Source organism: Sceloporus occidentalis, unplaced genomic scaffold (genome assembly GCF_023333645.1).
Source record: "Sceloporus occidentalis isolate IW3139 unplaced genomic scaffold, rSceOcc1.0.p SCAF_5, whole genome shotgun sequence".
Classification (NCBI taxonomy): domain Eukaryota; kingdom Metazoa; phylum Chordata; class Lepidosauria; order Squamata; family Phrynosomatidae; genus Sceloporus; species Sceloporus occidentalis.
In genome coordinates, this window is record NW_028316985.1 from 34,699,377 (window position 1) to 34,771,465 (window position 72,089).

The 72,089-nt window shown below is 40.7% G+C and overlaps 1 protein-coding gene across 2 annotated transcripts; it reads right to left on the reverse strand.

The window, feature by feature from the left end:
• Positions 1-3,582: 3,582 nt before the first annotated feature.
• On the reverse strand, positions 3,583-53,758 carry CSNK1E (casein kinase 1 epsilon). Of its 2 annotated transcripts, none has more exons than XM_089528171.1 (11): positions 53,553-53,758; positions 47,970-48,057; positions 31,247-31,357; positions 28,899-29,047; positions 27,807-28,035; positions 14,173-14,343; positions 10,898-11,046; positions 8,624-8,816; positions 8,103-8,242; positions 5,882-5,947; positions 3,583-3,675 (listed from the first exon to the last, which is right to left on the reverse strand). In XM_089528171.1, the coding sequence occupies exons 2-10, from the start codon at positions 48,043-48,045 to the stop codon at positions 5,915-5,917; spliced, it is 1,251 nt and encodes a 416-aa protein (XP_089384297.1). In that variant the 5' UTR covers positions 48,046-48,057; positions 53,553-53,758; the 3' UTR covers positions 3,583-3,675; positions 5,882-5,914. The 2 variants fall into 2 exon arrangements, with proteins under 2 accessions (XP_089384297.1, XP_089384298.1); XM_089528172.1 differs by lacking the exon at positions 53,553-53,758 and adding an exon at positions 49,086-50,154.
• Positions 53,759-72,089: the final 18,331 nt, after the last annotated feature.

Genomic DNA, 72,089 nt, shown 5'->3' on the forward strand with positions numbered 1-72,089 from the left:
TCTAGGTGGTCTTTCCAGTAATTAAGAAGCACAAAAGCAATTTCTAACAAGACAAGGCAGATAATGATTTGCAGAGGAGCTGGCTATGATTCCGGTCAGCCCTAACCAATATGGCCAGAGGAATATGGGAGCTGTAGCCCAAAAGAGCTGAAGAAGTTCTCTGCTTCTGGGTCAGAGCATCACACAAGGAGTAAGAATACACAGTGTCATGTCATATTCAACCATTAACATTCATTAGGGTCACCATAAATTGTAAACAACTTGAAGACACATAACAACAAGAAGTTTGTTGAGGCACTAGAGCATCTTCCTGAGAATTCAAATTGCCTCTTCCTAAACTGAAAATCCAAGGACATCCTAGGGTGTTGCGATGGTAATTAAATTGGAATTGTGGCACCATAACTCTGTAAGCGAAAAAGCCACAAGCTTCAATATTGCTAATTTTTCTGCATGTTCAGTCTGGTGCAGCTCACAATCATTTCTCCGAATGCGAATTTGGACTCATCACAAGTCTCCAGCCAAGGCCTAATGGGCACAATGAATAAATGCAACAAGTATTCTCCAACAAAGACATATGACCTACTGAGAAAAAGCACAAGGAAAGGAAAGTATAAATGACATTAGCCTGTACTGGTCCCTTGCAGTTTATTGGACACACCACACCCTCTCAACCTCAGAGGAAGGCAATGGCAAACTCCCCCTGAAGAAACTTGCTGGGAAAACACCATGATTGGTTTGCCTGGGGGCCCCGTAAGTTGGAAATGACTTGAAGGCACAAAACAACCACCACCACCACCACTCTAAAAGGTGGTTTACAAAGATACTACAATCAAGGTTTTTACTGTCTTGGGGCATGCAAGCTTTCTCATCTTTTGACAGGACCCTCCAAAGACACTTCATTGCCCGATATTTTTTTTTGGTGGGGGGGAAATGGTTGCAGCTCTCATTTTGTATACAGAAGCTGACTTAACTGACAGTTGAATCTTTGACACTGGTGGTGGAACTCAACCTTTGCAACAAGTAGCCCAGAAAAGTTCCTTTTTGGGGGACAACTCTTAGAAATTCCCCTAAATTTCCAAGCTCTGAGGCTGCTCAATTGTTAAAGAGCTTCTCCCATATTACACCAGCCTTATTAGCATGTATTACAAAGCTGATTAACATAAGCAATTATAAGCCAACAAGAGAAAAGCCTCAGCACCTTTTTGGTAATACTCTTTGGAAAAGTTGATAACACCCCTCTTATCAGCAAGGTAAGCATCTTACCTTCAGATGCACAGATCTCACTGGAGGAGATTAGAGTAAGATGACACTTTTGATAGTTGGAGCACCTGGGTGCAGTGCATACCTAACTGCTGTTCTTGCTTTAGGGTGGTCATCTTAATTTTTTTATGTATTGAATGTTGCTTCTAGAGTTTTATCATATGTTTTGTATTTTTCATTAAACTTTTATATGCTTTGTGAGAGTTTTTACCCTGAAAAATGGACCATAATCTATTCTAAACACTGTTGATGTCACTTAGCACAAATATAGTCAGTCCTCTGTATCTATGGATTTTTTATCCACGGATTCCGACAGCACTCACTGAAGAATCAGACACTTTTAATGTCTGAAATGAACTTAACGTTATCCTAAATGTTTGCTTTTTATTTGTGACAACTGTGCTATTCTATGAGATGAAAAGGACTGAAGAACTAGAAGTGTCAAACTGGATTTATTTACATTGTGTTTGTTTACTGGCTTGGTATCAACCTAAAAAGAACCTGATAAGGACTTCAGCACCAAATCTGAAGTTTCTAAACATTCTTCTTTCCTTAAATTCAAAACACAGATTGCATGTTTTAAAGAATGTTGCATTTCATACAGTTGTTCCTGTATCACATCAAGCTCAATGATACATCTGAAATCCAGATTAGTGTTATTTTTAGGTATGCAAGTGGTGTACATTCTCTTCCCAGCCAATCTTTTTCCTGGAACTTGGAAACAGAGCAGGGGGAGGATATATGTAATGTTATACTTCCTACATGACATTCCCACAGCCAGGGGGATGACAAGGAAAATAGTGGCGATAGGGGTGGGAGAAAGATGAGTTAAAAAAGACAGATGCTTCAATCACTTTATCATTTTCTACTTTATTACTTCAAATTAACAACCACAATAAAGCTCAAAAAAGTCCAATATTTACACAGGAAAAAAGTACAAAATCCCCCCCCAAAGTTCTTCAACGTTTTTTCAGTTTTTTTAAAATTACAAAGTAATAAAAAGTTTTTTTACTTTAATTAAAAAAAAAGGAGAGAGAGGGAGACAGTCAGCAGGGTAAATAAATTAGGGGGAAAACAAAACAAAACAAAAAACAGTTGTGTGTTAAATAGAAAGAATAAAGAGAACCAAAAAGCCAAGCCCCACCCGCTTCCAATGGTTCCATAATGTCCAACATTAAAAAAAAAATGTGCCAAGTTAGAGCCTGGAGGGCATGGTGACAACTGATCCCATGCAAAACCCAGGATGGTTTTCTTGAATTAAAACCTAAAATGTAAAAACAATAATGGGACAAAAAAGGGAAGTGGGAGAAACCTTTCTGTGAGGGGAGGTTGTGCGTCTTGAGGCTGGGGTTGTCTTTCAAAAATTGATGATGCCAGGAACAACCTCAACAATGAAAACCAACTACTCTCCCCCCTCCCCCCCAACATTTGACATACCCCCCTCCCTTTTCTTCAACATCTTCCCCATCTCCTGAGGAAGTTTAAAAATAAAAAATAAAAAGAAATATATAAAACTAAACACGTACAAACAGGGGTTTGTTTTCAAGAGAGAGAACCCCCTCACACACTGCTTGCCAGAGAAGCAGGTTACATTTCCACGTCCTTCACATTTGCTCCTGCTTTGCACAGCACACATCTTTTACCCACAGGCACACCCTGCACACACAATTGCCACTATGCCACTATTGTTTGCCTTTATTGGTATGCCTGTGGCATCTCCCAACTGGCTCATGAATGCATGCAGTGGGGCAGTGGTGTCCTCCAGGGAAAGAAAGCATGAATACACTCAGTAGGCTCCTTCAGCTGTTCCCCTCCCCAAGAGGCAAGCACCCACTCAAAACTGCAGTTAGCGTTCATTCTGAAATGAATGTGAAGCCACCTACTCAGGGCTAGGATTTAAAAAATCTCCTGTAAACCTTTTCTTCTCCCGTGCCTCAAATATTTTAAAAGGATACTGGAAACCATGTCATCTTTGACAAACTGAATTTAAAAAACAAACAAGCCCACAGAATCAGCGAATTGGTATTTTGTTTTGAATGATCCAAAACAGATTCCCCACCCACCGGCAAAAAACAAAAAAGAGGGAGAATGGGGGAGTAGAAAGCAGGATTGGCTGGCCATGGTCTGCTGGCGTGAGATGGGGCAAGGCCTATGAGAAGAAGCTGCACCACAGCAGCAGAGAGGTGTTGTTTTTTTCTGCAAGGCTCCTGCGTTGTTGACTTGTTGAAGGCAATTGGGCTCGGGAACGCAGTCAGCGATCTCAGAAAAGACATAAACACCAGCAAAGGGCAGCTCCTCTCCTCGTGGCTGGTGGAAAAAAAGTTGTTGGTTTTTTTGTTGGTTTTTTTCCTTTTTTAAATTTGTTTTTTTTTTTTTTGTTATTTTGTTTTTTAAAAGAAAAATACAGTGAAGACACTAGAAAAAAAAGAAAGAAAAAGAATATTGTTAAATATTTTCATTTCCCAGTACTTAGCTCACTGGATGCCTTATTGCAAAGGTATAATTACTGGTGCAACTGCACAGTTCCTCTTGTGAAGTTCCCATTTGTATGATGGTTACACAAGGGAAAACTACTGTAGACTGTGCCATTAAACTGTTTTAGAGTTAAAATTTATAACAGTATAAAGAGTACCCCACATTTTCCTGTTAATCTTTGAAAACTTAAGGACTAGAAACTTGATTTAGAAAAGTAAGCAAACATGAAAACAGAGATACTCAGGATGCTGACTTCTGTATTCTGCATACTGTGCACCAAAACTGCAGAAGTGAAATAACACCAGGTGAGAAGGTTGAAACAGCCTTTTCACACAAGGAGTTTTCCTACTCTTGTGGTTTTATTATTAAATTTTGTTTTTAAGTCAATATGTTTATATTATAATAATTTTGTATTATTACTATCACCAGTAGATGGAGAGCAATCTTTCCTTCAGCCATTATATCCCCCTTTTCCTTTTTCTGCACATATGCCTAGAAGCTTTCAGAAAAGAGAGCAGGTTGGCAGGTGGTTTTACAGTTTGCCCAGCTACCTGCTTTTGCTGCTGATCTTTAAAAAGGAAAGATGAAGGGACTATGCTATTGTCTGATAACCTTCAGAACGTATGCGGACTGGGGAAAACAGTGGGAGGGACCTGGGATGTACATGTTGCTTTATGTTCTTATTCTGTAAGGGGCATACGTGTTTCTCCTATTGCTAAAATGGGAGCTTTGACAATGTGGTGTGAAGATCAAGTGTAACCTCTGCCTTTGACATTTTTTAGGCTTGTTCTTTATCCTTTAAAACTAGACAGGCCCTTCTGGCAACCGTTTTGTGATGGTATTCATGACAGATTCTCTCATTTCCAAATACAGCCAATGCTCCCGCCAAAGGTTAGAAGCCCCTACACCAATACACAGTTTAGATATGCACACTGTAAAAGGTAATCTCAAGTTCTTTGTAAAATATTCTTTTCTGACCACTCCAGCATTAAAGACACATACTTCTTGGGAGTTTTCTACCAGATCCACATAGATTTTTTAAAACCTGTCTAACAGACAGTACTGTCTCATGTTTGAGAAAATACTTCATTGCCCAATTTACAGTGCTCTTGTCTTAAGTTTGAACTATGATTGACTACAGTATGATACATTTTAGGTGTCTTTAGGTATGAAGAAGCAGGAATTAAACCACATTCCCCTTAATTTGCTGGTTTCCTCCATACTCTGTGCCAGGAACAGGGAACATATAACTCTGTAGAAGGTGCAGAACTTAAACTCCCATCATGCCTCATCATTAGCTTTGTTAATTAGGACTGATCGGAATTAAAGTCCAAGAACACCTGGAGTGCCAAAGTTTCCCCATTTTTGCTCTACTCCAAAGACACGGAAAATACTTCATCTGAAATGAGATTTTGTATTTCTCAATACCTCCTATGTGTCAAGGACAGGCACCCTATTTGTGCCCACTGACTACATTTCTTTCTTTCTCTCCTGGAAACATGCCAGTAATCAACAACCAATGGCTTCTGGACTGGAACTGGTCTATAGGCCATTAGTTTACACTTATCCAGCCAGTTATTCATACCCAAGAACATAAAAGGTAGTAGCACTTTATTTAATAACAAAGCACACTGGTTCCTTAAGAATGAAAAAGTGGAAGCCTACTACTCAAGACTGAACCCTACAATGGCTGGGTACATCTAATGCCAGATTCTAGAAGTAGTGTAAATCCATCTCCTGATATCTTAGTATCCCGTAATTGCTATCTTAATATTCTTAGGGTTTCATGTTGTCACAGTCCTACATTGTAAAGTTTGCTACATCACAGCACACTATACCTAAATAGTTATGCCCACCATTGTAGGAAAATTGTTCTGGAACATGGGTCTGGCAAAATCCTTTTACAGAATTTGTTCCAGAGTATGTTTCCAAGATAGAGTATGTTTGAATCTTCTACCACAGATTTTTGGTCACTGCTCACTGACTGTCCTGTTTTCCTGACTACAGGGAATTACCCTTGGAGTAAATGTAAAAGTGAAGAAAAAGCATGCTGAACCACCTAGCTCAGCTAACTCATAATTCTGATGCAAAAAACCAACCAACCAACCAACAAGCCCAACAAAAAAACACCAAGACAGACACTCACCTAAGCAAACACTGGTCCGGTGGAATCCACTTTTCATTTCCCGAGGTGATCAAATGGCACACTTGTCTGGAAACAAACAGTCATAGAAGTGAGTAGGCTACAGAGAACAACCACATAAAGGGCAAAGTGGATTGGGGGAACAAAGACTGCACAAGAGTTTCATCTCATCAGAGCACAAAGAAGTTATTTCTGTATTATGTCTCAGAATACCTGGACAGAATGGCTAGTGACCATACTGGGTGGGAAATACTAGGGTTACAGTCCAAGAAAGTAATAATTTTAAGTTCTGCTCTTAACAGGTTGACTAGGAATATATCCCACTATCAAGAACACGGGAAGAAAATGTTCATACTTTCAACCTTATGCCCAAATGTACTTAGCTATGCCTGAGTCTCCATTCTCCACAGATGACTGGCTAACAGACTACAGACAAGAGCATAAGTGGGAGCAACGGTGAGAAAGGAGGATCCCAGAGCTGAGGTGTCACATATCAATAGGGTGTCCCCATCCTTGACTGATCAGGCTTACAATCTGAAGAATGAGGCAGTATCCCACCTATATACCAATCCAGTGATTGCAGCAAGAAATATCATCATCATCATCATCATCATCATCATCATCATCATCATCATCTTACATCCCTCCTTTCTCCCAATAATGGGACTCAAGAGGGCTAACAAAATATTAAAACAATACAGATTAATAGCACTACAAAAGTTAAATGACAGTATAAAATATACAATCAAAAATCACATTAAAACAATTAAAAATATTAAAGTACATTAACAACAATAAAAAATAAAACCAGCAGCACAAAAATGTTTTAATCTGCTACCAGAAGGAGAGCAAGGATGGGGCCATCCTGGCCTCTCTGGGGAGAGAATTCCAAAATCTGATAGCAGCCACTGAGAAGGTCCTCTCCCTTGTTCCCACCAAATGAGCCTGAGAAGGTGGTGGGATAGGGAGGAGGGCCTCTCCAGATGATCTTAACCCTAATGGACTTGTACGGGGACATACGGTCCTTCAAATAACCTAGACACAACCCATATAGGGCTTTACAGATCAAAACTCCGAATTGTGCCAAAAAACGGACCAATAGCCAGCGGAGCTGCAGCAACAAGGGAGTTCTCTGCTCTCTGTAGCCAGCCACATTTAACTACCTGGCCTGCACCTCTTAGGGCCAGCTGGTTTCTGAGTACTTTTCAAAGGCAGCCCCATATAGAGCACTTTACAGTAATCCAAACATGATGCAACCAATGGCATGCACAAGATCTGACTTCTCCAGGAACGAGTACAATTGGTGAACTAGCTTGAACTGCGCAAAAACACTCCTAGTCACTGCCAAAACCTGGGCCTCCAAGCTCAGTGTTGAATCCAAACTGCAAACCTGCATTTACAGGGGGATCGTAACCCCATCTAACACAGGCTAAGTCTGTATTCAGAAAAATTTAAAGAAAAAAAAAAACTAAACTAAGTAAAAATACCTATACAGAAAAAAGGCACATTCATCTATATTTTTGTAAACTCAAGCACTCATTACTACAACAGGACTACCCTGGAAGAGGATTAGGAAATTTGTCTTCTGCTGATATGAGCAGACAAATGTGCATAAATCCACCGTGCAATAATTACAATGGCTATCTGTTGGCTTCCAGGCACAATATAAGGTGCTATTATTAATCTCTGAAACTGGCAATGGCTGCAAATGATACATATTCTGGGAAACAACACCAGACTAACAGTCATGGTGTTCTTTGCTGAACATATTTGGGTGATGGGACTTACATTTGTGACAGTGGACTTCACTGAAAAGTTCAGACTAAAAAAACTGTTTATTACTCTGGGTCTTGGGTCCTGGTTGTGTTGCACAGAGAGGCAGGATATATTATTATTATTATTATTATTATTATTATTATTATTATTATTAAACTACTACTGCTACTATAGTTCAACTTTCCTAGTCTTCAGGCTGAGCTGGCAAAATTTTTAATTAGAATCTGGAATTTAATAATTTCTACCATTTTGTGCAAAGATGTAATAGCTATTCTTTTCAGTGAAGGATATTTTGAAGCAGCCCCACACAGAACCAGAAGTGAGTGCTTGCATCCACTAGTGTTACCAAATTAATGATAGTTTGCTTAATCCAAGGGTTAATTAAGTCATTCTGTATGATCCATTCAATGCAAGCAGGTGTAGGCCAACGACTTCAACAGAAACCTACCTGTGATGCTGAAATTCGTGACACCTCTTGCCGTCCTGTGAGGTCAGATGAGGAGATGTTGGCAGGGGCTCCTCGGTGTAACCTCATGCTGACCTTCCGCTCCCTGTCCACTCGTGAAATCGCCCTGGGAGATGTGTTTCCTAAAATGAAGGGATGGATATTTATAACACCAGTGTTTTGAAGAGTAATATAAAAGAGAAAATGACAGAGGACCCTAGGTATTTATAATCTAACTCTAATAGTGGGACAGACAAAGGGGGAGGGAAATGAAAAAGGAAGAGCATCAGATGAGGAGGAATGGATTAGCCAGTATAGTACAGTGATTACAGTGCTGGTCATGATTTGGGGGATCCAGTTTTAACCATGAAAATCACTGGCTGACCTTGGTGATACTTCAGGCTGACCTATCTTACAGTGCTGTGCTGCTGGGGGTGGGGTGGGGGGGTAGGAGGAGAGCCACATTCACCACCTTGCTCATTGGAGGAAAAGTAAAGCATGCATGCCACCTTTCCGTTACTAACCAGACTGCTGGATGCGGGAGGTGGGTGTGGACGCCATGGGCTCAGCAACATTGCGGAGGCGGTTAGCTGTAGCTCCAGCAGGAGGTCCAGGTGGCAGTGCCCGTGTGGCAGAACCTCGCAGTTGCCCCATCCGTTCCTCACGCTCGTGTTCTCGCCGCTCCCGATCCATGTCCTCAGGATTCCGGGCTGCCCCCTGGAATATCAAATTCCCCATTTTAGCAGCAAGCAAAAAAGGAACAAATCGCTTACGTAATTCATGTGTACATAGTAAATTGCAATACTAATTAGACAGACTGAAATAGGAAATCTGCCCCTGAATTCCACATATTGAACCCTGCAGAAGAATTTCCATGATTTGTTTTTCAGTGTCCTTTCTGTTTCTTCCAACCATTACTGGGAAAGGTCATGTATTCCTAATGCCCCTTCCTCTAATGTTCAGCTTTCATTTTCTGTTAGCCACTACCTTTTTCATTACCTGTCCTGAAGAAGGGGAAAACTTGTAGGCAATATTCTAGGAGAAGGCTGTAAGAAGGTGCTGTATTGTTTTTAAATTGTACTGTTTTGATTTTTAAGAAAATATTTTAAAATTTATGTTCTAAATTGTTTTAAAATTGTTAATGGATTAATTTTATTTTAGAATTGTAATTATTTTAATTTGCAAGATCCCCCAAGTCCCAATCTTGGAGGGGGGGGAGAAGTGGGATACAAACAAAGATGATAGTAAGAGCAGCAGCAGCAGCAAGAAGAATATTCTACACCAAAAGGTGTATTGAACCAAAAAGTTCAGTCAACATTAGATTTCCACTACCTTCCATTCCTCTGGCTATAAAGTACAACAACACTTGGGTGACTGACAAGAACTTGGAACTTAGAACTTGTTAATTTAATTGTTGCTTAAATTGAGTATCAAAATATTTTAGAAAACATGGTTCAGCTTTTGGGCCAACCTACAACGGTACCCTAATATATTCACTCTTAAGCTCTTGTATCACAAAACTGCTATCAGCAATTTCCAAAGTTTGGAAATGTTCCTGATGATAATTCCCAGATTCTCTCCATCAGCATGACCAGTTCAAGGATCATGGTAACTGATCCAAAAAAGCAAGCTCTCCAAGCTCTCCCACAGCCTAATAAGAAGCTATGCAGAATGTGGCAGTGTTTGTAAGGCAGTATTTAGCCCAAGTTTGTGATTTTAAGCAGTTGTTTTCAAGTTTCTTCATACAGCCATAAAGGGTTCTGACTGCTTTTTACAAGGGAAATAGTAAGCCAGGACTGAAGGACATGGAATTCTACACCAAATTAAGTATTTTTTTTTATTGCATAAAGCAACTGCAGATATGCAAGAACACACATTCTAGTACTAAAGTGCAAAAGCAGCATGGTTATTCCTCTCATTCTTGTTATTACTATTTATTTTATTTTGTTTTACTGGACTGAACAAGAAATACTGGTTCATTTTTTTAACATAAACTGAAAACTAATTATTATTATTATTTATATAGCGCTGTGGATTTACACAGCACTGTACATACAAGACAATAAAATTGATAAAAATGAAAACTGCCAATGGCATACATTCTACAAAATACATATAAAACAATAGAAAATAATACAAGATAGAATTAGATAAAATAAGGAGGCAAGAACATAAAGTATCAAATAAAGTAAAATATCAGATAACAATCGGATAAACAGTAAACAGCCACACAATGCCTAGGAATGCTTCTCTGAACAATATAGTCTTCAACTCAGTTTTGAAACCGGTTAAAGAAGTGCTGACCCTTGCTTGTGGGGGAAGGAGGTTCCAGGAGTGAGGGGCAGCAAGTGAGAAGGGACGAATCCGGGACGGGGCAGTGGAGAGCGTTGGCTGGGGCAGCAGACTTTGACTCTCCACTACCCCGTCCCGGATTCGTCTCTTCTCACTTGCTGCCCCTCACTCCTGGAACCTAGTAATATGCTTAATACTTGAAGCATATTAAGTTCTAATGGAAGAGGATTCTACATAGTAGGTAGAATTACAGCTTGTTACTATGTGCATTTGTAGTTGTTATGTGCCTTCGAATTAACTCCAGCTTATGGTGACAGTATTGTTTTCTTGACAATATTTATTCAGAGGTGGTTTGTCATTGCCTTCCTCTGAATATGATCAATAGCACTTGATATTCTCTACACGAGGTCTCCATTACACGTAGTAACCAAGGTAGAATCTGCTTAGCTTCCAATACTAGTCAGGATCTAGTGCATACTAGAAATCTCAAAACTACAGTTACTTACAAATTTAAGCATGTTCCAGTCAAACACGTAGTCATACGAGAAACCCTGGCGGTGAAAGAGATTACGAAACAACTGCCTCAGATAAGAGTAGTCTGGTTTGTCGTCAAATCGCAATGAACGGCAGAAGTTGAGGTATGTTGAGAACTCAGCTGGAAGAAAAGAAGGGAGAGAGGAGTTATCAGTACTATCTGAAAAAGTCACTGCTATTCCCCCATTGCCTTACTTAACACTTCATTTTATAAATCCTGAGAACATTATTCCAGGGAAGTAAGATGTATATAAGCTCATTCTGAGCATGAAAGTTGGTCTATTAAACTCACTGAGGTAAATCCCTGTTCATTCTACATTAGTTAATTTTCAAGCCAAGACCAAATTCACTATGAAATTTTCTCCCACACTAAGCTTGAGATATTTTCATTGCCAGGAGAAAAGTAATGTTGTCTTGGACTTTGAAGACTCATTTAAAGTGGTAACTTGTATATAACTATCCTCCTTTTTTGCTCCAGTCCACCAAAAAAACCACTTCAACATACAACTCACAATTCACCCTTCTTTCCCAAACAGACAGAAAAATAAGCTGCAGTTAAACTAATATGCCATCCCTCTGACAGCAGTATTCTTCCCATTTTCACAGAACATAGGGGTACAAACTGGTACATCCCTTCTTCTCTAATCTAAAGGACAGGCCATCTTAGTTTGGGGCTTAAATATTGACAACTACATGCAAGTGATGTTACGCAATTATCAGCTAGCAATTTTTTTATTATTATTATTTTGCATTCACTCATGACATAACATTAACTAGCAATGCTATAACTGCCTTCACCACTGTGGCACTCACAAACTTGTTGCACCTACCACAGAATCATAGAGTTGGAAGAGATTGCAAGGCCCATCCAGTCCAACCCCCTACCATGCAGGAAATCTAAATCAAAGCATCCCCGACAGATGGCCATCCAGCCTCTGCTTAAAAACCTCTAAGGAAGGAGATTCCACTACACTCCAAGGGAGTTTGTTCCACTGTCGAACAGCCCTTACTGTCAGGAAGTTCCTCCTAATGTTGAAGCGGAATCTCTTTTCCTGTAGCTTGCATCCATTGCTCCGGGTCCTAGTCTCCCTCCTCAATATGACATCCCTTCAAGTATTCTTTTTCTTTCCTGTTTTATACTTGATGGCTAGGCAGGCTGCAAAGTGAAGCACTGGTTTCAAGTCATCCAGCCACCTTTCATTTCCCAGAAAGCCTCTAGGCAATTTCTCAGTGTAAAGGAGGAAATGAGGGGTGAGGGGAAGGCAACGTTTGTTAAGTAGGAGGGAAAGCCTGTAGATGACAGTGAGTGGCTTTTGGAGGTAGTTGGGAGGAGGTGCTGAATTATGCACAATATGATGCATGAGTCATCCAGAACATGATGCAAGGTGCATGATGGTGAAGGAAGGGTGAATGATAAAGAGGACCCATGGGGGCCCATGATCCTGGGAGAGGTTTGAGTGTCTGGTCCTATATGACAACATTTGGTTAACAGTACAATTGGGGGAAGGCTGGCAGAAGAACAAAATGATTCAGAAAAGCTTTAGCTGGGTTAGTTGTCAAGTTAGGGGCTGTACACACAGCCCCTAAGGGACAGTGTGATGCCTGACACTGCCCCTTTTCTAGCCAGATCAGGGCCGCAGCAACCTCACACTGAGGCCCCGGTCCGGCCTTCCAGGGCGCAAAAAGGAGCTCCTTCAGCACTCTATACGGTGCTCCTTTGGCGCTGCATCATGCAGACGCAGCGCTGGAGGAGCACCATGATCCTGTGAGCCATGTGGAGCGCTGCTAACATCACAGCACCCTGGGGGCGGAGTCAGGGTGTGTGTCATGTGGATGCAACGCCTCGACTAGGTCCCCAGGCCTGCTTTAATGGCCAATCTGAAGAGCCCCTTAGTTAACTATGCCCATCACTATTTTACTTTCTGTGAAATGAGTCTTACTGTTGTGAGTTATGTGGGGTTCAAATATGTGTGGTTTGATATTTCTGGTTCAATGTCAGTATCTGCCTTCCACTCAGTTGCAGCCTAAATCACTTCTCTTTTATAACTAGACAAGTCTCCCTAGCAGTTATTTTGTGGTAGTCCTATCCACAGTCTTCAAGTTTCTAAACTGACCCCAGGACAAAGGCAGCTGGGAACCCCATGTACCACAGCTTACTTGAGTACTCCTTATGTATGCCTGAACCTATAGATATGAAGCCTTTACCTGTAACCTAGAGGGCAGAACAGGACTACAGAAATTCAACTTAGTTCCTCTTCATAAATGAAGATATTATCTGCAATTTTCACTGTATTGTTAGAAAAAAACAATTCTTCCTGTGCAGTTCTTACATGGTATTCGCACATTTCAAAGTGTTTCAGGGAACTGTTCTATGAAGAAATATTTATCAGGTTTTTTAGCAGGAAAACTTGGGAGGGGTTTTGAGCAAGAGACAATTTTTGGACAAAATGTACATTTTTTTATGCACAACATTTTATATCGCCGTTTCTTTTATGCAAAATGTGTGTGGGGTTTTGTACAAACCCCACATCTTTTACATAAAAACACTGTTTCCAGACAGCCACATTATTGTTTTGTGTGTGCGCCAGTGTTGTTTGCACACAAAGCCCCCCAACAATTCTGCACACAAAGAAAACTGGAAGTGGTGGGGGGTATGCAAAATTTTTCCCTCAGAAAACCTATCTGTATTTCTATGTAGAGTAATGTTTGTGAAATACATCAGTATGGGTGAATGCTTCATAAACTGCACAGAATAGTCACCACTGTGATATCCCTTCCAAGTGTCAGGAAACCTATTTATCAGCCAGAAAATAAATAACAGAAAATAGTCCTTCCACACACCCAATGCAGAGGCCCCTGATAGAAGCTTGTCTTATATTTATGCAGTGGAGTGCCTCACTCAGTGGTAACTCAGCTAATGTTTTTAGATGGCCACTAGAGGCAGTGTTTGTTCAAAGACTACACTTATGGATCCCATATTTTGCATTTAGGGGACAAACAGTTCTGGCTCCTAAGTTCACAGCAGGTTCACACAGCATCTGTGAAGATTATGACTATAAATCTGAATCTGTTTATGACACACACAGAGGCGAGCTCTAAGAAAAGCTGGAACATGCAGAACTTAGAAACACTGCTTTTACTAGGAGTGCAAAACCCAGAATTCTCCAACCTGTAAGGCCAATGACAGCACATGCAGAAGAACGCACACACACAGAGAGAGAAATACAGGGGTGCTTAAAAGTCTTACAAGGGTAGCCTTTGCAGAGCACCTCAATGGGCGTTGACATCTTCTTCTCACTGATGCGCTCATACTTCTGGCGCTTAGTAGCAGCCTTCAGGCCTTGCCAAGGCAGTGAGCCAAGGTTGAAGTACATCAGCACATAGCCTAAGCTCTCCAAGTCATCACGGCGACTTTGTTCTGGAAAGAGATGGATATATACAGACATGAGCAGAGATGTTCCAGCAACAGCAAAAACAACGTAATAAAGAAGGGGAGAAAAACAAGACAGTGACAAAGGAAAGCTCCAGAATACAGACGCTGGCCAATCCTGCCAAGAATCCAAACATTTATTTATACTGTATTTGCAATGTGTGTTTAGTGCTCCTTGCTGCTGAGAAATTGCTGTGGAAATTTCAGCTTCAGGCAAGGCATTATGTGTTGTGCAACTCCACAGGAGGGCAGAAAAAACACTGAATTTGGTAACTGTACACAAATCATCCCAAGTGCTCAGCTTTCATTTTTAAAAAAGTTAAAGCCCTTATAACTGCAAAGAGGATTAAAACAGTATGTGTAACATCATGTGAAACCACTGTAGCCAGGGGAGAGTACAAAGAGAACAGGAATCCAATGTTTGCCCTGCTACACTGGCAGAAGCCAAGTTGACACAATCAGATCTGAATACTTTTAAAAATTTGTTTTGTTTTGCACAGGATTTGAAAGAAAAGCACACAATGCCATGCCTACTTGCCTATTTGCTTGAAGGGTGGGACCCACCCACATATCTCAGATCTTGTGGTCAAACCACAATTTACAGGAGAAATGTCTAGCTTTGGCCTTGACCTTCCTCATTTTACAGAGCAGTCACTATTTAAATGTAAGGACATTTTTAAAAAATACAAACAGCAGCTTCAGGACATTAATCTTCTTAGGAGTGACTGCTTCAAGAGTGGCACTACCAATCAGATTTTTATGCAATTTGAAATTTCTTCTCCATTTCCATAACAAATAATTTGGTTTCACAATGACTACAGGAAACCCTCTTTTTAAAAGACCATCCTCTAATCTGTCTTTTCATTTATGCATAGTTTAAATTAGACAATCTCAGAGTGTCCACGGGTCTGAGTAGCAAAATGTAAATAAAATAGGCTGACTGATATTTTTGTTCAGTAATGAAACTTTCCTTTGATAAATAAAATTAAAAAGACAGGACCACTTTCGTTTGCATATAGAGGTAAAGAAATAAATATATGTGTTTGTTTTTTTAAAAAGACCATCTAAATTGAATTGTTTGTTCCAACTAGACAAGGCCCTGTGAGTTAATGGAATCAATTAAGTGTTGACTTAACCAAGCACCCATTGATTCAATAGGTTTATTCCACTGGAACCAGCAACTGGATTTAGGCCTTCATTTGTTTAAAAGCCATACAAGGCCAAACTTGCTTTTTTGACTCAACCTAACATGGCTCCTGGTGTTTATCCTTCTGCTTTTTCAAGTTTGTTGTTGCTGCTGCTGCTATCTCAACATTTCAGTGGCCCACGCCTTCTTCCTCAAACCCAAAGTTCTTCCCTAGCAGAAAACTGGTCAGTGTTGGAAAAACACAAGAATTGTAATCTTACAACACAAGAAACGTGTTAGTCTTAAAAGGAACTGAAAAATATCCTCTGTTGTTACAACAGAATACTATTGAATTTAACTGTGAAACAGGATAGGATTGACTAGTAAACAGTTAAGCACTCTTAAGATCACTGATATCTATGAACTTAAGCATTCTTTGATGATGGATTGGAGCCTTGATTTTTAGTATTTGTCCACTAGCACCCAAGTTTGATCAGAAATCTTGATGTTTGAAGATATCCCTCCCTTATATCTATGCCATTTGCTTGTTGGGATCACATCAGAAAAACTGGAATAAAAGATTAAAGAAATAATCTAAATAAACTGAGAAATCACCCCCATGCCCAGCCGATAGCTTCTGGATGGAAAGGCTTAATTAAGTACACAATGTGAATAATATTTACTGTACTGTTAGCATAAAAGATAACAGTGTATAAGTGTTGTTTTAAAAAAAACATGCTATTTATTACTATACAATCTTCTCTAGCACACTCTAACAATACAGTACAATTATTGGGAGTTTAAAGCAGGTATCTATCTTGTTCCAATTTTATTCTCATCACAGAGACACACACTGGCCAAGAAAGTAACCATAGCCCAGGTAGGTTTTAAGCACCAAGAAATAGGTTCACCATCTTCAACTGTAGTACAGTAAAGCATCATTGTTGAATTAGGACACTGGAGGGTGGTTCAGATCTGTGCTCAGTCCACAAAGCTTAGCAAGTTAACCTGGACTATAGTTTTTTCTGCATTTTTTGGGTTATGTGACCATTGTCTAGAAGAGTTTATTCCTGATGTTTCGCCAGCATCTGTGGCGAAACATCAGGAATAAACTCTTCTAGAACATGGCCACATTGCCCGAAAAACCCACAAAAGACTGTGGATGCTGGCCATGAAAGCCTTCAACTTAACCTGGACTGCTTATTTTCAACTTAATAAAACCCACAGATTGTTGGGGTGGGGTGGGGGGAACAAACAACAAGGAAAAGCTTGTATGCTACTCTGTGTTCTGAAAAGAAAGGGTATGATAGGAACAAACAAATAAGCCTAACCAAATGTCTAATCCCAGAATGTAACATGTTATAAATCAGTATTGTGTCCCTTTATCCTGGAGCCATATATTACAATTTTACAGTAATGAAAAAGGGAATGCATAGAGTCACCAAGTGTCATTTATTGAACAAAGGTGTCCCTTTATTTAATGGCCAGGAAATGTCTTATATGAATATTGAGAAAGATATCAAAATGCCATATTTTCATGCAGCCCTCAAACTACCTATAAAATGTCCGAGGGGGGGGGTGTCTGTTGTGAGCATGACTGGTGCCTGCTCTTTCCATTCAAAAATGAGAAGTACACCTGGTCTGGCAGCAGTAAAATGTCTCCTCTCATGATGACTGCTGGCCTGCCATCACAAAATTTCCAAGGTTGCGGGGATTCCCATGAGATTTCAGATCTCATAGGAGCCTGGAACTCTCACAAGAAGCACTAATTCTCTTGAGACATGGCTTGTACAGTAATAGGTCTGTCTTGTGTGTCCCAGCCACTCTTGACTGCCCCCCCTTAGTGCTATTTTCGAAATCTGGAAAACAATATAACTTCAGAAAATTAGGCCTTGGACAGTGAGGGAAAGACAGATCTGGCCACACCAATTAGATCTGTTTCATCTATTTCCATATCACTGTGTGACTGGTTTAAAGGTCGTACAAGTATTTATTATTTTAGTTTTGTTTATGTTCTGCCTGTTCTCCAATGTTTTCTGGGCATTTACAGCAAAAAACCAAAAACAAAAAACAAAAGTGACTTCCAGACAGTTTCCTGTTGGGGGGGAGGGGGCTTCCTTAGGCCAAAATGCCCACACCCTTTGGGAGTGTCTGGAGCAAAAAAGAAAAAGAATAATCCTTTTGTAGGGTATGTGTGACCCTCCAAGGCCTTGTGGAACAGTAGTTAATTGTTGGTACTGCAGCCACAATGTTGTGAGTTCGACCTCAGGGCTCACAGGTTGACTCAGCCTTCCATCCTTTTCTAAGTTGTTAAAATTAAAATGAGTGCTCAGGTTGTTGGGGGCAATTGGCTTACACACTGTAAACCACTTCAAAAGTGCTGAGTTCACTGAACGCAGAAGCACAGAAATATAAATAGCTATTGCTAGTCTGGGAAGTCCATGCAACCTCCTAGTGCCCAATGATTGTCCACTACTGGTTTAAGAGGTTAAACCAGTCAGCTGCTGCTCAGCACATGCTTTCTTGAGTTATACAATCAACAAGCCATGGCAAAATTAGGGTGAAACTACCAAATAGTTGTAAGGGGTAAATGGAATGGATGACTTCCCATAGTTTGAAATGTTAACTTTTTGAGCAGGTGCCAACATCCTTCAGTCAGCAGGCCTACTGACATATTCTTTCCAAGCTCCAGGATTGACAGACAAGGAGCTGGCATCACCAAGGGGTGTGGAAACAGTTCTTCTGCATATACCCTCCCATTAGGCTGCTCTGTCCCTAGCAGGTCTTGGTTCCAGTCGGGAGGGAGTCTATGAGAGAAATGGAGGAGCTAGCAGCAGACAGGGAAGTTCTCACCAATTCCACCTCACTCTTTAGTACTGCTTATTAGAGACCTATGTGAAAAGACATGGGCCTACAGTAGTGACATGCTGGTCCACCTGAACATCTTTGCCTTTTTTCTTTCATTGCAGCAAATGAAAACATTCAACTTGTGGCTCGATTACACCCCTAGCATGTTCAATCATTTCTCTCCTAGTCAGAAGAATATATCCCAAAATTGTAACCCCCTTTCATGAGTTATATGCTGCTGGTCCAGCTTGCAAACATTCATACATCATATGATGGTCTTCAATGAAAAGCACAGGAACTAGCAGCTGCTTCCAGAGTCTTCTATGCAATCAGGACACTGACTTGACTGAACATTTATTTGGGCAAAAAGCCAGGATATAAAATAAATTTGTGTGTTCTTTGCGGTACAGTAGGAAGGACCATGCCCAAGGCCAAGGGCAGGGCTAAGGACACTCACTCACCAGTAACAGTGATACCCCTTTCACATGAACAACACATCAAGGTTGGTGTTACAGCCCTAACTTTAACAGGAGCAGTAAACAGTAAGGTGTTAGATGCATCAAAGGGAACAGATTTTTTTTAAAGAAGTTGCTTAAATTAAAAATTGGACATTGATTTCCGCTTTCTCAATGAAGCCACTGACAAAGAACTGACAGTGAAAATCAAACACAACAAAGAATTCCATGGGCTTGACAAAAGAGTTAAACTGCTCATAATGCAAACTGGTTTTATATAGAATCCAGTACAGTCCAACATCCTTGTTACTGAGTGATAAAAATAAAGAGAAACCTTTTACTTATTCCAGTGATCACAGCTTAGAAAATTTTTCGCCTAGTACTCTCAGAATCCCCCAGCCACTGTAGAATTAGTCATGTGAACAATGTGTCATTATTTTGGTATGAAATCATCTGTAGCTGCTAGACAGCCAGATAAACAGGAAGGGTCTAGGACCCTGCTGGGTACTCCTTGTCAGATGTGAGGGTATAACATAGGGAATCAATTACAAGCATGTGCAAAGAAATCACTGGTATATTTATACCCTACTCCAGTTATTCAGACAGGGTCTGTAATAGGCCCTTTCCTGGGCACCTTTGGATGTCTATTTCAGTTATCTTGAGCTCTAAAGGGTGCAGGAGAGGCTGAAAGTCATCTTCCGAGCATGCAAAAACTGATTGGAATGTATGAATCAAGGGGCTTCTTTGAAATGGCTCTTCCCAGTAACAAAACCTGCAGGGTCCAGCTGAAGGATCCACCCAAATCTTTATACCTATTTCTCATTCTCTTTTCCAGTTAATTTTCTTCAGATTTGAATAAATGCACACCCTGCCTATCCTCTGGATGGTGCAATGCTTCTACTTTGCATTCAAATGAAAATTCTTTACATTCAGTTCAGGATACCATGGCCAAGTAAGTTCAACAGAATAGAGAATGTAGTTCTTTTCTTTCTCCCTAAAATCTTATGGGGAAAAAATGACAGAATAAAAACATACAATATCCCCTTAAGTCAGAGGAAAGATTGAGCACCCAAACCCATGAGGCCAACCAGACACAGTTGCTTATATTTATACAATCTTGCTAACTGCAGGATTTGTTGCCTTTTTACAAAAAAGAGTAATTGTAAATTTTTGTCAACCATCCAAATAAAAGCTTTACAGGTTCCAATTATAGTTCCTGTCTCGACTCTTCACAAGACTTTGGACAACCCACTCAGGCCTTTTCCATACCAAGTTCACCAAACCATTTTTCTTAAAAGATTTCAACAATTCAGGGCTGGTGTTAACGTAGTCTGCCTGAGGGCTATTCAGCTAGAGACAGACAGCAATATATGACTGGCATGCTGCACTTGGCCCAGGGGCTACAAGGTTTGTAGGCCTACCCTAAAATAGATCACTCCACACTAGTTAAGCAAATCTACAGTGCTGCATATTATTCCATAATGCAGTTTAGAATTCCACTGGCTCTCCTATTTTTAAAAAAAAAAGCTAAGAAATTTAGCCATGTGTTTAGTTTTTAAAAGTAAAATATCATTCCCGGAGAGAAAACTGTACAAAACAGTTGTATTTATATCTCATCTTTTTATAAAGATTCTCCTAATGCAGTTCATAGGAACAGAGGGCAACTCAAGGTACACTTCCAAAATTTGCTTAAAGATTTAAATATCAGCTTAAGAGATAAAATTCCAGGATTTTCTTTGCCTCCATCACAGATATGATAGCTCGTAATTTGAATATTTGATCTTAGCCTACCATGTATCAGAGCAAACATTAAGAAAGAAAAATTTCCATGAAGTTATTAGTGAAATACTTTGGAGCAAATTCAGGTTTATAGATCTTGTTTTCCAGGTTTTGATTTTCCCCAAGCAATACTTAAACATTTATTACAACACACAAACCAGGCTGCTAAGAATTAATCTCTCCAGTCAACATACAAACTACCACTTTGCCTGTTCATATGCAAAGTCCAAAAGATCCATTTGCAAGCACCAGCTGGGATTGATTTATGCATGCTACTACATGTCCAGTGTTTAGTTAGAAAGACCAAGGCCCCCATCAGCTATGAAAAAATTCCTACATGAAAAGCACCATACACATGCTATATCCACCTGTGTGTCTGGCACATGTGAAAATCTATACATATTTTAACAGTCAAGACATCATCCTGAACAGTGTAACTTGCACTAGTTGTAGTTCAGAACCAAAATGTTTTGAGCTTCCAAACTGGACAAGCAAAGTACATTTATATCACAATCTGCTTTCATTTTCAATATGACCATCTTCATGTACTATGGTCTCTGATTTTAAATTTGTCAACTGATAGGGAACTATGCCTCACCGTAGTAACAACTAAAGAAGAATCCAAACGGCTCAGACTAAAGAAAGGCCTGATATAGTTATTTCACAGTGGCCAATCAGATGTCCATGGGAAGCCCAAAAGCTGGATAGGAACACATACTGCCTCATAGAATCATAGAGTTGGAAGAGACCACAAGGGCCATCCAGTCCAACCCCCTGCCATGCAGGAAATCACAATCAAAGCATCCCCGACAGATGGCCATCCAGCCTCTGCTTGAAGACCTCCAAGGAAGGAGACTCCACTACACTCCAGGGGAGTTTGTTCCACTATCGAACAGCCCTTACTGTCAGGAAGTTCCTCCTAATATTGAGGTGGAATCTCTTTTCCTACAGTTTGCATCCATTGCTCCGGGTCCTAGTCTCTGGAGCAGCAGAAAACAAGCTTGCTCCCTCCTCAATATGACATCCCTTCAAATATTTAAACAGGGCTATCATATCACCTCCTAACCTTCTCTTCTCCAGGCTAAACATCCCCAGCTCCCTAAGTCGTTCCTCGTAGGACATGGTTTCCAGACCTTTCACCATTTTAGTTACTCTCCTTTGGACACGCTCCAGTTTCTCAATGTCCTTTTTTAATTGTGGTGCCCAGAACTGGAGACAGTATTCTAGGTGGGGCCTGACCAAGGCAGAATAGAGTGGCACTATTACTTCCCTTGATCTAGACACTATACTTCTATTGATGCAGCCTAAAATCGCATTGGCCTTGTTAGCTGCCGCATCGCATTGTTGACTCATGTTCAAGTTATGGTCTACTTGGACTCCTAGATCCCTTTCACACGTTATCCCAAATAAAATAACCCCAAGCAGTGCAGCACAGCATAGGGCAACCAGTCTAAGGCATGAAGGACAGTATGAAATCACTTCTTCAAGATATATTGACAAATGCCATAGGTGAGGTTTCTCACTTTGAAACTCTTCATGGACTAGTATTTCATAGAGAAGCCTAGGCTAAACTTTCCTTAAGGCAGAGGTGGGCAACTGTATGGGGCCAGGGGCCAAATTTTCCCCAAACCCCTCCATGAGCACCCCCCCATAGCAACCCCAAATACCTCATTTCCTCCTGTAATTTCTTTGACAATGCTAACAGGAAATGGTATCACTTCTAGTAATCATTTTGAGAGACACTACAGAGAAAAACAGAGGTTTATGGGGGAGGGGGGAGTACAGGGTTCTGGGAAGCTTCCGGGGGTTGGGGAATGTTGCATATTTTCACATGTTTGTAGGGATTTCTATGTGATTGGGGTGTGTCTGCAAATTATGTCAATTTTTTGTTTGTTTGTTTCATAAAAACTGGATGAAGCTGAGAGGCTTTGGGGAACTGGTGGGGGCTTTGGGGGTGACAAAAATGGGGTGAGGGGATTCTGTGCCAAACACTGCCCCAAGGACACCAGGATGAGGATAGTAATATGCTAATTCTACAAGTATCTCAAACCAATTTTTTTTTTGGCATTTTCCTAGGAACCTCAGAAGCATATTAGGATTCCCATTACACATCTTTCTACTATTCAAAGCCCCAGGAGAGTACTGAGCATATATTCAGTTTCTACAGGCTTTAGCCATGCCTATGGAGGCTGGCTGAATCCTTGCATGGACTGGGGATGGACAATGGATTTATGGATTGGGTTCATAAAGTAATTCAAAATACTTACCATTATAGAAAACCATTACTGTTTTATCAATTTACACAAGGGCTTTCCAAATCCTCCTGAAGTTTGCTGACAAGGAGCACCAAAAAGGAAAGATTAAAATCACTTGTGCTCTATTTAGAACTCTCTCCATAAATAAGAATTCATCTACAGTCCATTTTTACATTGCTGGTAACCTGGCCACCCAGCAAAGACAACAGCAAAAATAATTATTTTAAGAAAGAAACAGCAAATCCCATTCACCACTTTGCTGCCTAAAATCAATGGAAATAAATATTTGTCAACTGTAAAAACATACACCATGAAAAACACTTCCTCCGACTGACTTAGATAATGGTCACAAGCCAAACAAGGTTGAAAGGAAACCCCCAGCCTTCCAGGTAGAAACAACATGACTTTATCAGCTGCAAAAAGTGCTGATATTCTTCAGGCCAAGCATTTCACTATGGCTGTCCAAAGTCCCAGAAGCACAGTAGATTATGTCTGTACCTTAAAGAACTCAGAATTAGCTAGGTTTTTATGGTTTTGCAAACCAACAACTGGAAACCCTAATGATAGCTTACTGGGTTATGCCATAGTCTTCACGGTTCCCAAGTGTCAAGTGGGTTAAGGCTTTAACAATTGTAACCATTCCCAGGGCATCAATCAACTGTTCAGAATCTTACACTAGCAGAGGACTCCCAAGAGTTTGAGCTTCAGACTTTGCAGTGGATTCCTATGCTCTTCAGCAGCACAGTTAAGAGCAGAAAACAAAGGGGTGCTTCTGAGTAATACAGAAGCTGCCTTCATGGCTCCAATCAGTGTTTTGTCCAGCATTCTCCAAAGCCTAGCCAAGTATTCATACATAATACACCTTTGATTTTTCCATATACAGTAAACCCTCCGTTTTCACGGAGGATCCTTTCCAGAGCGCCCCCCCCCCCAGTTAAAATGGAAAATCGATGATATTCAAGCCCCATTGGCTTGAATAGCAGTGTATGCCCCATTTTGTCCCCCTCCGTTTGCCGCCTGTGAATAGTCAATGGACGCAACTTCAAAGTCCACAAAAACGGAGGGTGACTGTACTGTGCTATAATCTAGAGCTGAAACGGCATCATTTTGTATCTTCAGGGTGTCGAGTATCTTATATGCATTAAGTGGCAACAATTACAATTACAATTATTTCAATTCCTGGTTGTAACATAACAAAATGTGAAAAAGTCAGAGAGGGGGCAAGTATATCTAAGCATAAGGACCATTTAGAATGGTCTGAGGGTTAACCTAACATATCCCAAATGTTCTTCATCAGCTATCACCTTCCCTTCCCCTAACCAAAGCATGATTGTCCAAGTCTTTATGCATGTACCTGTCACACTGTTTTCTCTGCCTTAACAAATGTAAATGTGTTACATAAATACCGTATATACTTAACTATAAGTCAACCTCATGTATAAGTCAAGGGCAAGTTTTGGGGCCAAAATTATGGATTTTGCTATGACCCGTAGATAAGTCAAGGGTAAAATTTAGGGGCCTATAGGAAAGATCTAAAGGATGAAGCAAAGCAAAACAATGTCAAAGAACTTATAAAATTCCATCAGACATAACCCTTTGTGCTTACTCTTAAGACTGGATGGATGAGAGAGTAGAGGGAGTCAATGCTTCACGTATTATACTCTTGCTTTTCACCAGGAGATGGTTCCTTCTTTTAAAAAAGAGTTTAAGATACAGTACTTACACTGACCCGTGAATAAGTCGACTCAGGTTTTTGGATCAATTTTTTGACCTAAATTTCTAGACTTATACATGAGTATATACAGTAACTGCAGTTAGGGCTTTATATTTGGGAGTCACTGGAAAAGGATAAGAAAAAATAATTTTTAGGAGGTGTTGGTGACTTTGGGCCAACAATTAATTTGTTTCTGATGTATCAAAAACTAATAAAAACCTAGTAAAAACTAATTTTAATTTTTTTAAAAAAAACTAGCAAAAAAACTTATCTTCCTGAGACTCACCAGAATTCCAGTCCAGGTTTATCTCCAACAGTGGCAAACCAAATGTTTCTAGTAAGCTCACAAGCAAAATGTAAATGATAAGTATTATACCTTCTTCCCTTCACAGTCATCTAAGACATACAGGTGCATTTGTTGACTTTCACAGAATACTTAACAGATGATTTTGCCAGTCCCTTCCTCTTAAATATAGGGCCTGAATAGACAGGCCAAAATAAAGCTGCTTTGGGTCACTTTGGAAGTGTGCTGTTTAAATGCTGTATGCATCCTAAGAGGCCGGAAGCTGCACAAAGCTATGCTCCAGTCCTAAATACTAGAGCACATCTTTGGCACAGCTTCTGGCCTCTTAAGATTCGTCTATCATTTAAACAGCATACCTTCAAAGTGACCCAAAGCAGCTTTATTTTGGCTTGTCTGTTCTGGCCCATAATCTACAACAGTGCTATTCAAAGTGGTAGTCCAGCGCTGGTTCCTGAGCCACTTGTCTGTCAGTCTATGACAGTCTCAACAATTATTGGAGACAGATATTGTGTTGGTCTCTGGCACACTGGACAAAAATAACTGCTGGTTCCCCACATCAGATAGTTTGAGAAAATTGGTCTACAGCACCTGGTATTCCTTGGCAGTCTCCCATCTAAGCACTAACCGGGTCTGACCTTGCTTAATTTCCAACAGCAGACAGGACCTGAGGCCTTACTACTTCTTAAAACAGGGATTCAGTTTTCACCTTTCACAGGTAACTGCCACTGAATGACACTGTATACTTGTCTAATAATTTTCAAATGTGGCCATCTAAACTCTGAATTCGATCAAAGAAAATTATATATTGTGTGAACAAGAGTTTCCAAACAGACAACAGGAAGCACTTGTTAATGAAATGCATATTAATCATGCTAGGTCCACAGCTTAGATGGCTTTTCACCAACTTTAATCACTGATGGATATGAGGTTTAGTACAACAAAAGATGTTTTATGTCTGGCTCTTTCCAAACTATTTGTCTATTCAAGACTACAAGCCACTTGCAGAACTAAAGGGTGATAATTCTTAATTCTTCTTGTAGAGGGAAGATGCTCAACTCCCTGTTCATCTCAGTTGCCCCCTCTGTGCTTGCCCCCTATTTCTATTATTACTTTTTTAAAAGGAGTAAGCAGTACAACACAAAAGTAATCTGCCTGGATTTTAGATATTGTGACTACACTGGTCAGATGGTCTCCAAAACCTTTGACTAATGAAACTGATCAATTAAAACTTTAAACAGGTTTAAAGTTATAAAAACAAATGAATAAAATTAGTGCCTGAATTATTTGTACAGCTAACCAAAATCATTGATCTAATGTTCCTGTTTCAGAGGTTAGAGGGGGAAAACCTGGACATTACCTGTAGTTTTGTATTTGTTTTCCAGCTATTTTTACCTGACTAATCATGTTTGAATTGTCTCTCCAAAGCATTCTCTTACAGCATACAGTTACAACACAAGCCACAAAAGGTCTGTGTTTGACTTATATAATGGTCTCTACAGAAGCAGGAAACCCTGTTGAGGAGAGTGGACTGACAAATCCCCTCCAATTTCGGTTCCATTAACTTGATTGTCTGAGGGGTTCATTGCATAGGTAGTCTAGGAATGAAGGTAAACAAAAGATTCATGTTCAAGATAGGCAAAAGACTACTAAAACTACCAGGCAGGTTTTATTAGTGGTGAACTTCTGGTCAGGGGCTGTTAAAATATGAAGTAAAACAGCCATTAAATGAATATCTCCTATGATTTTATTAATCTAATGGGATGATGGGATCATGCAGCCTTCCAAATGTTGGTGGCTGCAACTCTCAACATTCCTCACCCTTTGCTATGCTGGCTAGGGCTTCTAGGAACTGTAGTACAACAATATCTGGATCATATGATCTTCACCCACATTCTAGATAAATCTTCAGTGCACATTTTCTCAAGAAATGCACCTGTTTTAAGTAGCAGACTAGAGCAACGGTATATAGATCAATGATTCCCTATCTATGTAAGTTTGGCAGGTATTTTATTCTTAGGCAGTTCTATCTCATATCTGCATCATTCTGAAAGGTTTTTGTAAAACTGCAAATAAATTTGTATTTGTCACAGGCATTTATCCTAACTCACATATTTTTTGTCATTTTGAGTAGAGACTAGTACAGCAAAATTTACAGTAGTATAACAGAAAGATAACTGTATTCTACCTCAGGTATCAATCAATGAAATGTGAATCAGTTTGGTCTGCTTAGAAATGCAGACTGAACAAAATGTTCACATATTCCTAGACAAGGTTTCTGATTTTGATTTCTGCTACATTTACTGTTCACTTTCATGGCATGAAAGTCCAAGTGTGTGGAGAAGCATTGATTATCCCAAAACTAAAGGTGAAAGTAACAGAAATTTTAATAAATAATTCCATTAACCAGCAAGAAGTATAGTCACAGTACATACATGTCAATATAACTTAGGTATGATCCTGGTGAAACCACATTTCCTTTTGGGCAGCTAAAAATACTGTTTGACCTATGCTATTCTAAGGTTTCAAACAGAGACCTGTTACAGAATATTATACCATGTGCCCCCATTTCATCTGGTTTATCTTTCTTGACAGTATTATGGTTTTTATGTTTGCAGTTCAAGTACAAGCCAAAGCATCACCAAAAGAGGGAGGGCTGTCCCTACAGCTACAGAAGAAAATCCTATTGGCCTTGTACTGTACAAACAAGATAACCTTTTATCTCCTATGCCTCATGCTTTCTGAACTCAACCACACATTAGAATGTCAGAAGATCACATCATGAAAGACTTTCAATGCAAGACAGAACCACAATGCCACACAGCTCCACTATGATGTGCAAATGGTATGCTGAGGTCATTGCTCACTTTTCACTTGAGTTTCCAAAAAGGAACTGAAGTTATAAATTATGATTAATGGATCTTTCTCCATCATGCCATGTTCTCTGAAACACATGAATAAAAAAGAAGCTTACCAATTCCAAGATGAGTGTTTATAGAGGCATAGCGGGCTGTGCCAGTCAGGTTTTTGTTTTCCCGGTAGGGGATGTGTTGATGGGTGCGAGCATCACGGTACTTCTTTGCCAGGCCAAAGTCAATGATGTATACTAGGTTTCCCTTCTTGCCAAGACCCATAAGAAAGTTGTCTGGTTTTACATCTCGGTGGATAAAGTTCTTGGAATGAATGTACTCAATACGGCTGATCTAGAAATTGGTTGGGAAGAACCAGAGCAAAAGAGAAGAACAGGAAGACTTTGTGAAAGCACAGAAACTACCTCAACGTTAAGTACAGTGGAACCTCGCCTTACGCGGGGATCCGTTCCGGAGCCCCCCCCCACATAAGGTGAATTCCGTCTATGCTTGAGCCCCATTCAAGTGAATGGGGCTTGTCCATGCAGTGGTGCGGCGGCACACGGGCACCAGCCCCATTCATCTGAATGGGATGCGCCGCCCCCGCGCGGTTTAAATACATAAGCTAAAAGACGCATATAACACGGGCACGCTGTATAAAATAAGAGGCACATGCAATAAAGCCTGCAATGTAACTTAGGATACAGCCTCAAAGAGAGATCAGGAGACCTCAAATACTCATTGCAGCAAGAAAACAAAAGTGAGTATATAGTCATAGAACTACCGGATATACAGTAACTGATGAAGAAATTTTTCAAGTGGGAGGTGCACCAATTTACCTGGACACAGGTCAGAAATAAGAAGCAAAGCATTCCTACTACTACCACTTGGAAAAGAGGTGTGGAAAGGGGGCTCAACAAGATCTTCAAGAACACCAAGCCTCATATAAACTATCATCTTTAGTCACATATCACAGCCCCCCTCTTCTTTATTTCTTCAGGAACTAGCCATTAGTCACCCCACCCCCATCGTTTCCTTCACAACTACCATTGCACTATTCCTGTCTTTTATTCAGCAAAAGTACAGCTGGACATTTAGAAGAAATGTTCTGAATTCTTACTTAAGGGCTTACTCAGGCTATTAAATCTCATACAGCTGCTGTGTAGACTGAACCATAAAGACATACATGAATCGAAGGAATGAAGTAAACAACTCACCATCTGATCTGCCAATAGCAGAACAGTCTTGAGACTGAATTTGCGGGAACAGAAGTTGAAGAGGTCTTCCAGGCTGGGTCCTAGAAGTTCCATCACCATCACATTATAGTCACCCTCAGCTCCACACCATTTAATAGAAGGGATACCCACTAAAAGGAACCGGAAAGGAGGTTTGAGGAAGAAAAGGGAGGGGAAAAAGTTCTGGTATATCAAACCTAAGGCCAATCTAGTCTAGTGTCCTGTTTCAGTGGCCAGCCTGATTCAAGGGACGCTATGAGTACAGTAACATCTTCTCTCTCTTGTTCCTCACTGACTGTTATAGAAAGGAATATTACCTCTGATACTAAATATAATATGGAATCTAGTAACTATTGAGCCAGTGTGGTATAATAGTTGGGGTGCTGGACTAGGAGTCATAGAATAATAGAATCATAGGGTTAGAAGAGGCCAAAAGGAACTCACAATCAAAGCATCCCCAACAGATGGACATCCAGCCTCTGTTTAAAGACCTCCAAAGAAGGAGACTCCACCACACTCTGAAGGAGCATGTTCCACTGTTCAACAGCTCTTACTGTCAGAATGTTCCTCCTAATGTTGAGATGATATCTCTTGTCCTGTAGCTTGCATCCATTGTTCCGGGTCCTATTCTCTGGAGCAGCACAAAACAAGCTTGCTCCATCCTCATGATGACATCCCTTCAAATATTTAAACGGGGCTATCATACTACCTCTTAACCATCTCTTCTCCAGGCTAAATATACCCAGCTCCCTAAGTTTCTCCTCACAGGATATCGTTTCCAGACCCTTCACCCTTTTGGTTGCCCTGCTCTGGATGTGCTCCAGCTTATCAACGTCTTTTTTGAATTGTGGTGCCCAGAACTGGACACAGTATTCCAGGTGAGGCCTGACCAAAGCAGAATAGAGTGGCACTATTACTTCTCTTGATCTAGGCACTATACTTCTATTGATGCAGCCTAGAATCACATTGGCTTTTTTAGCTGCCGCATCACTGTTGACTCATGTTCAACTTGTGGTATACCAAGACTCCTAGATCCCTTTCGCACACAGTCTTGTTAAGCCAGGTGTCCCCCATCCATGCATTTTATTTTTCCACCCTAAGTGCAGTACCTTACATTTCTCTGTGTTGAAATTCATTTTGTTAGCTTTGGCCTAGCTTTGTACTCTGTTAAGGTCATTTTAAATTTTGATTCTCTCCTCTGGGGTATTATCTAATGCTCCTAATTTGGCTGCAAATTTGATTAAGAATGCCCTCTATTCTTTTGTCCATGTCACTGATAATGTTGGGCCCAGGACCAAATCCTGTGGTACCCCGCTGGTCATTTCTCTCCAAGATGAAGAGGAGCTATTGCTGAGCAGCCTTTGGATTCGGCTAGTCAACCAATTACAAATCCCTTTAACAACTGCATTGTCTAGTCCACATTTTACTAGCCTGTTTGCAAGAATGTCACGAGGGACCTTGTCAAAGGCCTTACTGAAATCAAGATATGCTATATCCACAGCATTCCCTTCATCTACCAAACTGGTAATTTTATCAAATAAAAGGGATCAGATTAGTATGGTATGGCTTATTCCTCTGAAACCCATGTTGACTTTTTTGTGATTATGGCATTCCCTTCTAAATGTTCACATACTCTCTGTTTAATGTTCTGCTATAGAATGTTTCCTGGAATTGATATGTGACTAACTGGGCGATTATTGTTGGGATCCTCTTTTTCTCTCCTTTTGAAGATGGGGACAACATTTGCCCTCTTTCAGTCGGCTGGGACTGAGTCTGGAAACACAGTATTCAAATCCCTGCTTGGCCATGGAAACCAACTGGATGACCTTGGGCAAATCACATTCTCTCAGCCTCAGAGGAAGGCTGTGGCAAACAAATCTTGCCAAGGTGAGATAGTCTCACCTAAGGATCACCATAAGTTGGAAACAACTTGAAGGAACACAACAATAAGAAACCACTGATACCTTATCTTCCATATATTCATCCAATCCGATTGAAAAGCTACCTAGATTGGTGGACTCCACCACATCTTGTGGCACTGAATTTCACACTTTAACTATATGCTGCTTGAAGATTTTCTTTAAAAAATATTTCCTGAATCTCCCACCATTCAATTCAAGTGACCTAATATCATGAGAAGAAAAAACTTTCAACATTTTTCTCCACACCGTGCATAATTTTATGTACCGATTTTACTGCTCGCTGTTTTTTCATAAATTAAGTGGAGCCCCAAACATTGTATCCTAGGAGGCACTGACAGCCAGAAACTGAGTATTAAGCTCCAACATCCACTACACTAGGTAACAAGTCTTCTTATCCTATGAACTCACCTCCTCCCTGCATCATCTTGTAAAATTTGCTTTCAATGTGGAGCTGTGGGTGCTTGGTTTTCACACATTCCAACTTAATAGCTACCTCTTCCCCTGTAGCAATATTGGCACCTGTACAGAACAGAGGGGAAGAAAAAGAACAGATGAATTTAGTACATTTTAAAAAAATCCTGTCTTTCTTATTGCTCATGGCAATTTTTCTCATTCTCCATTTTATCCTCCTAACGGCCCAGTAAGGTAAGACAGGTGTAGCAAGTGAGTGTTACAAGGTCATCTAGCAAAATTTGGGTGAAGAAACTCTTTTTCTCATGGGGATGTTAAAGGTAGCAGCCTGTCCAAAGTTGTCCTGTGAATTCAAGGGAAATATTTTTGTTACATAAATATATTCAGGAGGAAGAAGGATCTTTCAGTTGAGGGAAATATCAGGCCATAGCCTGATATTTCACAATTTTAAACTCAAAACTGCAGGTTATCTATTAATTTGATAGTAATCTCTCAAATTTGGGAAAGGATACCCTCATGCAACCAGATCTGCGCTTTCATAGGCTTGAGTCTACTTGTTCAGATCCTCCACCTCATGCATCTGAGCAAGCTCATGCTACCAGCTTCTTTCTTTCAGTTAGTCTCAAAGGTGCTACACAATCCCTTTGCATAACGATTTTCCATTACTAAGATGGCTATGTATTTGAATTCATAGAATCATAGAGTTGGAAGAGACCACAAGGGCCATCCAGTCCAACCCCCTGCCATGCAGGAAATCACAATCAAAGCATCCCCGACAGATGGCCATCCAGCCTCTGCTTGAAGACCTCCAAGGAAGGAGACTCCACTACACTCCAAGGGAGTTTGTTCCACTGTTGAACAGCCCTTACTGTCAGGAAGTTCCTCCTAAAGTTGAGGTGGAATCTCTTTTCCTGCAGTTTGCATCCATTGCTTCAGGTCCTAGTCTCTGGAGCAGCAGAAAACAAGCTTGCTCCCTCCTCAATATGACATCCTTTCAAATATTTGAACAGGGCTATCATATCACCTCTTAATCTTCTCTTCTCCAGGCTAAACATTCCCAGCTCCCTAAGTCGTTCCTCGTAGGGCATGGTTTCCAGACCTTTCACCATTTTAGTCGCCCTCCTTTGGACACGCTCCAGTTTCTCAATGTCCTTTTTGAATTGTGGTGCCCAGAACTGGACACAATATTCCAAGTGAATTCTATCACATGCAACCATTACATTTGCCCAGTAAAGGCCAACAGCACCCTTGCTCCTTAAAATCCCATATACAGAGCCCCAATTTCATAAGATGGCACTGAAAACACATAAGTACTGGGTGCAGGGAAGGTATCAGCATGTGTTCACAACAGGCCATATATCATCTGTAGTAAAAACATCACAGTAACATGAGAAATTTGAAGTAGAATACCATCCATGGAAAGAAATCTTTCCTCAAGGATGCATCGGAGGTCACAAGTGGATGTCTATGTGGGTGGCTCATCAGTTGGCCTGCAATACTCACAAGGAAAATTGTATACAATTTGCGGAGTTTGATCTAGCAGATAAAGTGCAGACATGAACCAAGAACAACTAGGCAAAGGTCCCAATTTTATACAAGAATTGGTGTAGCTGGCATTGGACTGTTCAGTGCTCTTCAGCTTCAAATTATGGTAAAAACTAAAAGGGAACAACTTAACAAGATAAAAGAGCTTGCTCTTCACACATTACATTTTTTAAGTCCGAAAGAAACTCAGCTATCATGCAGGGATGCCTGTCAGGAAGATGCAATTCCCTGTTGAGTGTATGCTTGATGGGAAGCCATGGTATTACGTGTAAAATGGCCTTCAAGGATGAAAAATGTGAACATAAATGAAGGCTGCAAATGAATTTCCACATGAGAGCCCTGGCTCAGAATAGGCAAATTACTAAAGGGGGCAACATTCATGTTGTTGTTTTTTTAAAAAAACATGCCCATAAAGAGGCAGTGACCAGCTTCAAAAGTAACTGTTGACTAGAGTCCAGTCACTATGATCTTGTCTCCTGGAAATGTATAGAATGCCCTACTTTTTTTCACTGTCATTTCCCTAACCCTACAATTTCATAGAATCATAGAATCATAGAGTTGGAAGATACCACTAGGGCCATCCAGTCCAACCCCCTGCCATGCAGGAAATCCAAATCAAAGCATCCCTGACAGATGGCCATCCAGCCTCTGTTTAAAGACCTCCAAGGAAGGAGACTCTATCACCCTTCAGAACACTGGCTTTGAAAATTCTATGAATCAGAGTTCTACCAGCAGTTGCGATTTGTTCTGAATGAGTAGCTCCTGTCCACACACCTCACATCTTTTTGAGAACACCGATTTGAATAAAACTCTATGTGTATTAACTCTGCAGTGAAATCGTTCAAAACCAGTAACCTTTAACCTCTTCCTCTTCTTTTCTTTCTCTCTTTGCAAGCAATGAAAAGTTGCCTGCCTCACCTATTCAGGTGCCAGTCTTCAGCTTTCCAACAAAACAGAAGTACAATATAAAAATCTTTAACTGCCCTGGCTCAATGCTATCAATTCTGGGAACTATAGTTTTGTAAGACATAAAGGCCACATTCATACTACATAAATATCCTGGTGTGAAACTGGGTTATTACCGTGACGTTCATACTGGCCCTGAATGGACCCAGCACTGTTTTTTTTTTTTTGGGGGGGGGGGCAAGAAAACCCCACTCAACCCAGTGCATTTGACACTGGGTTCCCTACCATGTCTTTTTTTTTTTTTTTTAAATGATGGAGCGATCCATATCTTCGGTAGTGTGAATACACTACTGAGGCAATCTGAGTCGCACAAGAGCAGTACTGGAAATAGCGGCAGTGCCTTTTCTCTCCTGTGGGTATTGAGTGTGAATGGGGATAAGTTTTGAATTGCCTCTGAGAGATTCAGGGATGTAAAACATAGTGAGAACATTGCTCCGGGATTGCATCACAGCAGAGATCCGGATCTCCACTGGACAAAAAAACATAAGTGTGATTGACCCCTTAGCCACCTCTGTCAGAGAGCTCTGGTGCCACAATAAACTACAATTCCCAGAATTCCCTAACCCTGAGTCAGGCCAGTTAAAGCAGTCTCAAACTGAATTGCTTCTGCAATGTGCAGATACCACCAAAACAGACATATGTGCAAATAAGTTACAACACTTTTACCAGAGTCTACTTCCTAATTTTAGGGTTGCCAGTTGTGCCTTTGAGGAATGTCTTAATTCTGTATCATTCCACAGAGTAGAAGTCAACGGAGTTTGACTCCACGCTACAAATCTTCACAGTACCGTAGTGCATCTAAAATGCTCTGCATAACGGCAAATGATACAGGGGGCTTCACACACTTGAAGTGTCGTTTAAAAGGAGTAATTAAACAACCCTATGTTCTTTGGGAGATTGTGGGCCCATACAGACAGGCCAAAATAGAGCTGCTTTGGGTCACTTTGGAGGTATGCTGTTTAAATGATGCATGCATCCTGAGACCAGAAGCCGTGCCAAAGCCAAGATCCAGTCCTTGGGGCCCGTCATTTCAAGCCCAACCACTTAGATGACTGGACTTTTTGTCTTTTGTGTCCTGTTATCAAATAATCAATGCATAATATTACTTACAAGTTCAACAAGTGTGTGGTAGTTTATTTTATACAAAAAAGGATGGGAGGCCAGATATATTCAATCCAGGCATCTACATATTTCCATAAACACTCCTCCAAACTGCATACTAAAGTCCATAATTACTCCAAGAGTAGAAAACTCACAGAACTCAATATGATTCCTACTTTGCTCATAAACCTCGCCCAGTTTCAACTTTACTCAGGCAATCCTCACATTTGAATAAATTTCCCCATAACCCTAAATGGTCAAAAGATTTTTAAATCTGAATGCTGTCTCCAAATAGAGGTTAAATTGCCATCTGCATGAAACAGAACCTTTTCAGTGTGGGACCACCTTTGTGACAGTATTCTAGAGGAAGATCCACCAAGGTAAATCTCTCTAGGACAGGTGTAGACAAACTGTGCCCCTCCAGATGTTACTGGAGTGGTTCCTCGTCCCCAGCCAGCATATCCAGTGATGAGGAATTATGAGATTTGTGGGCTAGCAGCAAAGGTCCAAAGCACACTGCAGAAATAATCCATTTTGAAACTGCTTTAACTGTCCTGGCTCAATGCTAAGAAATTTTGGGAATTGTAGTTTTGTGAGACATTTAGCCTTCTCTGCCAGAGAGTTCTGGTGCCACAATAAACTAAAATTCTCAAGATTCCCTAGCTTTAACTGCCAGGGCAGTTAAAGCAGTTTCAAATTGGATTAATTCTGCAGTGTGTTTTGGAGCAATGAAGAGACACCAGTAGTCCACCCTTCTACGGACCTTAAACAAGACCTTTGTTTCTTCCAAAAGGGAGCATCTGAAGATGAGATCTCTTTACTTTTTTAAGTCCGTTTTCAAGTGCTGTAATCCTGCCATATTTTGACATTGCTTTGGAGTGTTAAAGTTATTTTATAAAATGTAATTTATAATTAGATGTTTTTAACTGTTTTTAAATTCTTACTATAAGATTTTAAAATGTTTTTATATTGTGCGCCGCCTTGGATCCAGTTCTGGGAGAAAGGTGGAATAAAAATGAAACAAACAACTATAAGCCTTTAAATCTATCTATAATGGATTAAAAAAATGAGTTTGCTTAAGCCCTGTTCCACGAACTAATACTTTTAATCTAATTTAGTGTCTATTTCAGTACAACACAGATAACAGAAACTCTTATATTTTGATTTTAAAAAAGCACCACAATGACGGTGACAACTAGCCTTTTACAAAGCGGAACTTTCTCTATAAAGTATTTATAGTAATCAGAGGGGCAAAGTTTCAGCGTCCCACGTAGCTCCCTGCCTCTTCCAGTCTGCAGAATGCCTAATTAAATCTGGTTGCAGATCTCAGTTTTCTTGGTGCCAATATATTAACTGTCTACTGTATATATTCCTATATTTAACAGATGAATATTAAGATCAGGATGGATATTTATTCACAAATGTTGGACAGAAAGCAGCTTCTGCAATGAGCAAAAAAGTCACTGCCACTCCAATACCTTTCTTTATGGCTGCTAGCAATAATTTGCTATCACATTGATTCCTCTATTTTTGGGGGGGGAGGGAGTAATGATCCCAGCCAATCAGGGTTCACATAAATAACACTATATACACCAAACTACCATTTTTGATCTGTGACATCAGATTGCTCTCACTTTACATCTGTGTAGGGCTGGAACACTTGTTACCATGGCAACTACACCATCATTGCCCCAATTGCTTTAGCAACAGGGATGCTTCCTGTCTTGCCACATTGTGCTGAGGTGGTTTCACTGTAGTATCACACAGAATATCAGGCCACTAATTTGGCAAACAGGGCCATGATTGCTGGGAAAAGGAATAAATGAAGAAGAGAGGCACCATCCCCCAAAAAATATGGAAAAGGGGCTTCCTTTTCAGGGGAGTGCAAAAATAGGTCTTTGTACTGTTTGTAAACACCCAAATTTGCTGTTGTTTTTTTAGTACCTGATATGTATCACTGTGGCTGTATCTTCTCCAAACAACTCTAAAGAAGCTGCGGTTTTTTAAAAAAAAACTTCTCCAGGGAACTCAGCTCCATTTTCTGTTTTCTTAGAATGGGCCTTGATTATTATACTGTAATACTATAGCTGCAGTCTAAGTCATGGCACTGTTTTCCCAGCAAAAAATTACATTCCTTGCAACCTCAGTATCTATTCCTTGCTGGAGCACCGAACCAGGATGCGGGATAAGTTATCCTGGATAACAAAACTCCAGAAAAACTTACACTGGCAAGAAATTAATTTCACCTTTTGCAGTCTTCTCTATTTTCACTTGTCCTACCTACCAACATGAAATACCCAGCTGAGTCCCATCGTCTTCTCCCTTCTGCTCTTTATTCACTGTGCAATGGCTCAGTACATCTTACCTATCTGGAGACAGGTGGTGCCAAAGAAGTTGTGAAGCTCTCCTGTGAATACTCAAGAGAGTGTATTTCTAAAAATTGATTAATAAGTCACAGACATACAGTAAGTTAGACCTATGGGCTGCCTTCTGCTAGAATAAGCATGCGTTTAAGGAAAGTCTCTCCACTTGATGCGGGGGTCTTCCCCTCCCTCACACATTATAGTTAATCCCTTTCATCAAAGTCCCCAACCCTCTGTGTAGTATTTTAGGGTCCTGGAAGTGCAAGGAAGACCACTTCCAGCAGCCCTATGGGCACTTAAATCTTGACCCATTCCAATTTGTTCTGTTTACTACAAATGCACAGCATTTTACTAGTCCAATTGCAGAATTTAAAGTTCAGTCCTGCCAAAAAGCTGTCAGGCTAGTTACAATGATTGAAAAAAAAAACACCTACATAAATTAAGTAGAATGTAGAAATCATATTCATTATGCATGTTTCCCCTAGTTTATTCATCTTTTGGTAGACAAATGGAAGAGATAAACTGAGGATGAAGGATGAAAATCCCTTTTTTACAATTTCCAAAATTTGAATAGGCGCTGGCCCTCTTCCAATGCCCTACAATAGGCATGGGAAACTGGAGGCCTCCAGATGTTCTAGGACTCCCAATTCAGCCACTACCAGCATGGCTAACAGTCAAGGATGATGGAATTTGCAGACCAACACCTGAAGGGTCACAAGTTCTCCACACTTACCCAGCTTCCAGCTATCTTTTAAAAAACTTATAATGCACAATTTATGCTCAATTCTAATTCCACATTTATTTGGTGTCATCACAGAAGATACCCACCCATGACCAATATAAGGGAAACTGAGACTTGTCTTTAGACACTGTTAGGCACCCAAAACATAAGTGATGGGGCATGTCTTAAGAGTTTATAAGCTGGTTCCTTGTTCATCTGAATTAAATGATGCTTTCAGTTCACAGAAGTAAAGAAGCTGAACCCAGATTTAGGCATGTGGAACCAGTTTGGAGGACATGGGATTTACCTGTCCCCCTCTCCTCATCCCTCTAAAATTTTATTTATTTATTATTTATGGTATGTATACCACACCCTTCAACCCTAAAGGCTGTCAGAGGATCCAGTTAAATGGGGGAAGCTGCGGTGTGGAAGGGGTGAAAACTTTAAAACTTGGCAGAGGTACCTTCTACTAGCTAAGTCATACACACTTTAACATGGATCCATTCAACTGTTAGATACACAATGTATTGTTGTTACATGCCTTCAAATCATTTCTGATTATGGCAACCCTAAGGCAACCTTATCATAGGGTTTTCTTGGCAAAATTTGTTCCTCTGAGAATTTCCTTCCTCTGAGACGATTCTCTGAATGTATTCTCTGAAGATGCCAGCCACAGATGCTGGCGAAACGTCAGAAATAAACTCTTCTAGAACATGGCCACATAGCCCGAAAACCCCACAACAAACTATGGATGCCAGCCATGAAAGCCTTCAACTTCACACTTACACTTGTGTTTAGTGTCTGTGAGTATGTTATTAACACAATAAAGCACTTAAGAACACCCTTAGGTATCTTGCTCCAGTTTTTTTCATTTGCCAGGGATAAACCATCCTCCCTGTCATGGAGGTTTTGAGACAATCCCCCTCTCAGTAGGATATAATGTTTAGAGTTGTATTTTTATGATGGGAGAGACAAACATGGCACACCCCACACGCCACAACCAGACTCTTAACTATGCAAGCAACTTTCTCTTGCCAGTGACAATACAGAGTATCACAAAATCTAGAAATATAATATGGACTGGTTGTTATTGTTGTTGTGTGTCTTCAAGTTGTTTCCAGCTTACAGCAATCCTACAGCAAACTGTCACAGGGTTTTCTTGATGGAATGTGTTCAAACATGGGTTTACCTTTGCCTCCATCTGAGGGTGAGAGAATGCATGCAATCTGCCTAAAAGGTGTTCTTACATGGCCAAGCAGGGATTCGAATTCTGTTCTCCCAGAGTCCTAGCTCAGCACTCAAACCACTTCACCAACCTGGTTCTCGGATTGACTACAGCAGGGAGAGAGGTGAAGTACAGTATTCCAGGTCCACTGGAACAGGTGTAGATGAAACAGCCTGAACAGGATTTTAGAAGAAACCAAGAGTGTGCATAACACCCACCCTCGGTGCCCTGTCACTGAACTTTGTTATGACATAACTGTTGCACTCTTTTTTTAGTTATGGCCATGAGGGTCAAGTGTAAATTCATTGCTGTGATGCTCCTTTTCTCGAATAAGGCAGAGCATAGCACTTACATAAATATATTTCTGTTATTAAAGACTCACCCATTAGCTTATCATCATGCTCAACATTACTCATTAGGACGATACTTCCCCCTTAGGACCAGCATTATACAACCTGCCACTTCTCTCTCTTTTCAGTTTCCCCTCTCTCTCCTCACTGCATCTCCCTCTCAGTAGGAATCCTAGTGCTCTCCCCACCCCTCCTCCCATGGGGTTTATTCTCATTCCATCTGCTAAAATGATCAGCAAACCAAAGTTAATGCTGACATTTAAGGAGTGTTGTCAGTAGGCTTTAGAGCTACAACCTCAATGAGATTAGCTGCGAGCAGAGAGGCTGTGGGCACACAGGAGCTGACATCTGAGTCACTGGTTCAGGTTTGTCCTCTGCAGACTCAGGAAAAATGGCAGCCATTAATAACATCAGTGACCACAAGCAAGGTATTTTTGGGAGCTGAATCCTGCAAGTGATAAGATTGTAATCTAAAAGAACTCTGCAGGGAAACACATAAAGATAGCTAAATGTATTATTTTGGTTAAAAGCCTATCTATGAAGAGGGTCAACTGTCAACCTGCCATTTTACAAAAATCTAGTCCAGCTCCAAGAAAACTTTTGGCTCATTAGAGGAAGGTGCTTATCCATCTAACCCAGTACTGTCTACTTGTACAAGCTCTTTTCCACCATTTCTAGCCCAGTTCTGTAACTGAAAACAGGAAACTTCTGCACACAGAGTATAGTCACTGGGTTATGATCCCTTGGGTGTAAGTTATGTGAAATTGTTTATTTTGCATGCAACTTAAAATCTGAATTCCTTGATAAAACATGTTTTTCATTTGTGTCATCTACAAAATGAAAAAAAAAACATTTCTAGTTTGGTTAACAGGAAATAGGTAGTACTAGTAAGAAGTACATAGTCTGAATACATGGGTAGGTCAACAACTATGAACTTTTCATGCAAGTATCACAAGTCAAAGGTGTGGTATGAGATAGGGCCATTAGAACACGTTATAATACCTACATAGCAGTCATGCTGTAAAAGTGGTTTTGTCTCTGGTCTATTAAACTAGGGAGCAGGGGGCCACATGCCTGGTGCAGGAAAGGCAAACTAGTGTGAAGGGCTGGCTCTCCTACAACTAGTAGGATCACTGACTTTTTTTGTTCATGCCCTACAATGTTAGGACACGGTGGTTTAGTGATTAAGATGCCAATTCTGATGATCGTAAGGTTGCAAGATTGGCAGGTCAAGGCCCAAGTGCTGTATGAAGGAGTGAGTCCAAATCATTAGTCTCAGCTTCTGCCAATCTAGCAGTTCAAAAGCATGAAAAGTGCTTTTAAAAGTGCAAGTAGTTAAATAGGTACCACTTTGGTGGGAAGATAACAGCTTCCATGCAGTCATTCTGGCCACATGACCACCGGAGTTGTCTTCAAAAAATGCTGGCTCTTCAGCTTAGTAATGGAGATGAGCACTGCCCCCTACAGTTGGTTAAAACTAGACATTTGGGTCAATGGGAAACCTTTACCTTTACCTACCACGTCATAAGTTCATGCTGCCCATTAATACCTGCGGAAACTGTGCCACACACGTTAGCTATTCATGTATGCAGGAGAACTAACATGGAGATTATCATAGGGGCAAGGAGTCATACACAGAACGGGAACGCCATATACCAAATGCTAGTAAGATCTTCATGATCAGGTGCTAAATTAAAAAGTAAAGTGTGAATTTTTGTCTTATTAATTGCACCTCTGGCCTTTTCCCTATAAGCTGCCATTACTTCTGTAACCACTCATGTTTAAGGCTTTTAACTTTTAGGTTCTTCCTCAAGACCCCATTCTTGAGAAACTCCCATAAACTGCCCCCACTTAATTTCCCCTTTCCTCTCTTCTTCTGTGAATCCGATGTATCACATGATCCCAACATGATGATTCATTAAATGTAGAAAGAGGCATCTCTCAGACAGATCCAGGAATCCATATTCTGTCATATCATGTAGACTTTAAGGTAAATAGTCTTTGCCTCTATGAATAAGATTAGGCAGTATCCTGCAAAGAAACTGTTGCATTCTTTGCAGCAGTTCATAAAGACACAACTACTACAGAGACCACCTTATGCTTCAGTGATGCAAGAGATCTGGAAAGGATCAAAAATTCTATGCAGCATCCACCCCCTGTCTCATTCAGTTGTGTGGGCTGCATGTTTCACAATCCATTTGCTTCCAACTATACAAGAGTAATGGGGGGAGGGGAGATATCTTACAAAGACGTCGGTGTCACCAGCCTAAGTCAAGACAGCATTCTGCAAGGGACCCTCTGAAACATTTAGATGTGTAGACCTGTTAGTACATGCACACAAATATCTCCTAGCCTCCAACAAAACAGAGCAACATCTCTCCTTCTCTGCTCTTGTCTGTCATTTTTTGTTACCCAGTAGCAAACGAAAAGGATGGGAATGGAACAGATGGGTGAAGTCAGGCAGGAAGACAGAGAGTTAACATGCCAGGAGACAAAGACAATTCATCCCCTGTCCTGTGAGGGAGGGGCATGCAATCAAGAACTGTCCAAGCAGATATCACCAATTTCCCAGCATTCTCTGCTTTGCCAAGCTGGTTTGTGCTTAATATCATCTCTAAAGCAGTTTGATAGAGGTGCAATTTGATAGAGGAAGAGCACAGCCCCCTTTGGCAAGACCTCAATTCTGACCTGAAGAAACGCCAGCTGTTTAGGGCCTCTCTGGTTGCAATGCTACACCTCCCAAGCTGCAGTGATTTCTGTGTCCAAAACCCACATTTCCCCCAAGCAACTCCATCAGTTCTCCAATGTTGCCCAGCTGAGCCTCTCAAAACAAACAATCTTCGCCACAGAAAGCAAAGTCTCCACATTCCAGACATGTGTTTACAAAAGCCATTGAATTTCAGAATCATAGAATGCAAGAGAGGCTCATAGGATGTCTAGTCCAGCTCCCCTGTCTCTCATTAGCTTGATCTCCAGCAGTCTTCCTAATATCTGACTTGCCAAGCGATGGCACAGCATCTCTCAGATTATGACACTTCAACTCACACACAATCAGGCTGGAGATCTGAGAACGCTAGATGGAATAAATCTAGACAATCTAAATCCTATCCTTGTATTTAATAAAAGGTATTTCAAATGCACTTCTTGGTTAAAGGAAACAAAAAAGTAGAAAAACCAAAAGAAACCTGAATGCAAAGACAGCAGGAACAACAATGGGGACTGACCCACACGATTAATTCTTTTTTAGCCAACCCAGGATGAGATCCAGATGCGCCCGGAATGACTATGGATCACACATACCAGCTCAGATTTCTGAAGCTTTCCAAATCAACTGCAGGGTTGCTGGGTCTAGCATCCTTCTAATGAGAGGCGCTCCCCAAACTCACAACAAAATGTTTGAAACTGAAACAAAGACAACCTCTTAAATGTCCAATGCTTAAACAGAATTAAATAAAAATGTAATACTCCAAATCAAAACTATGCATCTTTCACTTGTCAAGCAAAATTACAAAGCTATGAGCCAAACAACACAACTTTTGCATAGACATATGTTTCCTTAACTGGAATAGGGAGTACTGCCATTATACTTCCAAGATACGCTGCATCTTTCCTTCTCTTCTATATTCAGAATATTAGTGGCCACAGGATGCCTGGTGATAAAATCTTGGACACAACTGTGCCTGTGTAGCCATTGTTCGTGTGATGTCAATGACCACCAACTGTCCTTATATCCTGTATGAATCATGTAAGCTCCAAATCAAAAGTCCAAGTAAAAATTTCTTACTGCCCATGTTTTGCCTCCCCAAGTGTGCTCCATTTTCTGGAACAATAAAAAAATATAAACTATGTAACTCTCAGCCATGTTGAGGTTTTTAAAAAGCTTCCAGTGAAGTTATATAGGGTAATCAAGGCTCACTGAATCTTTTAAACTATGAACAATGTACAAGTGAACATGTTGGGGAAAGAAGAGCTTGTCCTCAGGGCTTAACAAATAGACAAAGATGGGGTTAAAACTCAGATTAAGGAAATGTAAGCAGTGTGGAAGAAATCAACAGACAGCAGAGGTGCAGAAACTTTGGGACAGAACAGATTTACTGAAGTGGTGGCTTTTGACAAGTAGTTTGTCTATCACAGAGAAGTTCCTTCAGGCATAAGTAGTATTTGAAGGAGTTGGCAAATATGTGATTTGCAGCAGGGAAACCAATTCTTGGAGTGTTTATTTCAATGCTAATACCTATTTCCCAATCCAAAAACGTTCTTAAATCTATTTACATCCCTCACTACACAGACACAAAAAAGTAAGAACTGCTGTCTTTAGAAGTTATTGCTATCATTAAAACAAAATACATCATAATTAGATACCTTACTCAGGAAAAGCCTACCTTAAAAATATGTCACAGTCATTTTTAGAAGCTCATTCATGAGAAAGTCAAACGGAAGCCTGGTACCAAGTAAAGGACAACTGGAAGTACGGTTGTATTGCTGCTCTGCCACAGGACTCACCACCAGACCTTGGTCAATTACTCTGTCAGACTAACCTACCTCATAAGTTTGTTTCCACATGGGATAGTATCTTAATTCAACCCTAAGACATTAGAAGGAGAGAGGGAAACAAATCTGATAACTAAAAAAAGGCAAAGGAAAGGAGAGAGGAGAATTAGAAAATAAGGAAGTAAGCTTGTGAGAACATTCAAGTATACAGTGGGCCCTCGGTATCCACTGGCAATTGGTTCCACGACCCTCCAGGGATACCAAAATCCATGAATGCTCAAGTCCCATTATATACAATGGTGTAGTAAAACTGTGTCCCTTATATAAAATGACAAAATCAAGTTTTCGATTTTTTTGGGGAGGAGGGTATTTTCAAGCAGTGCATGGTTACATCCGAGGATGCAGAATACACATATATGGAGGGCCAACTATACTACATGGCTTTTGACAATTAGAAACCAGAATCTGGGAAATAAAAAATGAAAGGAAGATTTGGCATAATAGGGACAGTTTAGCACAGGGGTAGGCAACCCTTTTGAGCCGGGGGCCGGGTTGCTGTCCCTCAGGCAACTGGGGGGCCAAAGCCAAAAAATAAATAATTATTATTATTTTTTTTAAAAAAAAATTAAATATATAAATAAACCAGGACAAATGTAGGACAAAATTTTCAAATGGAAGACACTTTTTTTAAAAAAAAAATGGAGGACATGTGAAAAAATTTGCTGATTTTTTTAAAAATGTTAATATAAATGCATGTTTCTGAGGCTTCTATAGACAATTGCCCCCCAACGGCCCTGGCGGCAATCGGCGGCAGGACCGGGCTGGGGCCGGTCCCAAGGCCTCGTGGGGCCACATCCAGCCCGCGGGCCGCAGGTTGCCTACCCCTGGTTTAGCAAATGTACCTATCAGTGTAGACCTCAACATAATAATAATAATAATAATAATAATAATAATAATAATAATAATTGTATTCCGCTTTTCACAAAGGATTCAAAGCAGTATAAATAAAACATCAAAAATTAAAAATTACAGTTTAAAAACCCCAAAACCTCAACCCTCCCCCCAGTGATAAAAACAGTGATCAATCTATAAAAAAAAGACCCAGAGGTCCTTTTCTGTCACCACTCCAATAACTTGGAATGACCTGCCGGAAGAGATTCGCCAATTATCCTCACTCGAGGCTTTTAAAAAGGCGACAAAAACCTTTCTTTCCGGCAGGCCTTCCCCGATTGATAATGTCCAGAACCAATTGAATCCCCCTTTTATTATTTTTATTATTTGTGATTTGTTTTTAACTTTGATGCATTGTTATTTACTATTTAAATATATATTTTTAATTGTTTAATTGTATAGTTGGGAGGGAGGGTTGGGTCGGAGTTTTGTGGGGCTTGTTCTTTTTATTGTTGTATACTGTATTTTCTTTGTTGTTACCCGCCTCGATTCTCAATTGGAAGAGGTGGGACATAAATAAATATTTATTATTATTATTATTATTATTAAAAAGATTAAAAATTTGGTGTCAGTATCAATAGAGGGGGGAGGCAAATATGATGGAAGGTACATAAGAAGATACAGCCTCAAAAAAACACCATATCCACACCCAATGCAACTGTAACATTCTGATGTTTTCCATATTGTTGTTTTAACTGTTTTTTGATAGTAACTTGGGTTTTTAATAATTTTAAGGAAGAATATAGTTTTATTTCATATCAATAAAATAAATATCTATGATTTCAAGGAGGTGATTGGAATTTACAGTTGGCCCTTCTCTTACGTGGGGGATCCGTTCCAGACCCCGCCGCGTAAGGGGAAAACCGCATAAACTCAAGCCCCATTAGAAACAATGGGGCTCGTTCTCGCTGCGCGCACCTAGCGCGCACCCCATTGCTTCTTCCAAGGCGCAGGAGAAGTCTTTCCGGTGCAGCTTCCAGCGTATGACACAGGCGCACTGTATAAGAGGAATGGAAGAGGCGGATATATTGACATGTGAATACATATACTAACACAGGAACAGACATTTCCATGCCAGTGTCAAACAAGTTAAGTAGTTAGCAATGTGTGTCACATTTTGCCACCTAAATATTTTTATTGTATTTTTGTGCATTTAGAAAATTTGATTATTTATACATCAGTTTGAGGACACTTGGGTGGTTAAGTGGCTTATACAAATCTAAAATGAAGTAAATAGAGAAAGACCCAGCATGTTGCAGTGGTTTTACAACTGGACTATGACTCTAGAAACCAGGGTACAAATCCTCATTCAGTCATGGAAACCTACCAGGTGACCTTGGGCAAGTCACATTCTCTCGGCCTCAGAGGAAAACAAAGGTAAACTCCCTCTGAACAAATCTTGCCAAGAAAATCCTGTGACACAGAATTAGGGTCACCATAAATCAGAAACAACTTACAGCAAGCAACAAAAGCAGAGTATGAGATGTTAAAACTGGAAAATTAAACAACCTAAAAGGCACCTTGCTCAAAAGAAAAAATCTGGAAAATAGCAAAGTTGGCAAATCTTGTAGCAGTGTCAGAAGAGCAAACAGGATATGGCACTTGCAATGTGATACACTGCTGGATGTTAGGAAAGGCAACTACATGCAAGGGATGCTCTGTATGCAGAGGCATCATGTTTCAGATCTCACAGACGGTAACACTTTTCAATGTAGTAGTGTGTAGCGAAGCCACACCTAGAACACGTAACTGTTTCTGGGAACATATATGATGTGGACAAAACAGAAGATAGAGTGAACAGAGAGTGTTTGGGCCTGTTATGAAAAGAGTTACCAAAAGGAAACATATGCATGGCAGGATTTAAAAAAAAAGAATCCTAAACATTGACAATTTAGGTTCTCCCAACTTGGCATCCTCCAGATGTGTTAGACCTCAACCCCCAGAATGCCCCAGTCATGGTTGGGCAATTCTAGGGACTGTAGTCCAATGCATCTGGAAGGCATTAAGTAGTGGGAGGCTAATGTAAGTCAACTGTTCCTATGGTATTAAGGCAAACCTTCCAAGACAAGGCCCAACTTTCCTCAATTTTTATCTCAAGTAGTGTTCTGCTTTCTACGCTAGTCTTCCCTTTCTGAATCAGAGGGGTCAAGGAGCTGAGCAGATCTTCCACTTTATTTCCTATAGCAGTTTTCTATCTTCAGCCATTAGTACAAACTATATGGGATAATAACCAGGATGCAGCCAGGTTGCTATTGAAAAGACTGCCTGCCCATTCATCTAACCTAGCCAGATGCTTAGGGCACAAGCAATAGCTCCTCAACCATCTAAAATCATAGGTTTCCATGATGTTACCCTTCATATTCTCAGAACTATCCTTGCTGTTAATTCAGTCTAAGATGCCCAACAGAAGACTTTACTCTCCACTGAAATCCTCCAGGGCTCAGAATGTGGGTGGGATTTTTGTTGTTGTTGTTGCACAAGTAGATTCAAAGAATCACAGAGTTAGAAGGGGGGCTCATGGGCCATTGAGTCCAACCCCTTAATCAATGCAGCAAGCAAAATCTCAAGCGGGCAGACTTGATTTTATATACCCCTGTTCTAGAGTTTTCCCAGTATGACATGTTTTAAAAAAAAAGTCTAGGAGAGCCAGCATGATGTAGTGGTTTAAGTGCAGGACTAGGACACTGGGAGACCAGTTTGAATCCCCACTTGGCCATGGAAACCCACTGAGTGACTCTGGGAAAGTCACCCTCTCTCAACCTTAGAGGAAAACAATGGGAAACCCCCTCTGAATAAAGCTTGTCAAGCATAGGGTTACCTTTGGTCACCATAGGTTAGAAAGGACATGAAGGCACACAACAAGAACAAAATCTGACCCTAGTTCACTCAAGGTGAAAGAAAAGCAGAATACCCCTATAAATTCACACATGAAATATACACTCCAGCCAATTAGTTTGAGACACTGTAAAAGTAAAAAGACACATGTCTACCCAAAAGAGAAACTCACCCAAATAAATATCTCCAAAGGATCCACTACCAATTTTTCGTCCCAGCCGATATTTGTTCCCCACTCGAAGCTCCATGTTTCAGTTGCTCTGAGAACAAAGAAGAGGACATGCAGCATTAGGTTTAAAAATATGGCCTATACCAACACACGCCATATAAGAATCCAACATTTGTTCCCAGGTACCTCCCTCTATTTGGAGTCTTATGCCGGGGGTCTCTCCTTGACACAGAAAAATCTGACTTAGCTTTCTGCCCCAAAGAAATAAGATCCTCAGCCTTCAGTTTAACAAGTCCAATGTTTCTTCAATGCATTGGTTAGAAAAATATGCATGTCATGGGTGGGATGGTGGAAAATAAGGAAAACAAACAGAGCCAAATCAGTCACCTAAAGTAACCTTAAACCCAGAGCCATTGTGGGCTGTCATTCTAAGCACACTTATCAAGAAGCAAGTTTCACTGAAATTATTGATTCCATCTCAGGATATAATGTAAACACCGCAACTTCAACATTAAATCAGATTTTGTCCTCCTTCCACTTTTGGTAACATGTTGCCTGAGGCAGAGATTTCAAAAGGTTTTAAATATTTCTTGGTTGGCCTGATTAAGATATAATGTTAATGATTTTAGTTGTTTTTTTTAATGAGCAACATGGATGTCTTTGTGTTTTGTACAAAACCAAAGACACAGAATTACAGTTTAACAGGCTTAAGATCAGAATGTCGGTTTTGGCAAAACCTGTAAGAGAAGCTAATGGTGGAAGAAGCTAACCCAACTCAAAAACCTGTTGAAATACCTCCCCATCAACAGAAACATTAAACTAATCCAGAATAGTATTTCTAAAGTTCATAGAGGACAAAGAGAGTAGGTGAGAAATAGGAATACGTCCCTAAGACTTAGCATTGCCATTTTACTGAACAAATATCAGGTTTCTGTGCAGCAGCATGGGACTACTACTGTAAAGCAACATGACCAGTCAAATTTCTCCCTTACATTATTCACACAGACTCTTGGGTTGAAATCACTATCCACATGCCTCTAAAATTTGTCAGTAACCCCAAGGTATCTTTCTGCATACTACAAAGTATAAACATGAGATCCAGCTGAACCTGAGCTTTACCACTTTTGGTGTTTGTGATACAACAATCTCCTTGCTGAGGCCTGTGCCAAATGGGAGTTCAGGAGTTTCACCAACGAGATCCCCAGGGATGGCCACCATCTTGTGCTATTTTCCTGTTCAAATGACAAGAGATCTGTCTGAAGAACGGGAGGAGTCTGAGGCTTTTTTTAGAGGATGCTGCTCTATGGTTAATTTATGTAATGCATGTTTATTAATGCACTCCATCCAGGCTTTGCTCTCGTGGGGTGGGCTGCTTGGAAGAACGGGCAAGGATTAAGTAGATGAAGGGAGACTTTTACTTGACAGGGCAGAGCAGAAGGGAAGCTGTTGGACATAAGATGCTAGAATAAGACCCATAAGTGGAGTTCTAGGCACATCCAAATCCATGTTTTCCATTAATCATGAGATTAGAAAGGGAGGAATGGATGAACTACAGACACATATCGAACTATTCTGTGTATGCTGTAGAACATTTTACCATAGATTAAAAGAAAACCACAATTCCAGCTTCCCCAAACACACCAGGAGGTGGAGCCTCCTGGCATAATAAATACACAATACATGCAATTTTATTTATCAGTAAGGAATACACTGGCATCTCTCCTTTCTAAAGTCAATCAAGCAAAATTTACAAAAGGAGGACAGCCCTAAAAAAGCGGGAAGAAACAGGTAAGGTAACCTGGTGACAAAACCTCTCATATTGGCTCACAATCTATCCTGCTGGAAGGGCAAGATCCTGTATCCCTAATAAACTAGCAATGGAAAATGTATCCCCCTAGAGATTGCTGGGCTATAATTCCCATCATCCTTTACTATTGGCTGTGTTGGCTAGTGCTGAGACCAGCAACATTTGGAGGACCACATGTTTCTCCTACCCACTCAATGAAAAATTAAGTGTCACAAAAAGCCAGCATCCTTCAGAAGTTACTGTGGCAGTGCCTCATTCCATGGGGTTAGGAGTTTATGTTTCCTCCATCAGCTTTGCTAAAAAGCAAAGGATAATAAGTGTAATAAGAAGCAGAGCTCAGTGTCTGAATCAGCTAGTGACCCATTTCAGGGAGGAGATCCTCCTTTAGGTCCCCAGGGACCCAGCTGCTCACTGTGGGGTGTTTTTTCCAAGCTAGTTGTGACCTTTCAACTTCCTATAACAGCTTCCTGTGAGAGACTGGTTCTGGATTATCCTGCTCAGTTTTATAAGAATGCTTCCAGCTGACTGTTCACCAAATACTTTGTAAAAAGCAGATTACTAGCATTAATTTGTTGATGTGATTTATATCCTACCCTTCCTCACAGGAGATGTTATCCAGATCATAAAAACAAGCAAGAGAACAACAAAGGAAAGGGGTAGGAACAAAGAAAAAAAGAATCTCTGTTGCCTTTCCATAGACAGTAGTGAAACACAGGAACTTAAATACATCTAAATTCAAGGGACTTCCTATCCAGTAGGGCATGTGTACCATGGAGAAGAAAAACCCCTGGGCACAGGGTTCACAAAAGGCAACTTGACAAGTTTCATGCCAAGGGCTACAAACATCCAGTTTACCTTGAGAGTTACATTCAAGTAACTGAAAGGAAGAGAGGAGGAAGACTAGCTTTCCCCCTTTCCATCTACCACTATAACCTGATTAGTTGGTTTCTAACCTTAGGCCTTTTCCTCCATCTATACAAATGAAGCCCATACCTTCCCCAAACTAGAACAAAAGCCTTAGGGTGTCGAGAAACCAAGAATTCCCTCTTCTACTATCAGGAAGGATTCCCACACATTGCCCTAATGCATGTACAGTACTCTGCATGAGTAGATGCTTATTATTTATTAATATCCCTCTCTTGCTTGCTCACTCACTCTCTCTCTCTCTCTCTCACTCACTCACACATACACACACCCCTAACAATTCTAGAAAGCTACAACCCAACTAGCATGATGCCATACACCCCAGCAGACCTACTAGATATTACAGAAATACATACAATTGCTGGGCTATAAATGTGTGTACATATGCACACAAAGCAGACCTCACACAACTGGGTGTCAGCGTGTGAACATCCCACTTGTCCCCCTTTCTCCCCCTTGAACAATTTCTACAAGCAAGGAGACTTTCCTACTAGCCTTACTTGATTTGCAAGGAAAGGAGAATGCACCTAGGGCAACTGTGGGCCTGATTTGTGTCAGGGTTGACCAGATACATAATGAATGCTTCTTCTAGGCTGGAGACCTAAAAGGGAGGGGGGCATATTTCATACCAGCTTTAAATGCTGGCGAGGACATGGGAGAAGAAATAAATATAATTCCACCACCTCCCCCCCAAAAAATACTATGGCTTGTTTCTTTCTTCTCCCATTCCCTTCTTGAACACTTCACCCTCATTGTAGGGGGAGAGAGAAAAGGATCCCAAAGCAGATCTCTACCACACCACCAATGCAGGCATTATAAAACGAGATTAAAAACCCTGATACAATCTCCTGTCATCACTCACCCATAAGATATTTAAGTTAATCATATCGCCTTCAAGCAATGATCAAAGCATTTGGGTTTTTGGAGGGGGGGGGGAGGAGAGAGGAACCAGAAGAATAACAGGAAGGTTTCAAACAGCAGCAGTTAACTGGAAATGTACACCAAACTTACATTTTTATTGCAAGACCCTCACTACAAAGCCTTCGTCTGGCACAAAGAAACAACAGTTTAGAAGGAATATGGGGAAGGGGTGAAGAGAAAAGAAAGACATACCCCCCCATCATCCTCTGTCCCCAATATCCAACCTTTCCTGGGCACAAAAGGCAACCGTGATGTACAACATTATAAATGGTACCCCCCCCCCAAGACACACAATGCCCCAAAACACACAAATACACACACACACACATCCTATTATTTGTCAAAGCAAAACACTTCCTTAGCCCCTTCCTTCAAAAAACAAAATAAAAAAGCCACAATTTGTGCTGAAAAGAATAACAGCTTTGTGGGGAGGGAAGAGAGATAAATACCCGTTACTTACTATCTGTTTGGAAACCATACACAGAGGTTTAAGTATAAGGAAGAGGAGGGGGAAACACACACACACAATGGTTAACTGCTTCTTTTTCTCTCCCCCCCCCCACTTCAAAAAAAAGACAGTAAACTGGATAGGATGGTTTCCTCAACCCCCCCTTCCTCTTCCAAATTACTCCGTTAAAATACTAGTAACTAATACTATTGAGTTGTTTTTCTAATGGGGTCGAGGAGCCTAGGAAAAGGAAAGCAAGGGGTACACAAATAGCTCTCCCTCCTCCAAATTAGTCCATTAAAATACTACTACTACTACTACTACTATTACTATTAAGTTGTTTTTTAATTGGGGCGAAGAGTTAGTGTAAGGAAGGCAAGGGGTACATAAAGAGCTATCCCTCCTCCTCCAAATTATTACATTAAAATAGTAACAATAATGTAGTATTAAGTTGATGCTTTTTATAGGGGTCAAGGAGTTAGGGAAAGGAAGGCAAAGGATACATAAACAGCTCTTCCTCCTCCTAAATAATAATAATAATAATAATAATAGTATTGTAGGATGTTTTAATGGGCGGAAAGGAGGTCAAGGGGTACATAAATAGGTCTTCCTCCTCCAAAAAAATAACAATAATAATAGTATTAGGTTGTTTTAATGGGGCCGAGGAGCCTAGAGAAAGGAAGACAAGGGCTACATAAACAGCTTCCCTAAAGAGAGGCTGTTAAGAGAGCCTCTTGAATGTCAGGAGATATATATTCCTCCCATTTCCTTCTGAAATATTATTTATATATATATATATATATATATATATGTAAAATTTCAGAAGGAAATGGGAGGTATAAATATATATATAGGAAAATAAGAGACGCTCTTGAATTTCAGTGTGTGTGTGTATATATATATATATATATATATATATAATTTCAGAAGGAAATGAGAGTAATATATATACATATATAGGAAGAATAAGAGGCTGTTAAGAGTGGCTGTTGAATTTCAGGAGATATATATATATATATATATATATATATATATATATATATATAAAATTTAAGAAGGAAATAGGAAGCATATATATATATATATATATATATATATATATCTCCCCTCCTGAAATCCAAGAGCCAGGAAGAGGAGGAGATGGAGGGGTGCCCCCTCTCTCTCCCCCTCCCTCCCTCCCCTCCTGGTCCTTTGTTTTCCTCAGCAATAACAGCCTCTATGGCTCTCCCTTCAAAGGCCCCCCGCCATTTCGCCTCTCCTCAGTTCTCCTTTTTTCTCCCTCCCTCACATCATTTGGCCCCATAAAAACATATAAAACACAAAACTAACGGCAGCCGCCTCATTGGGAACTGAAGGAGCGAGAGCGCCCCCTCCCTCCTCCTCCTCCTCTGAAGGGGAAGAAGAGGCGACACAAAAGAGGCGGAGGGGGCTGCCTTTCCCCCGGGCTTTGTACCCCCAAACCGCCTCGGATCCCCCCAATATTCACCCCGCCGGGTAGGAGCCCCTCTGCCGCTTCTGCTCCTGGGGTTGTCAAGCCGGGGAGAAGCCGGGGAAAGGAGGATGGCGGAGGATTGGGAAAGGCGGCCGGGCGCCGCTGTGGTGGCAGTGGCGGCTGCTGCTGTTGCTGCTGCTTCCTCCTCCTCCTCTCCTCTTCCTCCTCCTCAGAGCGCCGCCTGTGTGTGGACTGTGCCCAGTCTCTCATACACACTCATTGAGTTTCCATTGAGCCTCCTCTCTGCAACAAGCCAAACCCACTGATGTCATCCTTACAAAGGCCTCCCTTTGGGGCGGGTTTTTAAAGGGGCCGCGGCCCATTGTTTCTCTTCTTTCTGACAGGAGGATTCAACAACAACAACAACAACAAGGGCCTGGCAAACTGCAATCTTTGGTTCATTACCTTACAGTAGCAATATGTAAGACTCTAGTTATATATATATATATTATAATATATTTTAATATTGATACAGTCTTATATATATAAGACTATAATGAGATAATTTAGAACTATAATCCAATACAGGGAGAGGCAGGATACAAATAAATATTATTATTATTATTATTATGATATATATATATATATAATATTACTACAGTTTTATAGAACTGTAATCCCAATACAGGGAAAGGTGGGATACAAATAAATATTGTGATATATATATATATATATATATATATATATATATATGGCTATAATGAGATAATTTAGAACTATAATCCAATACAGGGAGAGGCGGGATACAAATAAATATTATTATCATCACTATTATTATGAGATAATTTGTGATTGTAATAGTGTATTATCAGAACACAATTTTTTTTGTATGTTCTGTATTTTAAATTTAGATAATAAATTTAAAAAAGAAACAATCTTTAGTTTATAATAATAATAATAATTTTATTTATTTATTTATACCCCGCTCTTCAGCCAAAGGCTATCAGAGCGGCTTACAAATTGTTAATTGGACATTTCCCCGCCCTCAGGCTTACAATATACTACGCTCTTTGCGAAATTGATTATCGGCAAGTTTTGGCGACTACATCCTCTCTGGGAATGCCTAGGTCCTCCAGTGCAGTAACTCTATGGTCAAATTTAAGCAAAAGTGGCATTGAAGGACCTCTAGAGAGTCCTAGAGAGAACGCTCCGCTAACCGTTTGTACCTCCTCCAGCGCAATTCTGTGAGAACATATGACTCAAAACCACGAAGGGACTGGGCCCTCCACATTTGTGGCTTTGACTTCTGCGGATTTGATGGCTCACAGATTTTGTGACTATGTCTTCTCTAGGACTATCTAGGTCCTCCAGTGCAACTCTGTGGTTAACTTTAACCAAAAGTGACACTGGAGGATCTAGAGAGTCCTAGAGAGAACATTTCTCTAGGCATATTTAACTCCTCCAGCGCAATACTATGGTCAGTGTCTGGCAGATGTTGACCACAGAGTTGCACTGGAGGACCTAGATATTCCTAGAGAGGTGCTTGCAGGTAAGTGTTTTATTATTTGTGGTCTTTCCACATTCATGGGGGTCCTGTGCCCCTAATCCCAGCGAATGTGGAGGGATAAGTGTATTTTTTTCAAGGATGTATATATCTCACCTTTCTCCCAGAGGGAGATTCAAGGCACATCACAATCGTTTCAAAAGACAGGAGTAAAAACACGAATTACAAAAGTTTTCTTTTAAAAAAATAATTAAACATTAGTAATATTAAAACATGTTTTTCATCTTTTTAACCAAAATAATTCCATTCAGATTATTTTCGCGTTCTCTTTCACACCAACGCATCTGACAAACAACACCCGGATTTTAAAATCCCATTTCTGCATGGGATTCTACCAATTCGCCCTTTCCATGTGATAAATTCCTGAGAAACTATTGGTAAATACGATACTTGAGAACCACTGCAAGTGTCCTGCTTGGTCACAATATAAAATCACGTCTTGTCCCTTCCTTAAACGTGGACTATGTCTACTCTTAAAGTTTGGTTCAGAGCTCAGGAAGAGACTAAGCAAAGAAATGGCGCTTGAGATTTCTTTGCATATTCTCCTCCTGAGCTTTGAACCAATTTAGACAATCTTTGCTAATCCTCTTCTACATTTTGTTTATGCAGCTATCAAGGACAGAAATGTCTCCAGAGCAAAAGGTGAATTGCAATTATTTCAAATGTTTTGGGGGTTTTTTGGTTGCTGTTGGCCTATAACCCCTTCCATCCCTAGCCAAGACAGAGGATTCTGGGAGTTTACAGTAAGCTTTCCAAAGTCAAAACTAGAGATGGTGAGCGAGCGACCACCACAAAGCAGGGCTCTTAGGCTGTATTTACACTGCAGAATTAATGCAGTTTGATGCCACTTTAATTGCCATGGCCCCATGCTATGGAATTCTAGGATTTGTAGTTTTGTGAGATGTTTAGTCTTCTCTGGCTAGCTCTGGTGCCATAACAGATTGCCAATCCCAGGATTCCACAGGATGAAGCCAGAAAAATTAAAGTGGTGTCAAACTGCATTAATTTTGTGGTATGGCAGCAGCTTTTCGCCATAGTAATAGAAAGGTATGCATACCCTTCAAACTTTCACAGATGAAAACTGGGACACGCGTGTGACCAAATAACATCAAAATGCGGTCAAGATGGCAAAAGGTGTCAATCAGGAAGAACAAACAAGCTAGGAGTGGCTTGCAACAGTTTGCTTTTGTGAGAGTCTACAGAGAAGGACAAGATTCCTCCTCTCCCGCCTGCTGAATTATCTGTGTGCAAACAAGCTTGCACTTTGAACTCAGTTTGCAGCAAATTAAGTAAGCAGAGGATAAAAGATGAAAGTGGGAGGAGAAGACAGAAACTTGGACATTTTAAAAACAGTTGAAAGGGGAGGGGGCAGAGGCTTAAGCAGTTCTGCGAAATTGGGACAGTTGGAAAGCTTGGGTATGTGAATGCTCTTCATGACTCTATGCACTTCACTTGTGTTTTCTGCAGTTCCACATTTGCTTTTATTGTAATTCAATTTTAGTTGAATATTTTGATTTCTTTAGTTTTGTTTTTTAAGATAGAAACTTTTTAGTGTTTTTGTTTTTAGCCTTAAAAAAATTCCCATTACACATAAATCTAATAAATGGATAAATATGGTAAATTCTACCAGCAATCCTCATAATTGGCAATTCTGTCAGGGGCTGATGCCAATTGCAATCTAGTAATATATGGAGGGTCACATCATTCTCACCCTTTAGAAGAGATTTTGCAACCTTCAGGCTGAAAGGTGAGTTGTCTGGATACAGGTACCGGTTGCTGGGGAGCAGTTACTTCAAAAGAAGTAAATTGCCTTGATATTCTACCTGTGAATTTCCCAGAGGCATTTAGGTAGCCACTATGAGATGTAGCATGCTCTTTGGACTGATCCAGCAGGTCTCCTCTTAATACTGGACCTGACAAAACGTGTGGCAACAACAGAATCATACAAGAATCATAGACCTACTCCCATCAGTGATAGGAGTCATGAAGAAAAATATCTGGTGGTAATAGTCAGATTGAGATGTTTTAGGGCAGTGGTCCTCAAACTGTGCTCTTTAAGAGATTTTGGACTTCAGCTCCCAGAAGCCTCAGCCATGTTGGCCAATACTCTGGTATTCTGGGAGTCCAAACTCCAAAATCTCTTAAAGAGCACAGTTTGGGGAATCACTGTTTTAGGGGCTCAGCAGACCATCTCTTTGGAGCAGCTTGCAACCGTCCCTTTCCTTGCCGGACTGGGGCCGCAGCAAATACATGCCACAGGCCTATCTGGCCTTTCCACGGCGCAAAAAGAAGCTGCAAAAAAGTGGCTCCTTTTCGTGCCACAGAAAGGGTGCCCTAGCCACCATAGTAGCACCGTTTCTCTGCTTTTTCGGCACAGCGCATGTAAACGCTGCGCTGAAGATGTGGCATGATGTCGCCCACCGTCTGGTCAGGCGGGTGGAGTTGGGGCAACCAGCATGCAGTTGCCACGCCCCCACTTTGCCCCCAGACTGGCTCTTTATGTGGGTCTGCAGAGGCTCTTTAACATAATCCAAACTAATTTCAGACTTACAGGTAGTCTTTTGTACTAGATTCCTCGGCAACAGTATTAAAAACAACAACAAGGGCACTGTATAATGACAAAGTTCTATGAATCCACTTGGATTTCCTTTATGCACCTTTACTGTTATTAAGCTGTTAGAGAAAGACTCTCCAGGAACTGGAGGACATTAACAAGCAGGCGTTGTTATCAGTACCCAAAGCCCCTCACTGTTTGGCTCCCGTGGAAGCTGAGACAAAATTAATTATAACCACAACCGCAGGCAGGATGTGTTGAAACAATATACTTTGTCACTTCTGAACAGTCCCAAAGCACCTTTTGCCCATGGGAGCCTGACAGGTGACATGAATGCCAGCATTTCAATTGCTATTAATTTATTCCACAGACTTGTCTAACTAGCTGTGGGTATGTAGCTGCACGGATATGGCAAGCAATGAAGACATCGTAGCAGAACTTTGGGGCAGAAGTCAAGATCTCCATATAGCAAAATGAGCAAGATGATCTCCAAATGCAACAAGTTAGCTATCACACACTGAAGGAAAGTGTACCACCTGAATTGGTGTAGGCAACTATCCAGCATCCAGGGTCTTCATATGCCCTGATCAGACCTTGGTGTGTTGAACTACTTAATTTTTTTTAGTGAAACATGTGCTTACTGAAATGCCCCTCATTCTTGAGGATGTAGGAAGCAGTTTCATCCTATTTTAGAGATTTTTGTTGTGTTTTAAGACCAGAAGAGGCCTTTACAAAAAAATGAAAAGATCAGATGCCATTTCTGGTTTGGGGAAAAAAGTCTAGCCCAGTCTAAATCAGTTTCAATCTGACTGCCACCACTAGATCTTTTGTTCATAACTCCTTTGCTGATAGGAGTTAGACTATATGTCCTTTGCAATCCCTTTCAGTTCTATGATTGCCAGAAGGGGGATGGGGAGCAAGAACATGGCAACCCCCCCCCACACACACACACACAGACAACTCTAGAGTTTTAAAAACAGCTTTTAATTTTTTTTAAGTTGGTGAGTGTGGCCTGGGGGGGGGGGGAGTTCATGCAGTAAGTGTATGTGCGTGTGTTTAAAAGAGCATTACCTCCAGAGTGTAAAATTACTTAACTGTGTCACACATATCAGGATGGTTACAGGTGAAATTTAGGGTGGATTAATTAAACTGTATCATTTCTACTGATGAAACCCATCTCCTGATGATAACCATCAGTTAACATTACATGACTCCTGTAGCAAGGTTATATATTAAAGAATCTAACAAAAGGAGGGAATAGGACTTCAGGATATTTTTTTTCTCTGTGTGTGTCTTTTTAAAACTGTGGCCTGTTACAGACTGCCAAAATAAAGCTGCTTCGAGTCTCTTTGGAGGTATGCTATTTAAATGATACATGGGTCCTAAGAGTCCGGAGGTCGCGCCAAAGCCACACTCCATTCCTAAGCACTGGAGTGCAGCTTTTGGTGCAGCTTCCGAATTCTTAGGATGCATGCATCATTTAAATAGCATACCTCCAAAGAGACCCAAAGCAGCTTTATTTTGGCAGTCTGTAACAGGCCTATGTTTCTTTAAAAAAATGTCATGACTTCAGGGAGCATCCACATTTGGGAACTCATCCTGTTCTCCAGGATTTATCATTGTGCTCCACTTTGGCTTTGCAGATGTCTTGCATCTAATTTGAAAGCCGAAATAGTGAGCGTTGTATTGTTTTTCTTGTATTGAGCATTGCCCTTCCCCCATAATCAGCTTTTTTTCTTTATTGTCTTTTATATTTTCAAAGAGATATCTGTGTTAGTCTGTTTCAGTAGACAAAGTGCTTCAAATGAAGTCTGAAGAAGTGGGCTGTAGTCCACAAAAGTTTGTGCTTAGTTTGAAAAGTTCTTTTTTTTTTTCACAAGACTCCTTTCCCCTTCCTTTTTAAAATTTTAATGTACATTTTTATTATCTATTCACTTACATGCTGTTATTTTTGTCTTTGACTCCTTTTAGCAGAAGAGAGAGATGGCTATAGTTTTCTGTGGGTTTTTCAGGCTATGTGGCCACATTCTAGAAAAGTAGATTCTCTGAAGGTGCCAGCTACAGATGCTGGCAAATTGTCAGGAAGAAACTCTTCTAGAACATGGCCACATAGTCCACGAAACCCACAGAAAACTATGGATGCCGGCCATGAAAGCCTTCGACTTCACCATTTTAACTGCCATGTCTACATCCTGTGAAATACTGAGATTTGGTGGGGCACTAGAGTTCTCTGCTGAGAATTCTCATTCCCTGTCCCTAAACTACAAATCGAGGATTCCATTGGATGGAAACATGGCAGTTAAAGCGGGATCATATTGCTATAATAGTGGAGTGTGAAAGACCCCAACCAAACACATATATGGAAACTTAATGGTGTTTCCTTCATTAATATTGTTCATTTCACTTATGATTTGCATGAAGGTGAAGTTTGATGGGTAGCATGTACAATCCTTCAGATTTGTTTGTTTATTGCATCAAGTTCTGTGTAAGAAATAACTTAACACAGCAATCACCTTCCCCAAGTAATGTCAAAATGTGGTGATCAGTCCTGAATTTGAACAAAAATATTCAGTATATTAGCCTAAGGGTAAATATCAAGTTTGGTTAAATTGATTCATAAGGCAAATAACGGACAGTGTGAGTGAGTGTGTGTGTGTGTGTGTCCCCAAAGCAGTAGGCAGATCAGCTCGAAATTCTTTAGTATAGTCTTTGTATTCATCCCATTACATAATGTACCAAATTTGGTGGCTTTGACCCGGTACACATGGGTGCTTTGTGGTATGGCAGCAACGATATCAGGGTTTGGGAGCGCGCAGCCACTACATGCTTCTGAACCCTAATATGGGGGCTGCCATGACGACGACGCCGTACAGTGACCAGACGTCGCTGGCAGGAAGTGGCATCATGGCAGTGCCCCTTCCTACTTCCACCATTGCAAAAAAGAAGCTGCTCTAGGTGGATCTTTTTTTGCAGCGCTTCTGTGCTGCAGCATGGGGATGCTGCAACACAGACACAGGGCTTACAGGGGCAGCACGGAGCCTCCCGTCTGTACTGCCCCTTTGTGACCAAACATGGAATCATGAAGCAAAACAGACACTTTAAATTATAGTACACATACATATAGATCATGTGCCATTATGAGCCATCCTTAGTTGCTTACTTATCTAAGTGATGCCTAATTCCACTAATGATCCCATAATACTGTAGTCACTGATAGCTTCTGCTATCCCAATTAAAAGACATACTCTCAAGACCAACATGACTGCTGCTGCTCTTTCTGTTTTTCTTTAAAGACACCCTCAACATTGAAGGAACAAGACAGGCCAAAATAAAGCTGCTTCAGGTTACTTTGAAGGTATGCTGTTTAAATGATGCATGCGTATTAAGAGTCCGGAAGCTGCACCAAAGCTGCACTCTAGTCCTTAGGACTGGATTGTGGCTTTGGCGTGACTTCCAGATTCTTAGTATCTATGTATCATTTAAACAGCATACTTTCAATGTGACCCGAAGCAGCTTTATTTTGGCCTGTCTGTATGGGCCATTATTAGGAGAGAGAATGGATGGAAGATGTTAACTGCATAGGATCAGTAGTCCAAATGAAAACAAAGGAAGTGGATTCAGAGGACAGGCATGAGAGAGAAAAAATGGAGGCAGCTTTTGACTGATAGCCAAAGAGTTCTTATAGACAGGAAGAAACAGCAAGTGTAATGGGGCACAATTAGAGCAGAGAGGGGGGAAAGCCATTGATAAAACAGGAAATATTAAGAACACTGTGTCTATGACAACTAGCATGGAAGCTTTAATGCTTAGTAGGGTTTCCAGATCTCAAGTCCTTGCTGCACTTTTTCAGGCCTCAGGCCAGGGAGAGGAACATCAGGGCAAGAATGCTGCCTTGAATATGAGAGTTTTTCCACTGCATGCAGTTGGCTCTCAGTGGTATAGACTGTTTTGGAACAACTGCTGTGTACTCTCTAGAGACCTCCTCTCTTCCTCTCCAGCCTTTCCCTCCTTTATTAGTTTTATGGTGTGCAGATTTCTTTTTAAAATGACATGCTCTGAAAAATCATGGTTGATGTTTAACGTGTCATACTTAATGATATCATTACACACTGTTCCCTGTGACATCACCAGGCACTATCCCTCACTGTCAGGTTTGGACACTCACAGAGCCCGGATACTCATGATCTGGTAACCCTATACCTTAGTTATTTTAGTGTCATGGTTGCTCATCCATCCCATGGACAGTGAGTAACAAGTCATAGTACTGGAGGCACATTTCACCATTAATGTAACCATAATGGAGTTCATTTTCAAAAGTAACTTAATGAGTACAAGCAACACTACATTTTAATAGCAATAGCAATTTAATTTTAATTTAATTTTAATGCAGTTAGTAATGTTTTCTAGATATTTTTAAAAGTTATTTTTAAAGTGCATTTTTATAAATAATTTTACCATCCATTTTTAAAGCTGTATACCATTTTTTCTTAAACATACCACATGTTTTTGAAGAGTGAGTGAACAGCCTACATGTTTCTGGGGATGTGGGGAGACAGAAAGAAGAAAATCAGTTGATCAGTGGCAGAACCTAATTGCACAGATTATTAGATAACTTGCTTTGCGTCAGTCTTCCTCAACCTGGCACTTCACTGATGTATTTTGGACTTCAAATCACATAACTCCCAGCCAGCAATTAGATAAGGGACGAACAAAGCACAGCCTCCAAAATGCCCCCCAAAGACCTCTAATTTGTGGAACTTTTCCACAGTTCTCCCAATCCCTTCTTGGCGAGGGACATTTCCACCACATTTCACAGAGGAAATGTGGAATATGTGTGGCCAAGCAATATGAAAGTGTGGTCAACTTGGCAGAGGTTATTAATGTGGAGGAAGAGGCCAGCTGGAAGAGGCTGCAGTGGTTTGCCTTTGTCTGAGTCTACTGGAAAGTTCACAATTCCACCCTCTTCTCTCCCTTTCCCCGTCCCGCTGTTGCAGCCATTGTAGTAACCACAGCATGAAAGGAGAGAGTGGGAGAAGGACAGGAAAAAAAAAACCCAGACATTTTAAAAGCACCCTCAAAAAGTGAGATGGCAAATCAAGACAGTTGGAGACGATGGCCTGTTACAGACAGCCAAAATAAAGCTGCTTCGAGTCACAGTGGAGGTATGGTATTTCAATGATGCATGCGTCCTAAGAGTCCAGAAGCCACACCAAAGCCACACTCCAGTCCTTAGGGCTGGAGCGTGGCTTTGGTGCGACTTCTGGACTCTTAGGATGCATGCATCATTGAAACACCATACCTCCACTGTGACTCGAAGCAGCTTTATTTTGGCTGTCTGTAACAGGCCTATGTGATTTCCCCCCTATCATGGCTTTTCCACCTTGTTTTAGCCTCTGTATCAGACTTCTATTTCCAGCTTTGCCCATGGCAAATGGAGAGAGAAGGTAACCCCTGAATTCTCCAAATTGATCACTGCAGCTTTAAAATAATTATTTAGCACCAAGGTGCTCACATTTATTTAATGAAATGTCAGAAAATAAACAAACTTTCTAATGTTTCATTTGCATCACAAGTGTGATTAGAAGTGGTTAATTATGAGGAAAAGGGAAGAAGTTATGTTATCCTTTTTTAAGATGAGTATTGCAACATTGCAGCAAGATAGCATTCTTTCATCTAAGCCAGGGGTAGGCAACCTTTTTGAGCCGGGGGCCGGGTTGCTGTCCCTCAGACAACTGGGGGGGGCGAAGCCAATAAATAAATAAATAATATAGGACAACATTTTCAAATGTAGGACACATTTTTTTAAAATGGAGGACATGCAAAAAAATTTGATGATTTTTTAAAAATGTTAATATAAATGCATGTTTCTTAAGCATGATCAAAATGGAGGACATTTGGATCTCAGAAGCTGGCTGATATCAATATCACCATCATCATCATCATCACCATTATCATTGTTAAAGCATTAAAAGCACCGAAAATACACAGAAATGCACTTAGGAAAGTCACACTGTCTCACCTTCAGAAAGAGTGAGTGCATGTCTCAGAAACTGACTGATATCATTATCATCATCATCATCATCATCACCATCACCATTATCATTGTTAAAACAGAGCAGACCTGGACAAATGGAATGGAAATCCTCCTCCTGCTACTCTTCTTCTTCTTCCTCCTCCTCCCTCCTCCTCCTTCCTTCCTCCCTCCTCCTCCTGCTCCTTCCTTCCTCCCTCCTCCTCCTCCTCCTCCTCCTTCTTCCTTCCTTCCTTCCTCCCTCCCTCCTCTTCCTCCTCCTCTTCCCCCGCCCCCTTCCTTCCCTCCTCACGGCTGTCTGGCAGCCGCGGGAAGGGAAGGAAGGAGGACGACCCCCGCCCTCCCTTCCCTGCCTGGTGTCGGTGGCAATCGGCGGCAGGATCGGGCTGGGGCCAGTCCTGCCGCCTCGCCGGGCCGGGGGTTGCCGACCCCTGATCTAAGCAGTACTATTCTGCTAATATTAAAATATTTAATGACAGCCAGAAAAGCTTTCTTGTGTTAATTTGTTAAATAAACAAACAAACAAATAGTTAGATGATTGTGCCCACTACAGCAGCTATAATTAAAGGGCTGGATGGTAACTGGATTACCTGCCCAATATGTTACTTTGTAATTGCATAAATATCACATGCAAGTATTGGAAATGTTACTTTTGGAGTTATAAATCCCATGCTGGTGGCAGGGGTAATTCTGGGAGAAACAGTCCAAACAAGAACTTTTCTGACCTCTGTGCATTTGTGCACCTTAAAGGACCAGAGGATTAATTCTAAGAACCATGTATGCATCTTGAGTTTGATTTGCTATTCTTTCCCTTCCCTTTCCAAATATTAGATATTTGAGAAAAGAATCCCTTCTTGGGGATATTTGAGAAAAGAATAAAGAATTGGTGAAAAGATAGAGGAAGATGACAATTTAAAAATGAGCGGACAAGTCTACACTAGCCACTGATTAATTGCTAAAGTTTCTTTTAATTTATAAATTTTTGTTGTGTTTTTATGTATTAACTGCATTTATTTTTATTTGCATTACGGTAACTATGGTTGTCTGATCTGAGTGCCATTTTTGGCAGAAATTCATGAGTAAAATAATAAATGTGCCAGTGAAAGAACTGGTTTTAGCAAAAGCTTTCTAAAAATCAGGAAATTTTATCAAGAGGTATAAAACGCTGTCTTAGATTCAGTCAAGATGAAATTATAAAAACTGTGAATTTGAAGAATATTTGTTGGAGTTACATTTTAATAACAAACCCCAATTAACTATATCAAAAATAGAAACAGAAACCAAGCCATATTGAAATGCAAAGGATGGCAATTTACTTGCACTTAATTTTTTAACTTTGGCCAGAATCCTGTTGATTGCTCCCAACTTGAGTAGACCTATTCAATAAATTGTTCAAATTATAAATCAACAGATAGGTAAATCCCACTGATTCAATGAGTCTATTCTGTTTGAAAATAATAAAATGATTGAGACCATAGTTACCAGCTGTAACAATGTTGTTACTATTTGTTTACAACCCCCTCATAATACATTATAGGTAGCATTGTTATTTCTAATGTGTTACTTCCAATTTAGAGGCAAAGTACGTTAGTTCCAACGTAAACACCTAGTGTGGAAGCGCTGTAGGCCAGAAAAAAGGTTTTACCGTCTAAATGGCCATTGATCAATTCACAGGCTTTTTAAGGTAGCAAAGGCACAGAAGAACTGAATGCATATTCTGCAAAATATTAAAATTAAAATGCCAGTTCCTTCCTCTAATTCCTTCCACACAGTAGGTTCATTACCAAGCTGATCAAGAGAAATTATCTCTGCTATCTAGAAAATGTCTGACAATTCTTTCTATTTTAAACCCACTTCATTATACCTTTCTCCAGACGTTTGTTTTCTACTTTGGGATTCAGCAGTCTTCTGCGTAGTCCTCACAGGCCACAAAAACCCACTCTGTCAAGCAACTGACAATGCACAACAGCTTGAGATTGAAAATGTGGTGTCATAGAGGCTAAGTTCACTTCATTAGCAGTTTAGGCCTCACCATTCTGACAAAATGGCTCCTCATTTGTGAGGATCTGGTAAAGTGACCTTATTTCTGAAGACCTGAGTTCTTCCATCATATAACAAAGACCAAATTGTGATTGTGACACCCTTAGTTCAAAGGACTTTGAGAGCAAAGGTTTCTATTCCAGACTCTTCAAATCATGGACTATCTCTGTGGACAGAGCTCACAAACACCCTCCCCATCCAGGCTCCAAGTCACAATCACAATCCCTATGGCAACTGTGATACCTGGTGAATTTGTACACACATTGGTTAGATAACATTCAATAGATTTCTTCTCCAAGGTTGGTCTCTTAGGTTAATGGATTCACCTTCTGCTTCACCTTTGACTTGCTACACATATATTATCTGATGTGTGTGGGTTCACCTTTTATGTCCTAGGCTCTATGTTTTCATCTGTGGAGAAATGTACTGCATTATTTTATAGTTCTGGCCTCCAGGATGTCACAGTGATGAATTCTAGTACTTCAAACAGACGTAGCTATGCAGACTCCTCTGTTCATAACCTTGATTCCAAACATTTTTCAGATTGAAACTACAAATAAAATCATCCAGCTGTCAAGGCATTTAGTCCCCTGCCACACACTGTACTGAAATAATCCCATTGTCAGCAGTCTAACAGTTCACCTCAAGGCCTACGTGGTGGATCTTGATGTATCATTTGGTCTAGACCAGGAGACCTCCTAATTTCAGAATATTTAATTCACATGCTAAACTCCCAAGAAACATTTCCAGATATCCTTGGATTGCACCTCCCAGCGGTTCTAGCCAATGGAGAAAAATGGTGGGAACTGCAGTCCAACAATCTCTGGAAAATGGCATGATTTTTGGTCCTGTCCCATTTCCATATAAGTCATGAAGCTAGGAAACAAAATAAATGATGGAGGAGAGAAATTTGAGATCTGCATCTCAGGCCCACAACATCACATCCACTGTGACTGGAAAGAGAGAGACCAGTCCCTTGTTTTCTTTTCTACCTGAACCTCCTAAACTGCTACCTTGAGGAAGCTTCTATTTTTGAAAAAAGTGCCATAATAGTGTCATAAATTTTGTAGGGCCTAGGCATCATTTCTTGTCAGCAAGACTTGTGGAAATGACAGTGATGTCATCCATCATAACAAGAATTAGTGTTTGCAATCGTTCTAGTTCAAAGCTTTGGGAAGCTGACAGACTAGAGAATGCTTGCATATATTACCCATTATCTTAGCTCTGAACTTACAAACATGTGTCATAAACTGGCTCATGCATACAGGAAATATCAGTTATTTGCCTGCAAATGGCATACAGCAGAGGGGGCAGCAGAAGAACCAGGAAGAAGAAAGGATCCTTTATATCTTTGGCGTGTCAGACTATGACTGTTCACCCCACACCCTTCTTTTCCACCTCTCCTTTCCCTTTGCCCTCAATGGGCAAAGATGATTAAGGCACTAACTCCATCAGTATAAGCCTTGATCCACCAGGCTGTGTGTTAGCATGGACTAGAAATAGCAACCAGCCCAGCTGTAGCAATGAGCAGGGAGATTTCACAGTATTTTCAATGTGAGCATATGTGGCAAATCCCATTGGTACACTAGAGGGAGAGGATCAAATCTTGCTCCTAAAAGATATAATAAGACTTCTGTTTCTCAGGCATGCTGGGCTGTAGTGCATTGTTCTCCTGGCTTATTACTCCCTTTGTTTAGGGGGACCATTTTCCATTTGGGTGGCTGTTGATCTGGTGTGAAGATAAATTCTCTCCAAATGGGAGAGCAAATAGGGACTTTAACATTGCCCATCAACCACCTGGAGAAAAGAGCAAGTACACTGGTCACTTGGGGCCCATTCATACTACATAATTGTATGTACAGTTATAGCACTACAGTATGATTCCATTTTCACTGCCATGGCTGCATCCTGTCAAATTCTGGGATTGGTAGTTTGTTGAGGCTTAGAACTTTCTGGCTGAGAATTAGAAATACCCCACCTTAAACTGTAAATCTCATGATTCCAGGGGTGGGAACCCTGGTAGTTAAAGTGGAATCATACCACAATAACTTTATAGTGAGGCTAGGGATCACAGTAGTTCTTACTATGCTGAGCCATACTTTGGAGTTTATCACATTGCCTTTTTCCTGATCTGGGCAGGGGCTGAGACCAGGCTGGGAAGATGTGCTACTAAACAGCTATGTGCCCAGATTGTTACCATTCTGTCCCTGATCGGAATGGGTTCCATGGTGGAAAAGAAGTGGTTTTAGCCAGGGATGGGAGAAGAATGGGATGGTAACAATCTGGGCATGGAGCTGTGTGCTAGCACACATTCCCAGCCTGGTCTCAGCCCGTGCCCAAATCGGGAAAAAGTCGGTAGTGTGATAATCTCCTTTATTTCTCTAAAGTGTTTCAAAATGTGCATCCATTTAAATTACCATGTGTTTACCATACTTTATGAAAACTGGTACCATTTTTTGTCTTCCCTTTGGGTGACATGTAAATTGTCAAACAATATGGAACCTACTCCATACATATGATTTCCTTTAAAACCTCAAGCAGATTAACCCCTTGGGCCCATTCACACTGTACAATTATAGCACCACAATCCCACTGTAACTGCCATGGCGACGTCCTATGGAATCCTGGGCTTTTTAGTTTCGCGAGATACTAGAACTCTTGGGCTGAGAATTCTAAATGACCCTCATTGAATTAGCAGTCCTAGAGTTCCATATGATGCAATTGTAGCAGCTAATGTGGAATCATAGTGCTATAATTGTGTAGTGGGGAAAAGCACAGAGTGTTTCACGACCAGAAAGAGAATGGACAAACAAACCAAAGGCTGGGACAGAGCAAATGCTCTGCAGAAAGAAGGGTCCAGATTAAATCATGCACATTTCGAGGTCAGACTTTTAAAACATTACATTTTTGGACTGCAACTCCCCATATTCCCCAAACAGCATGGCCACTCAATATGAATTAAAATCCAAAAAGGTAACATTTCCAAGCTCTGTTCCAGATTAACAACAACAACATCAAAAAGGCTGGCAAACTGCACCTGTGAGGCTTTGGAGAACTGAAAGTTAGTGCTACTTCTACATGCATCCCTACTGATTTCAGTAGAACATCCAAAAATTCCTGTTAGCATGGAGCCCCTCCCCTGCACTGAATTGCCTGTATGCACTTCTATGCTATATGGGATTCCTTGTCATCTATGGTGACCAGCGAAATGCGTAGATATAAGGCTGCTTTATGAATATGAGATGTTTTATGACATTTATTTTGTTGTTTTGACTGAAGTATGCTTTCATGTACTATGAGTCACTCCCAGTGTAAACTTCATTGTATGTGGAAGGGTAGCATACAAATATGAAACTGAATCACATTTTGGAAGGATATGTGAGCATCCTTCCAAAATCCAATTCTACTTTGAAACAGAGTAAACCTCACTACTATGATTACCAAAGAGATTTACTTGGGTCTATTTTAGTTGGAAATAGCAAATGGATTTATGCCCAAATGTCCATATGATGAATTCTGCATGTAGAGCAGGCTTTCCATGAATATGTCATCCAGTACATGATTATTTAAGATGCTCTGCGCATCATGTGTATGTGTGCATGGTAGGCAGGTGACAGGCATTTTTACAACAAGCATCTGTGCAAGAATGCGGATGCCCTGGATAGTGAACAGCAGTACACATGTACGCTGTGCGTGGGCAGTCAAGGCTGTGCAAAGCTTTGGGGGTGGCCTGTTTGTTTCTCATAGAGAAACAGGCAAACAGCTGAGCATGGAAGATGCCAATGGGCTGGCTCCCCCATGTGGACTGAAAGAGGGAGCACATGTTGTTATGAAACCAGCCTGTTCAGCAAGGATAGTATACACACACACACACACACACACACTTTTCTATGGGAAGAAGAAGCAAGCAGCAGTGTGATCGGAAAATATATACGCGCGTGCACACATACACACACGGGAGTGAAGGGTGAGAGTGAGAGAGAATGGCTTTAAAAACGTGGCTTCCCAGCATGCTTCAGTTGGATTAGTTCAGCATCTCTCAACCCAGCTTAGCTTTAATTCTTATGCAAGGGTTTTCTGCAGAAGGAACAGCTTGTCCTGGGCAGTTGAGCAAGGGAGCGAACCCCAGGGAGGGAACCAGGCACTGATTAACAAAGGGCCTCTCACAACTGTAGTCCTAATATACTATACTATGATGGGAGAGGGCAGGAGACTGCTTTTTGCTCTAGCCTCCTGAGGAAGATCATTTCCTCCCCATTTGAAATGATTAAAAAAAAAACACTCAGTTTAAGTAAATGTGATGCATGTGTGTGCTTTCCATACTGTCATTTAGGTTAGAATAGATCATACATCTTTGTTGTTTCCTCTGGACCAGGCACACCTCCCACAGGTTCTAGCTCCCTCAAGGGCAGAACTAGGCCCTTTCCACACTGGAGCTTTGGAGGATGGGCTGCAGTCCTTGGCAGTGCAATCATTAAATTAAAAGATGCTGATATTTGGGGCAAAAGGAAGCTCTGAAGAACTTAGATAAGATTTTGTTGTTATGTTGCCTTCAGGTCACTTCTGGCTTATGGCTACTGTAAGGTGAATCCATCATGGGGTTTTCTTGGCAAGATTTGTTCAGAAGAGATTTGCCATTGCCTTCCCCTGAGGCTGAAAGAGTGTGAGTTGCCCAAGGTCACCCAGTGGGTTTGATGGCCGAGCTGGGAATCAAATTCTGGTTTCCTGAGTCATAGTTCAACACTTAAACCACTATGTCACATTGGTTCTCTAGATAAGATCCTCAAATGTGAAGATATATAATTAAATTCCAAAGTCAGAATTATCCGTGCCATAGCATTTCCATTTTCCTTATATGGTTTTGAAAGCTGGACAGTAATGAAAGTAATGACAGGAAGGGAATCAACTCATTTGAAATGTGATGCTGGAGGAGAGACTACCGAAAATGACCAATAAATGGCTCCTAGAGCAAATCAAGTCTGAATTCCCCCTAGAAGCCAAGGTGACTAAACAGAGAATATCCTACTTTGGCCATATCATGAGAAGACATGATTCAGTGGAAGACAATAATACTTGGTAAGGTAGAAGGCAGTAGGAAAAAAGGAAGATTGCATCCCATGTGGATAGACTCATTCAAGGAAGCCACTTCCTTGAATGTGCAAGACTCAAGCAGGACTGTTAATAACAGGGACTGGTATCCTGCATTATAGTTACAGATTCGTAACCTAGAGTTAATGGACAGATGTGCTATGTAGTCATCATTGTGCCATTATTGCCACAATTGCAAATACCCCCTGGAACCCAGCTTAAACCTGAAGTGACAGAAGTCTACAGCAAGGGCGAGTGTAGTGTTTCAATATGATGCATCTCCTCATGCAAACTCCTGAAATTCACTGTGATAAGCAGGAGCTCATGTTTATTGCACCATAGCTCAGGAGCAGGAGGATACTTGTCACACCATGGTTTGGGGATGGGGTAGTGGCGTCATCCTGAAGTGCCCAAGTCATTTGAACTACAGACCTTGATTGCCTGGGCTGGCTCTCTCAAATTTAAGGTGGATTCCAGGGACTGATTCCATAGGATCTCAGTCTGGGAGGCATTTGATTCATAAGGTCAGCATAAATCAAAGCTGACTTGATGGTAGTTGACAACAACAAACTCCTTTGCCAGTGGAATACAGTCCCCTAAGAACATATCTGAAACCTGAATTTTGCCCTTGAGTTGAAAGATTTTCCTCACTCTTGCACTAGGACATAGTCAACATCAACCTTCTCTCAATGTTACACTGTACTTTCCTTTAATATGACATAGTTTTCTTTGTGTAATTGCCTACACAAATGCAAGGTGGGGGCAGAACAGGGGACCTGCTACAAGTCTCTAGTTGTGGGTGCCTTGCAGCCTTAAACCAGCTATGGAGAACTGTTTCCACGCTGTGTTAGCCAGCTCTCCAGAGGTGGAGCTGAGGAAGAGGCAAATCCTCCAAATAAGAATACTGCCCCCATGAAATTTTCCTTCAATCCCCACATTTCTAGTATTGCAGTAACGTAAAATTTAAATTGAGCATTTAGCAAAAAGTGTGTGGACAGACAATGTTGCCAGATATAAGAGTTCTAGATATGAATGATTTTCAACATCTCCCTCTGCATCATGATAGAAATTTAAGGACTGAGGAAAATTGGGGGGGGGGGGGATTCTAATTTGTCTGGGCAATGTTGGTCTCATTTTACAGCCTCCCCCTGTGGGAGGGGCACTGTGGGAGGGGTAAACTGGAAAATCACCTGGGCTGTTTCTTGGTCACTCTTCCTACAGTGCCTTGGCTCTAAGTACCCCTTAAAGCTAGGTATTGCTGAAATAACTGGTTCCATGGAGAGCCATTTATTGTATGTGGTGGGGAAGTGTGTT

Bases quoted from the DNA above. Each gene is read 5' to 3' on its own strand.
- CSNK1E (XM_089528171.1), bottom strand. From the start codon at position 48,045: ATGGAGCTTCGAGTGGGGAACAAATATCGGCTGGGACGAAAAATTGGT. The intron at 29,048-31,246 runs GTGAGTTCATAG...GGTTCCTTTTAG, and splicing joins CAAGATGATGCAGGGAGGAG to TGGGTATCCCTTCTATTAAA. The intron at 5,948-8,102 runs GTAGGTTTCTGT...GTTTGTTTCCAG, and splicing joins CACGAATTTCAGCATCACAG to ACAAGTGTGCCATTTGATCA.